Genomic DNA, 55830 nt, shown 5'->3' with positions numbered 1-55830 from the left:
AGGAATACGCGTATTTGATTTTTGCATTTGTGATGGGAGCATAATGCGTCGTGATGATTTGCTTATGTGATGTGAATGTTTTATAAGCCAAATTTGACGAATACACATTAAAGATTAAACAAAATAAATCTCGAAAATGGAATTATTTTGGGTGAACTGTGGAATCATGTAGTGTGTTGTGAGGTGATCACATTGATCAAAAAGGGTCGATTGCTTACTTTAAAAGGCTTCTTTATTTTTATTGAAATAGAACAAATTCTATGTAACATTGGATTTACTGTATTTACCAGAGTATAAGTCACACCTTTTTTTCTTAATTATCAGCTTTTTAATGTGGGAAGTTTGTGAATTGTTTAAGTCTACTTTTTATTTTTGGCATTTATTCTTTTATTTGTTTCCTGGGAAAGTACTATATCAAGAGTAATCATTATTATACGCCACAGGACCTCCAAAACTAGCAAAAAAAAAAAAAAAAAAAAAAAAAAGTGATTTATACTCTAGAAAATACAGTATGTATTATTTTTAAAAATGATATTTATTAAATCATATTTTGGGGGGTTGAACAGTGGTTCTAGTAACTGTTTTGCTCTGGTGAGTGCAACATAAATTTTGAAACACTCATTTCCTCAGTAATGTACCTGAACATGTACATTACTGAGGAAATAAGTGTTGTCATTTCCTCCTGATGTCATACTTGACCAGTCGTTCTCACTGTGTTTTGTACAGTAACACTACCTCTAACCTTAGTGACATGAAATTTGGGGATCCACAGGGGTCCGTCTTAGGCCCCCTGCTTTTCTCTCTTTATATAGCATCCCTTGGGCAGATATTGCGGCGTTTTGGGATTACCTTTCACTATTATGCTGATGATACTCAGTTATACATGGCAATAACTGCTGGTAATCTCATTCACATAAAATCCTTAGAAGATTGTCTTGCATCAGTGAGAAGTTGGATGTCTAGAAACTTCCTACTTTTAAACTCTGATAAGACTGAAATTGTGGTTCGTGGTCCAGTGAGACATCGGTATCAATTTGACCAGTTAACACTCAGCCTAGGCTCGTGTGTCATACATCACACTGACAAAGTGAGGAACCTTGGGGTAATTTTTGATCCTACATTGTCCTTTGACCTCCACATTATAAATATTACGAGGACTGCTTTTTTCCACCTGTGAAATATAGCAAAGATTCGTCCCATCCTGTCTATGGCTGATGCTGAGACCCTGATCCAGGCATTCATCTCTTCTAGATTGGACTACTGCAATGTTCTATTTTCTGGTTTACCGCAGTCTAGCATTAGTGATCTCCAATTGGTTCAAAATGCTGCAGCCAGACTTTTGACACGAAGCAGAAAGTTCGACCACATTACACCCATTTTGGCCTCTCTTCACTGGCTTCCTGTCCCAGTGAGACCAGATTTTAAAGTTCTGCTACTAACCTATAAAATTATTCATGGACTGGCACCTCCCTACCTAGCTGACCTAATTAAACCTTACGTACCGGCCCGGGCTTTACGTTCTCAGGGTGCAGGACTACTTTGTGTCCCTAGGGTGACTAAGAAGTGTGCGGGTCACAGAGCTTTCTCTTATCGTGCCCCTGTTCTGTGGAATGATCTCCCTGCATCAATAAAACAGTCAGATTCTGTGGAGACTTTCAAGTTCAGACTTAAGACGCACTTCTTTTCCCTTTCACATGGCTAGCATACTGGTAAAGTTTTGTTTTACGCTTTTTACTCTTTTAATTCATGTTAGTAATTGGAGCAGGCTGCAGCCTCAACTTTACCTAAATTCTGGGTCTTTTACCCCCAATCTCAATTCTCTTTTATACCCCTTCCCCTTGGCCCTACCCCTACCCCTACGCCTACCCCTTTAAAACAAGGGGTAAGGTGAAGGGGTATGCCTCTAGCCCTATGAATTGCACCCCTCCACCTTAGGAGAAAAAAAAACTGCCCGTGTCAAACTGCTATCTTCACTGTTTGTTAACATGGCAACCGAAATGCAACTTGCTGCAGTAGCCTGTTTGCTTTTATTTTCTTGCCTTTCTGTGTAAATGCAAAGAAATAGAAGTCGCAGATATCTTCGACGCATCGCAATCATGTCATGTTAATTAATGTAATTAATTTGTAATTTATAATAATAATAATAAATTAGTAATTAATGTAAATAATAATAATAATTCGTCAATGATAGTAATACTTAATATTGATTGATTAATCATTAATTGATTGATTAGTAATTAATTAATTAGTAATTAAAATAAACACTTGAAATATATCAGTGTGTGCAATGAATGTATACAAGTTTCACTTTTTGAATGGAATGACTGAAATAAATCAACTTTTTCATGATATTCTATGAGCAGCACCTGTATGTATGTTTATGGGCTGCATCTAGTTCTGTTAACCTTATATTTCTTTTTCAAATTCTCTCATTTTTTTGCATTCAGCCCTATTTCCTTTAGAAATTTCCTTGACAAATAATAGCAGTCTATAAGGACGTCAGGTTATGTGTTACACATATGTGTGTATATATATTTTCCAACTTATTCCCATTGATGAAACTTATCATTTTCTGCCTCATTTTCTTATTAGGAGACGAGTGTGTTCAGGGATCCTGTTTGTTTACAAAATACACACACGGGTTACAGACCTTGAAATCCAACAGCAGGCAACGCTATTATCCAAAGATTTATGAACATACAAATTAACGTGCTTATCCTTTATCATGATTTTCTCCATTGTGAGATATAAAAGTGTCTTATCGTAGCGTTCATGTGTATGTGCATAAACGCCTCGGCGCACGAGCGACGTTATGATATTCTTCAGAACGACAATATACGCAAGATGCATCCAGCAGCATACATGTTGCTGTCATAGACAGCTGCATGTAAAGTTTTTTGGCAAGTTATAACTTTCTAAACAGCGTAATTAGTAATGAAAGCCGCTTCATTTGTGCGGCTCTTTCGGAACCATGTTTGTTTCTTTGGAGACAGCGGTAAGCTCCTCCTACCTCCAAACGGAGTGTGTGCATCCAGATTCACTCCAAACGGAGGGGTTTGAAGCCCTCCGGGTAGAATTGGGAAGAAAAACAGAAGCAATACTGTAACAGTCTCACATTTAAGCCTTATTGAAGTTATTTGTCCATATCTTTCGCTCCCATGCTATCTAGTGGTAAAGTAGAGGGACCGTTTATTTTATTATTTAGTTCCGCCCAAACCCTAATTAAGTGCGCACTCAGCATTAAGGTGATTGCTGGCCATTAGCCCTAAGCTTCACTAACAGACCCAGGCTTTATATAAAGTTGGGGCCGCGGCATGCTCCATTTCCTAATAAAATGAATTTAAAAGGGTAAAAAGCATAGTAACATACTATGCCAGTATGCTAGCCATACAAAAGGGAAAATAAGTGCGTCTTAAGTCTCGACTTGAAAATCTCTACAGAATCTGACTGTTATGTTAACGCAGGGAGATCATTCCACAGAACAGGGCATGATAAGAGAAAGCTCTGTGACCCACAGACTTTTTATTCACCCTAGGGACAAAAAGTAGTCCTGCACCCTGAGAATGCAGAGTCTGGGGGCCTGTACATAGGGTTTAATTAGGTCAGCTACATAGGGAGGTGCCAGTCCGTGAATAATTTTATAGGTTAGTAGCAGAACCTTAAAATCTGATTTCACAGAGACAGGAAGCCAGTGAAAAGATGCCAAAATGGGTGTAATGTGGTCGAACTTTTTGCTTCCTGTCAAAAGTCTGGCAGCAGCATTTTGAACTTTTGATCTTACACAAGTTTTGATCCAAGTTGTTGTTTTTCCCTTGTTTCTTTGTTTTAATATCATAGATGTTGGACTCATTAGAGGTGTGTCCTCTGGGTCACGCCCTCATTGTCTGTCTCTCCATGTTTGCCATCAGGCTGTGTATATTTCTATAATCCATAAATCAACAGGACTCTTACTCTGGAATATTAATCAATAAAAAGACATATATTTATATGATTCTAAGACGTGTCCCTCCATTTCTAAATTTTCATTTAACCTGGCAACTTTTTTTCTGATGGTGTGCCACCTACTTACAGATTTTTGGACTCCAGTCTTGATTTTGTAGACAGATTCCTGAAATCATTTTATGGGGCCATTATTGTAGCAAAAGTATTTGCAAATGTGTAACCAGATCCACAAATGTGTCTTCAGCATTGCATCACAGAAAGTCAACAATATGAGACCATAACCCACAAATGGATGTGCCGGAAATTGAGGCATTTTATATCAATTTTCAGGTGGATTTTTGCATCCATATTCACAACATCCCATTATTTTGAAACTTTTTGGAGAGTAAACCAAACGTGTGATTTATAATATGATCAATGTGCCGTCACTCTGGAGTTGGAAACAATATGGTGGCTGTTAATCAAAACACGGGGACATTGAGTGTCACCCTTTTTCTGGGTCAGGCTCAAAACTTCTCAGTCTCCTCTTGTATATTTCAACCAAGCAGGCAGACAGCTGGTCCATCTACACCTCTCCAAAGTAGCCATATGTCTGCCACAACCATACAGTCAGACAGGAAGCAGCAGGAATCTAAAGACTTGGACCTTTGTTCTCCATCAAAAAACCCCTCTGACCAGCGACCTCATGACCCCATGAGCTCTTGTCAGACGTCTCTCAGGCTACAGTTGAGCAGCTTTTGTCACCATCTAGCGGGCGATATGAGAACTTCAGGACTTCTGGTACATTCCCTACTTGAAACACAAAATTCAGTAAAAAAAAAAAAAGAAAAAGAAAAGGCATTTATAAATGTCAAAAATGCATGATTATTTGGCAGGCAGAGCTTTGGCCTCCTAGTATTAATCTATAAGATTTAGAGACTTTTATGGTTCTTGAATTTTCAGAAACGGAAGGATTTTGCCATACGGACGGACAGCAATTTCTCGACAACCACTATATATATATAAATATACATACACAAACACACACACACACACGAGGTCTGTTAGAAAAGTATCAGACCTTTTATTTTTTGCAAAAACCTGATGGATTTGAATCACATGTGCTTGCATGAGCCAACCTTGAACCTTCGTGCGCATGCGTGAACTTTTTCACGCCTGTCGATTGCATCATTTCCTGGTAAGCAGCCTTTGTGTGAGGTGTGTGTCATGATATATATATATATATATATATATATATATATATATATATATATATATATATATATATATATATATATATATATATATATATATATATATACACACAACCCCTGGCAAAAATTATGGAATCACCGGCTTCGGAGGATGTTCATTCAAATCAATGTTCAATTGGATTAAGATCCGGACTATTTGCAGGCCATGACATTGACCCTATGTGTCTTTTTGCAAGGAATGTTTTCACAGTTTTTGCTCTATGGCAAGATGCATTATCATCTTGAAAAATGATTTAATCATCCCCAAACATCCTTTCAATTGATGGGATAAGAAAAGTGTCCAAAATATCAACGTAAACTTGTGCATTTATTGATGATGTAATGACAGCCATCTCCCCAGTGCCTTTACCTGACATGCAGCCCCATATCATCAATGACTGTGGAAATTTACATGTTCTCTTCAGGCAGTCATCTTTATAAATCTCATTGGAACAGCACCAAACAAAGGTTCCAGCATCATCACCTTGCCCAATGCAGATTCGAGATTCATCACTGAATATGACTTTCATCCAGTCATCCACAGTCCACGACTGCTTTTCCTTAGCCCATTGTAACCTTGTTTTTTTCTGTTTAGGTGTTAATGATGGCTTTCGTTTAGCTTTTCTGTATGTAAATCCCATTTCCTTTAGGTGGTTTCTTACAGTTCGGTCACAGACGTTGACTCCAGTTTCCTCCCATTCATTCCTCATTTGTTTTGTTGTGCATTTTTGATTTTTGAGACATATTGCTTTAGGTTTTCTGTCTTGATGCTTTGATGTCTTCCTTGGTCTACCAGTATGTTTGCCTTTAACAACCTTCCCACGTTGTTTGTATTTGTTCCAGAGTTTAGACATAGCTGACTGTGAACAACCAACATCTTTTGCAACATTGCATGATGATTTACCCTCTTTTAAGAGTTTGATAATCCTCTCCTTTGTTTCAATTGACATCTCTTGTGTTGGAGCCATGATTCATGTCAGTCCACTTGGTGCAACAGCTCTCCAAGGTGTGATCACTATATATATATATATATATATATATATATATATATATATATATATATATATATATATAATGTGTGTGTGTGTGTGTATACACACACATATAAACACCAGATGGCAGCATTGAAATGTGAAATAATCCAGATGTGAAATAATCCTGTTGTGTCCTTTTCTCCTTGATGACTCAGATCAAAGTGAAAAAAATTCCAATGAGTCATGACAGTAACATCAGTGGACAGACAAACAGTGCGTCTGCGTACGACGTAAGAACATTGCATCACGGGAAGGGTTCGAAACAGGCAGGAAAATTACAACACATTAATCAACAAAACTTCAACAATGATTAGAAACCAACAATGATTAGAAACATCATTTCACAATCATATGACTTTAAGCAATTACATCATACATGACTCAAAACAATGACTTTTTTATTAAGTCTATAAATCGTTTGTGGATAAATTGTTGATAACTGCATAATAGAAATATGGTGATTAATGTGTTACCCTTGATTAATCCATTTAATATAAATGTAAAAATCTTAAACACAAAATTTACAAATCACACAAAAGTAACTGAGAAAATAAATATATAATGTATAATCTTTTATGTACTTACACCATTAATGTTATAATTTCCTGCCTTTTTCCTTTAATTTACAAAGATTATTGCATATTCATACAACTTCAAATCCATTGGTAAGTAAATATATAAATATATACACAGCTTCAACAAACCATATTGCAACAAACAAATTTACATCCATATAAAAAAATTGAAAATGAACAACATAAAAGAGAATCTGCCAATATTATATATTATTTAAAGTTTTACTTGAAGTCTGGTATCAAAATTATGCTGTGCATTATTGCCATAAACTGACATATTTCTGTATTTCACTGAAGTACAAGTAAATTGTTTTTCAAAATTAAAATTTCATTACAGCCCACAACACACTTTTTTTTTAAGAGTTCCTGTATGGTATCCAAGAAAGTAATACTAAGATTAGTCATTATTTAAGTGATAGAACTTTACAGTGTGCCTTAAAAACTTATCAATATGATAGTTATATCCCAATTCAATTTACTTAGTTTTTGCAATATATTTAGTGTATATGCTTATCTATCTATTTATCTCGCTTATCTACTCAACAAAAATATAAACGCAACACTTTTGATTTTGCTCCCATTTTGTATGAGATTAACTCAAAGATCTAAAACTTTTTCCACATACACAATATCACCATTTCCCTCAAATATTGTTCACAAACCAGTCTAAATCTGTGATAGTGAGCACTTCTCCTTTGCTGAGATAATCCATCCCACCTCACAGGTGTGCCATACCAAGATGCTGATTAGACACCATGATTAGTGCACAGGTGTGCCTTAGACTGTCCACAATAAAAGGCCACTCTGAAAGGTGCAGTTTTGTTTTATTGGGGGGGGGGGGGGGGGATACCAGTCAGTATCTGGTGTGACCACCATTTGCCTCATGCAGTGCAACACATCTCCTTCGCATCATCCGTGAAGAGAACACCTCTCCAACGTGCCAAACGGCAGCGAATGTGAGCATTTGCCCACTCAAATCGGTTACGACGACGAACTGGAGTCAGGTCGAGACCCCGATGAGGACGACGAGCATGCAGATGAGCTTCCCTGAGACAGTTTCTGACAGTTTGTGCAGAAATTCTTTGGTTATGCAAACCGATTGTTCCAGCAGCTGTCCGAGTGGCTGGTCTCAGACGATCTTGGAGGTGAACATGCTGGATGTGGAGGTCCTGGGCTGGTGTGGTTACACGTGGTCTGCGGTTGTGAGGCTGGTTGGATGTACTGCCAAATTCTCTGAAACGCCTTTGGAGACGGCTTATGGTAGAGAAATGAACATTCAATACACGAGCAACAGCTCTGGTTGACATTCCTGCTGTCAGCATGCCAATTGCACGCTCCCTCAAATCTTGCGACATCTGTGGCATTGTGCTGTGTGATAAAACTGCACCTTTCAGAGTGGCCTTTTATTGTGGACAGTCTAAGGCACACCTGTGCACTAATCATGGTGTCTAATCAACATCTTGTTATGGCACACCTGTGAAAGGGATGGATTATCTCAGCAAAGGAGAAGTGCTCACTATCACAGATTTAGACTGGTTTGTGAACAATACTTGAGAGAAATGGTGATATTGTGTATGTGGAAAAAGTTTTAGATCTTTGAGTTCATCATATATATACTCAACAAAAATATAAACACAACACTTTTGGTTTTGCTCCCATCCATTATATATATATATATATATATATATATATATATATATATATATATATATAATGGATAATACAAAATATAAAATGATTTAAGAATGTTTTCTTATACAAGTTAAAAACTTTTTTTAACCTACCTTTATATTCTCATAAGGGATTTTTTTTTTTTTTTTTTTTTTTTTTACTTTTTAACCTGCTGAAGAAAACTGAAAGAAAGGACAGGTATCATCAAAGTAAAAAAAAGGTTTCACACATTTTCATGTGTGTGGATGACTCAAGAACTTCCACAGACCAAAAAAAAAATCAGACATTCCTCCCCCGTCTTATCTCAACAATGACTCACACTGTGATTTTGAGTATCAATGTTCTACAAGTATCACAGTAAACGTGCGAATCGCTGACTATTTTTTACATCTATCACTCTGTTGAGCAGAAATCTGCACGATTACTGTGCATGCATTTCTGTTCATGCATGTTTGTGCTTGTTACTTTTTGTTCTGTGGCATTTTTATGCTTTTGAAGAAGAAACATTTAGAGAGACAGCAGCAGGTGTCTTCTGGACCTGTTTAACTGGTGAAGTGAAACTAACTCAGCGTCATCTTAAAGCTGCACACACACCAGAGAAACAAACAGCATGGAAGAATGAGCTTTTTTTTTTTTTTTTACTATGTTGCATATTTAAATGTGTGACAAAGATCTCCATTCTGGTGAAAATATGTGAAAATCTGGTGTGTCATGACTTTATAACTCACAAAAACTTTATTTCTTTGGTGTTTAATTTGGGAAATAAAGCAAAGATGTTACAAAAAGTGAACAAATTCTTTCATTATGGGTTTACTTTACTTAATTTGTTTCAATTCATTAAATCAATGCTACAGAGTTATGGCAGACTCATTGAAAGTGTGAACAGAATAACAAAAGTGTTCTCACGTGAATGACAAAGCAAACAAACTGTGTGGAAAATACAAATTAATTTAAAGCCTATGCATTTTTCATGTAATTTTTACTTTTTCTTTTGTGCAGATGAATACGCTTCATATGGAACTCATTGTAAACCAGGTGTACCTGGAAGCTGAAGTTGACCTGTAGGTTCCTCCTTACTTTTACTCAACTTCCCATTTCAGTCAGTATCGCCCGCAGTGATCCTTGGCTAAAGTTACACCTTAATTCACAAGTTTATAAAGCATACACATGTATACCTCTGCCACCAATGTTGTAATGAGTAATTACATGAATGGGGTAAAATTTTGCTGCCGTTATAAGGCGCGATGACATTCATCATTTATCATTCATGCTGTTGTTTTTTTTTTTTTTTTTTTTTTTGTTTCAGATAACATGTAACAATTGCAGTAGCACACTAAGGAACTTTATTGTGTCAAATCACAAGACTATGGCTATAAAAAAGGCTGCACAGGACAAGTAAGCTTCTTGTTTTGAATGTGTAGTTACATATTAATGACCTACATGTTCAAACAGAACTTGAACCTACAGCCTTACTAATACAGAGGTTACAGTAGTTTCTCGCAGGTACAAATCATGACTGAATAATGTAGGTGATTTAGGCCATATTAAAACTATTATTATTTTTGTTGCATAGAAGAAATGCCATATCTCCACCTCTGTCCTCTCTGATTGGATGGGAGCAGTCATGCTTGCTAACATACAAGCCTAGTCTAGGGGAAAGACTAATGGGAATAATGGAAAATGCTCCCTCTGTGACAGGAAAAGGGGCGAGGCCAACAGCAGCTCCTTTCCACAGCAACAGGCCCAGAAAGCTTTTGTTCATTGCAAAATATTATTTGGCAGTTGTTTTTGTTGTTTTTTTTGTTTTTGTTTGTTTGTTTGTTTTTTTGCCTTATTTATGAAATGCTGTTGCTTATTTGGGCTTCTTTTGTAACGCATAGGCAGTTATTTTCGTTTTCTTTTCCAAGCATGTTTCTGGAAAACCAAAAACAAGTACAGAGTCAATAAATAAGTCCTATACAGGTTCATCAAGACTTCAAGAACAGGTTCAAGATAACAATATATCTTTAAAAAATCTGAAAGTAAAGTTTCAAGAAAGTACATAACAGTGATGACCACTGAAAGAAAAAAGTACCTTTTAATCCATATAATATAAAGATAAGACTTTATTGATCTCACAGTGGAGAAATTCACGTTACGTCAGCTCTTAAAAAATACACACAAGATGAGTGCGAGTAGAGGAAAGTGTGCATCAAACAGCATGTGCAAGGATAAGCAATAATAATAATACTTGTAACAATACGATAAAATAAGAAAATGAGGTAGAAATAGAATATATATATATATATATATATATATATATATATATATATATATATATATGTATATATATATATATGTATATGTATATGTATATATATATATATGTGTATATATATATATATATATGTATATGTATATATATATATATGTATATATATATATATGTATATGTATATATATATATATATATATGTATATATATATATATGTATATGTATATATATGTGTGTGTGTGTGTACATAAACTTACAGAGGGTGGGATTTTGAAAATTTTAGATTTGTGGCTACAAGTAAAATTAAATGATGAATTTTATGTCCCCATTTTTATTTCCATAATGTAATATTTTATATAATTCTTCAAATATTATTATATTATTCAATATTATATATCATTCAATATTTTTTCATATGAATCTGTACGGTAAATAAAGTACAGCTTTTTTAATCAGCAGCCCCTCAATATCTTTATAGTTTATATGTGTGTGTGTGTGTGTGTAGTTATATTTAAAACAACATGGCAATAACGGAATTACACTCATGTATGCAATATAAACTTCAGCAGCATTTCAATATTCTAACTCACCATAAACATGAATATGTTTAAATGTAAGGAATCAAACAATAGTGCATTAACACAAAAATAAATAAATAAATTGCAAACCACTCAGTGTAAACTCATGTATAATGCAGTCAACCTGCCACCTCATACCCATGTGTCATTCGCTTACTTTAAACAACTTAACTGGCTGCCAGTAGAAACTAGATTGAAAATGTCCAGAAAGCACAGAGATGCCACACCTACATATCAAAGTATCAGGCATATGGAGAATATGTTGGCTTTTAAACACTCAATTTCACAATAAAATACCAACTCATTTCTACAGCATTAAGCTATTTTTCCGAGCATGGCACAGGAAGTTTGACCTTGACGTCTCACCTTGATTACTGCCCCATCCCAACCAAAATCTGATCACTTCTTCCCTTTCATAAACCCAGCACAACTACCATATTTGGGCAAAATCATAATAGATGTTTCTAAGATATGATGTTAACATTCATACACAGATAGAGTCCAAGCTCACGAGCGCGCACACCTTTGGTGGCATTGCTAAAAACAAGTAATACATCTGAAGCTGTAACCTGTGTTCAGTTTTGCATGGTAGTTCATCAGACAATCTCAGCAATGCCTTAGGAAAAATGAGTGATTTCAGTACTTGCATCTCCATGAGAGCAAATAGAGACTGGCTGGTGAATCAAAAAGTCAAATAAAAGCATGACCAAAGTCCCTCGAGCATTACTGGAACAGCTTGACCTCCCATCCTCAGTCACTGCTATGGCCTATTTTACGAGAGATAAAAAAATGTATTGATTGAACTTTTTAAAGCTGAAAATAATCAATACACTGTAAATGTATGTTAACTTATAACTATAATTTTAAAATTACTTATTATTTATTCACCAATCAACACCATTCTGTGTTATATGCTTGTGATATTTTGAAGGGATTTAGATATAGATATTATATTAATTTTTATTAATGTGATAAAGCACTAGTTGTCTCATTCTCAAGTACCTAATTTTTTACTGTACATTTAACTACAATGCCTGGATTAATTAAAGAATTAGTTTTAAATCAAACCAAATAAAGATGTTAGCTACATTTTTTTTAATTATTTCAATATGAAGACAGTGTGCAAGTCAATCAATCAATCAATCAACTTTTTTTTTTATATAGCACCAAATCACAACAAACAGTTGCCCCAAGGCGCTTTATATTGTAAGGCAAGGCCATACAATAATTATGAAAAACCCCAACGGTCAAAACGACCCCCTATGAGCAAGCACTTGGCTACAGTGGGAAGGAAAAACTCCCTTTTAACAGGAAGAAACCTCCAGCAGAACCAGGCTCAGGGAGGGGCAGTCTTCTGCTGAGACTGGTTGGGGCTGAGGGAAAGAACCAGGAAAAAGACATGCTGTGGAGGGGGGCAGAGATCGATCACTAATGATTAAATGCAGAGTGATGCATACAGAGCAAAAAGAGAAAGAAACAGTGCATCATGGGAACCCCCCCACAGTCTACGTCTTAAGCAGCATAACCAAGGGATGGTCCAGGGTCACCTGATCCAGCCCTAACTATAAGCCTTAGCGAAAAGGAAAGTTTTAAGCCTAATCTTAAAAGTAGAGAGGGTATCTGTCTCCCTGATCTGAATTGGGAGCTGGTTCCACAGGAGAGGAGCCTGAAAGCTGAAGGCTCTGCCTCCCATTCTACTCTTACAAACCCTAGGAACTACAAGTAAGCCTGCAGTCTGAGAGCGAAGCGCTCTAATGGGGTAATATGGTACTACAAGGTCCCTAAGATAAGATGGGACCTGATTATTCAAAACCTTATAAGTAAGAAGAAGAATTTTAAATTCTATTCTAGAATTAACAGGAAGCCAATGAAGAGAGGCCAACACGGGTGAGATATGCTCTCTCCTGCTAGTCCCTGTCAGTACTCTAGCTGCAGCATTTTGAATTAACTGAAGGCTTTTTAGGGAACTTTTAGGACAACCTGATAATAATGAATTACAATAGTCCAGCCTAGAGGAAATAAATGCATGAATTAGTTTTTCAGCATTACTCTGAGACAAGACCTTTCTGATTTTAGAGATATTGCGTAAATGCAAAAAGGCAGTCCTACATATTTGTTTAATATGCGCTTTGAATGACATATCCTGATCAAAAATGACTCCAAGATTTCTCACAGTATTACTAGAGGTCAGGGAAATGCCATCCAGAGTAAAGATCTGGTTAGACACCATGCTTCTAAGATTTGTGGGGCCAAGTACAATAACTTCAGTTTTATCTGAGTTTAAAAGCAGAAAATTAGAGGTCATCCATGTCTTTATGTCTGTAAGACAATCCTGCAGTTTAGCTAATTGGTGTGTATCCTCTGGCTTCATGGATAGATAAAGCTGGGTATCATCTGCGTAACAATGAAAATTTAAGCAATACCGTCTAATAATACTGCCTAAGGGAAGCATGTATAAAGTGAATAAAATTGGTCCTAGCACAGAACCTTGTGGAACTCCATAATTAACTTTAGTCTGTGAAGAAGATTCCCCATTTACATGAACAAACTGTAATCTATTAGACAAATATGATTCAAACCACCGCAGCGCAGTGCCTTTAATACCTATGACATGCTCTAATCTCTGTAATAAAATTTTATGGTCAACAGTATCAAAAGCAGCACTGAGGTCCAACAGAACAAGCACAGAGATAAGTCCACTGTCCGAAGCCATAAGAAGATCATTTGTAACCTTCACTAATGCTGTTTCTGTACTATGATGAATTCTAAAACCTGACTGAAACTCTTCAAATAGACCATTCCTCTGCAGATGATCAGTTAGCTGTTTTACAACTACCCTCTCAAGAATCTTTGAGAGAAAAGGAAGGTTGGAGATTGGCCTATAATTAGCTAAGATAGCTGGGTCAAGTGATGGCTTTTTAAGTAATGGTTTAATTACTGCCACCTTAAAAGCCTGTGGTACATAGCCAACTAACAAAGATAGATTGATCATATTTAAGATTGAAGCATTAAATAATGGTAGGACTTCCTTGAGCAGCCTGGCAGGAATGGGGTCTAATAAACATGTTGATGGTTTGGATGAAGTAACTAATGAAAATAACTCAGACAGAACAATCGGAGAGAAAGAGTCTAACCAAATACCGGCATCACTGAAAGCAGCCAAAGATAACGATACGTCTTTGGGATGGTTATGAGTAATTTTTTCTCTAATAGTCAAAATTTTGTTAGCAAAGAAAGTCATGAAGTCATTACTAGTTAAAGTTAATGGAATACTATATACAATATAAACAATATAATTTTACAGATTAAATTTAGGGTAAATTACTGTTTACATCAGAATTGTTTTGTGGGTGCGAAAATAGAAAAATAAATTTAATTTTTAAAAAGGCTTGGAGGTAAATAATAGGTATTTTTTTCGGACATAATTCGTAAAAAAATAGACACACAGAAATCTTACAAACTTTACAGTAACAAGGGGAGGGGTTAACGGTAAATATAAATGATTTTAACAATCAAAATAAATAAACTAAAGAGTTAAATTAAGAAAAAGAAAATAAGAAAAAAAGTTTAATCGGTACATCTACCTGTCTGAGTGTGACGTCACGAAACTTCAGGAGTTTGCTCTCGCGCGGCTGATGAATCGAAACTGGCCGCGCGCGCCTGCCCCTCCCACCTGTTAGAGAAACCGCCTAAAAAGGCTCGCTCCCGTTATTTCCTCCTCATTCAAGGTGTGTCTGAGTGACAGGTGCAACTCGTCGAAAAAGTCGCTGCTGTCTGTGGATTTTTACTAAAAAACGAGGACCGAGATTTATTCGAAGCGTTAATCGCGGTAACAGGTGGACCTCGCGGCAGGAAAATGGCAAACTCCGGCATGCAGATTTTGGGCTTCGCCCTGGCGCTGATAGGTGTGATCGCTCTGGTGATCGGCACCATCTTACCTCAGTGGAAAATGTCCGCGTACGTGGGAGACAACATTATCACGGCGGTGGCCATGTACCAGGGTCTGTGGATGTCCTGCGCCTTCCAGAGCACCGGACAGATGCAGTGCAAAGTCTACGACTCCATCCTGGAGCTCGGCAGTAAGTACAGGGAAGGGGGGGACCAAAAAAATAACAAAAGTAAAAGCTGTAGAACTTTTTTTTTCTAATTAAATGACAAAAACTGTCATGAGCTGATCTGTCTGATAGCAGAACTTCAGGCTGAAGGCCTTGTGGCTGAAACAGGAAACTGGGTAACAAAATGACCTACACCTGTCTGACACGCCCTTTATCGTTATCTTATTGTGACACTTGAATTCAAAGTGTCTCTTTATTTTTTTTTATTACAGCCGTGTGTATGTGTGTGTTGCCTTCTATGCTTAGAATGATTGACTTCATAAAAAGTTCTATTAGTGGCTGTTGATCTGGGCCTCTATTCTGCCACTTTGATTATTGTGATCTTAAGAGGGACTTCATGGCTGTAGGAGGCAAATGACCAATCTCAAAAGCTGACAGGGTTAGGGATTTGCATAAACTGTGACATGGGGGAGGGGGGTTGAAAAACCAATGGGTGCCATAGTAATGGCAACTTATAGTTTATGGATTAGTATTGATAGCAACTGCCTATTTATTTAAACAAAAAACAACTTCTGGGGAAACAAAGACACCCCTTCCTTGTTCCGGAATACAAAGATTAATCTTTTTGCTGTCAAAAACTACTCGCGACTTGAATGTTGAGGTTGTTTGCACAAAATCGTACCCGATTGAGGCTGTCTTATTGTGCAACTCTTTGCCGTATGGCAAAGATGAAACATCCTTAACAGGACTATATCGGAATTACACTATTGTGCAATATTCCTTGACGTATAGGTACGTCAGTGTGTGAGATCACTTCCACAGGCATCAGATGCAGTACATTGGTGATATACATGCCCTTTGTCTCTGACTATCGCAGCCATTTTTTTCATATGATCATACTGTATGTAGCAAGTTGAAGTCCAGATTGAAAAGATGTTCCTGCTAGCAGGGAATTCCCCTTTAGCTGATCTGGTAGAGTAGGGGTGGCCAAGTTCGGTCCCCGAGAGCCACATTCCTGACATAGTTGTCTCCCTGCTCCAACACACCTGAATCCAATGAAAGACTCATTAAAAGTCCGCTAACGAGTCTTTCATTGGATTCAGGTGTGTTGGAGCAGGGAGACAACTAAGTGTCAGGAATGTGGCTCTCGGGGACCGAACTTGGCCACCCCTGTGGTAGAGTTTTGGTCTTCAATTCGAGCAGTCCGGTGTTCGAATCCCACCGCTGTCCCAGCCACAAAGATAGGTCCTCTAGTCCGGTCACACTATATATATATATATATATATATATATATATATATATATATATATATATATATATATATATATATATATATATATATATATATATATATATATATATATATATATATATATACTTTTTTTAAAGCCGTTTTTCACAAATAGGTTACAGTGACTATGTAGGGCCACGATACCAAGCAGAGCCCAATCTTTGAGTTATCCCTTAGAGCTCTAATGACGCTCTTGTGCATCCTGGTCAACATTTCATCATAATTCTATTAATATATTTGCTTTAGACAAATGTGTCTCATTCAGAAAGCTGAGATTATCAACATTTTGATGCAGCACAATGGGCATTACACTAAAGAGTGCATGTCTACGCTTGCAACTTTTTAAGGGATGGGCTAATCAAGACTAGCACCATATAGGTATTTTATTCCTGTGAAAGACTCTTGCAAGTGCACAAAGCCATTGCTCAGTCCCAGAAGTAAATACACATTTAATTTTGAACTGTTTAATGGAAAGTATAAAAGTTAAGATTAGCTTGGAGCCTAGGTTGGCTTCTTCAAGGGCACTGTTCCATTTTTGGAAGTGGTAGCCAGTGTTGGAAACACACTTTGACATACTAGACTAAAACAAAAGTATCTACTTGATTAGCCAGATTAAATCCAACTTTAAATCACTTTACTCTTGTGTCTAGGCCATTGAAAGAAATTTAAGTGTATATAGTTGAAATAAGTAACAGTTGAACAAATGTGTATGTCTTTCAAAGCTACAAAAATAAAACTTGGGGTTCTGGGATGTTCACATCTTAAGAGTCTAGAACAGACTAGAACTTTAAAATGTATGTAGACGGGCACAGGTGATTTGACCAAATTGGGCCATAAAGAGTTCTTTGAGTAGTTCCACTCGAAGGTGGAAACAAGGCAAATTTCACATTTGAGAAACTACAAAGTCAACATTTGTCATTGTTGGCTGTTTGTGCTGAACTAATCCTTTCAGTCTTTCCCCTTGTTTGAACTTAAACTGCCATCTTACCACTTATTAACTCCTCCTTCCTGTTGAATGGAGGCGGAGTCTCACTGCCTGAGTTTATTGCTGCAGAGTAAACGGTTTAAACTTTTACCTTGTGAACAAAAGAAATGGCCTGATTCGGCTGGTGGCATGTAAGGAAACCTAAGTGCACGCTCACTGGAGGATTTGCAGACTGGTTAAAGGAAACCTGTTCCATCGCCGTGTTTAGGCAACGCTTCAAAATACCAGCTACCAAAAAAAACTGCTGTATAGAATGTATGTAGAATATGAAGTGTCCAAGACTTTGTGCTACAGTAGACGAGAACTCCAGGGTAAAGCCTCCCCCACCCGGATACACTAATAAAATCGAGGGAAGCGAAACTCTTGTTGTCCAACTGCAACTACATAGGTCATTAAACAAAGTCCAGGTTTGGCACGTTTGAAAGCTCTCGGGCCGTAAACTACCTGACTTTGTACTACTTGTTGAAATGTATACATGATATTTTGGCTTTTGTCTGACCACCCCTAATCAAAACATTTGGTTAATATATCTAACCCAATACGTCTTATCGCCCTCTTCAAACATGAGCACAAACCTGAACTGATAAAGTTGTGTGATTAATGCAATGGTCAGATATGGAACAATTAACGGCTTTATCTCAACTCTTAACTCCACAAACATGATAGAAGGCACTGAAGACAAAAGCCAGAGTGTGGATTTTAGCTTCTTCCCCCACTGTGTGTAGGTGGAAGCATAGAGCGTCTTTGTGTCTGATGGGCCGTAGTTTGAAACTCAGAAATGTTCACCTGCTCCCTGCTGCCGTTTCTGGGAAGTTGAAATGGGGAGTGTCTTCCTCGCGGTGAAACCTGAAACCTGGTTCAACCTGTTTCTGACTTGCTCTCAAACCAACCAACCCCCGCAGCACGCCCTGAGGGCTTCCGGTTGTAGCTTGTTTCTGTGGTGTGTTGTTACAGGGAGTGGCAGTGACACAAGAGACACTGCACAGGACCAGTGTTGTGTACACTGCTTCAAAATGGTGACACTCAAGCGTAGAAAAAAAAACGCATACAGTGTTTGATATGTGACTGTTTCTGGTGTGTGTGTATAAACCTTTACGAGGTCATCCTTGATCTTGTGTTCAGGCTGAATAATTAAATGTTGATTCTGTTGTTCCATCTCCACCAGGTGCCCTCCAGGCAACCCGTGCCCTCATGATCATCTCCATCCTCTTAACGGTGGTTGGACTGGGTGTGGCCTGCATGGGAATGAAATGTACCAACTGCGGCAGTGACGACAAAACTCGCAAGTCGCGTATTGCAATGACTGGAGGCATTATCATCCTGGTAGGAGGTAAGGAGCCCGACTATCATGTTTTGGTTTTTTTTTTTCCCTTCACTTTCCATCTCTTTATTGACTCTTTCCACTTTGCTTTCCCTCAGCTCTGTGCTCCATCATCGCCTGCTCTTGGTATGCACATGACATCATCCAGGCCTTCTACAACCCGTTCACTCCTGTCAACACCAAGTAAGTATATAAAGTACAATTCTGTAGTCAGTCCACCTCCCAAATCCTACTTTTCATCCCAGTGGTAGATTTCATGAGACCGTTCACATGGACCAGTTGCAGTAATCCCACAGGGCTGAGAATTAGGACTTATGTGTCCCACATTATTGCACATTATTCTGTTTTAAAGATAGACTTAGTTTCTCAGTTATGACAAACTGTTGAGCCTTTAAAAAAAAAAATTAAGTGTGGAATTTTCAAAGTTGTCAGTCACACTCTTTTAAAGTCCAATTCCAAAGGCGTATAAAATTTCCTGGTACATTCTCTTTATATACCTGTTTGAAAATGCCTGTTCCAGACCCAACGGTTATAACTATACCATATTTTCCAGAGTAGAACTCACACTAGATTATAAGTGGCACTAAAGTACAAGTTGTACCTTTTTGTCTTATCAGCTCTAACAAAATAAAATAAATTGTTTAAATTGCTGTCATTCTTTTATTATTTTGTGTCTAGTGCTTTGATTCCTGAGAAAATGGTCAACTTTATTGTCCCATTAGGGAAATTTGTTTGGGCATTGCCCTACATTATTGCTTCACAGAGCAGAGAACAATTAAAAAGGACACAAAACACAAGAACTAAAATCAGTTAATACATTACAATAACACAGACATTCAACAATTTAACTCAACTTGTACGCCGGAAAATATGGTGTATATATCATTTTCAGTGTCTGGGCTTTACCCTGTGATGACTTTTTTATTTTGAAAATCCAGGATTTCTGCATAACTATTTGTACCAGACATTACATTAGCATGGTGCATGTTATGAATGATGAGTGGGTTAAATCCCACCTGTGGCCAACAGTAACTTTTATGAGTGGCAGTTGAGAAGTTTTGAGCCTGACCCAGAAAAAAGTAGGGTGTCGTTCTCCATCGTTTACATGCTCTTCGGAAACGAACATTTCTCGACTGTGTGACACCCCCCCCCCCCCCCCCCCCCCCCGGGGGGGGTCAGGCTCAAAACTTAATCGCCTCTCAGGGACGTGTTTGAGGCAATGCTGTAAAACTTTGATCACCGTTTACACATTGTGTAGTTCTATCAAGGACAGAATATTTCTATTGTAATCTTGGGGGGCGATGATGCTTACCTGTTTGGCAAAGGTAAACTGATGTTCTGACTTGGATTTGAATAAAATTTGCATCTGTGAGAATGGTGGTAGCACAAATACCCCCCCCCCCCCCCCCTTCGCATCTGTAGCCACACATCTGATGCTTATTGGTGTTTGATATTTTGGGTGTCATTAGTCTTCGTTTGGTTCACACTGTGCGACTTTCTTTCTCTGAAGGTATGAGTTTGGGTCGGCTATCTTCATTGCCTGGGCCGGAGCCTTCCTGGCTGCAGTTGGGGGTGGAATGCTAACGGCGTCTTGTCCAAGAGGCCAGCCTTCACAGAAGTACCCCATGAAGTCCAAAGCTCCCAGCAGTGCCAAGGACTACGTGTGAATGAGATGGTGACTGCTGTTGCATTTTAAAGAACATTCATGCTCATCCAATTTATTGAAATTAAACTTGATTCCAGGATGTAATCTGAACCCCCCCCCCCCCCCATCCTTAATTTTCTTCAGGGTTATCCTGTGTTACTGTAGAACTATGTTATTGGATACATTCACATTTTAATCAGGCTGTCCACTTTTAGGAAGGAGCTCAGTGTCCTCGCCCCCTTTAATTTCAGTCGGTGCTTAATATTTAGTAATTGTTTTTATTTTTAAAAGCATATCATCGACTTGGTCAACATCTATAAACACTATGTATAAGATGAAACCCGTGATGTCCAAATGTGTGTCAAAGATATTCTTTTCACATGCAGGAGTGTGCAATGTTTGAGAACGTTAGCATTAAATATCGCTCCAGTTTGGCAATGGGCAATTTGGCAGTTGGTACCTGTGAAACTGTGGCTTTTATTTATATGAACAGTAAATATCAGTACAACTAGAATTAATGTATGTTAATAATTACTGCAAATCAGGAAGGTTTTGCTGGCGTAAGTGCAGCATCACATAAGTTTAACCTTTTTTTGTGTGAAGTTTGTAATTGAGTTTTTTTTTTTTTCTGCGCACTTGTCAAATTTCACTTTTTTAAAGTTTTTCAATTTTATTGCAGATAGTGACTTGCCTTTTTTGTGTTGTAAATAAAGATAATGACTCTTTGAGGCCTGTATTTTAATTCGACATCAACAAATCCTATATAGGCCCAATGTTAATTTGATTTTTCTGGTGTTGAGTGAATGAGAATCCACAACTGTCGCTGGACAATACGCCAGTTTGAGACAGGCTACTTCACCGGCCAAGGCTGGTGCCCACTTACAGCTGGGTGAACTGAGACTATGTAGATTTAAGTGTCTTGCCTCCTTATCCACTCATCTACATGCTCATACATAAAGTTGTACATGGATTTATTTGGCTGGGAGGTGGATGACTGTTGCTTCCTGTCTTGAGCTACAAAATACCAGGCTTGGAAGTGATTCCTGTTCCAGTGTGAGTTTTGCTGGGGATGAACGTACCAGTAAAAACTGCTAGACTTCTTGAACTTGCTTGTAAAAATGAAGTGCATTATCAGATGCATCAAGCAGACTACAAATCTGTCAAATTTCTGTTTGTTTTGGACCTGACGTTACGATACCTTTATCTTAAATATCCAAGTTGCCGAAATAGTTCTTTCTGCTTGCATGGACTGCATGTTGAGTGGGTCTGTGGAACGCTGCATGGCCGTGATGATGCTGTGACTATGGAATCAAAATAGTCCATAGGTCCTAAACACCTGTCAGCAAGCAACCCTGTGGAAGGTTCTAGAAATATTGACTGCAAAGAAAACCAAATTCAAGAAGCACCTGACTGGCGAGTAGAGGATGACATTTTTCGGGAATTGCCGTGGGTTACGTGATTCCTGGGGGATGGGAGTCAAAATTTTATCAATCCTGTGATTGGGATGGGACGGGAATAAAAATGAACAGGAGCGGGAATGCCAAAAATACGAGGTCTGTTAGAAAACTATCCGACCTTTTTATTTTTTTGCAAAAACTATATGGATTTGAATCGTGCGCTTTCATCAGCCAAGCTTGAACCTTCGTGCGCATGCGTGAGTTTTTTTTTCATGCCCGTCGGTTGCGTCATTCGCCTGTGAGCAGTGGTCCACCCCCCTCGTCGGATTTTTATTGAGGAAAATGTCTGAACAATTTGGAGCTTTGCTGCATCAAATTTTTTCCAGAAACTGAGAGACAGCCAGGTGGAAACCATTCGGAAGATTCAGATGGCTTTCAGGGACGATTCTATGGGGATCACACAGATTAAGGAGTGTTACAACCGGTTTAAAGATGGCGCACAATGGCGGAGGGCACACCGTGCTCCGAGCGGCGATCGACAGGCTGAAATGACCAGATCATTTCCAAACTGAACGCTGTGTTGATCCGGGATGTTTACTACAGAAATGGCAGAAGAGGTGGACATACCACTTTTTCGGCACATTCCACTGTTACAGGAGTTTTTGTCATGGAAAGTGGAGCGGAGGAATTCGACACAGAGCCGCTAATGGCGCAAGACAAAAGCACCTCCGTGTTGGTCTCACAGGACATGTTGTAACATGTCCAGCTCTTGCACCATTCGGAAGATTCAGACGGCTTTCGGTGGCTTTTCAGTCGTGTGACTATCCGAGAAATAGTCTTTCAATTTTAAGCATTAAGGTGGGTTAAATATAAATATATGTATGTATGTGCAATGACAATAAAGGCACTTAAGGAAACAAAGGCGTGTTCAACAAACTACCATACCATAAACATGTGATAATGCAAAACGGCAATGAAAAATCAGGGTCACCCTACATGTGGTGCAAACATGACAAGCAACTACCCAAGTAGACATCATGGGAAAGATGAACATATGTGAAGGATAAGCTGTGTTATGAATGTATGGTCACAGGCATTTGGGGATTTTTCACTTAAACCGAGAATCGTCACTTCAGCTGTGAGATTTCAGTGGGGGATGCTACAGGTACAGGATCTCAAAGGCAGGTGTGACTGGAGATATACTTGGCATAAAGACAACTGAATCTATCAGGTTTAAAAAACTGTTGCTGCAGACAACATGCGCTGGATTTACCCCAGAAGTGCAGTTGTTTCCAGTCTAGAAGGTTCCCACTCTACCCCTGCCCATTCTCTATGGAATGTAGAGTTGCATGAGGAAAGTCATCCGGCGTCCAAATGTATCACATCAACATGCACATCTACTCTGGATCTGCTGTGATGCAACCAAAAGGACTTACTATAGGACATTTAAACAAAAATCAAATGAAATGCACTCAAACACAGTGAACAAACAAAAGCCCTATTTGCACACACTACCAGACACAAATTTTCCTAAACAACCTGAGTAAAGCTTGTAGTGCCTCTATCCACTCACTAGGGGGGCACAATTGCACAATGTCTTATAACTTTCATGGAGATTTGTGCAACAAGTGTCATCAGAGTGTCAAATATGCACCAGACATTTTAAAAAAGGCAGCAGCCGGCAGGTTTGTTCCCAAATCTTGGAGCTGATGGGACAACTGAAATCTTTTATTAAGTGAGAAGAGAACAATAAAATACAAAACTTACAGCGCATCTTTGAAGAATTATGTCGCTGATTCTGATCACATTCATGCTAAACATAATTTAAAAATGCCTTTATTTAGGACTGCCAAATTACAGTGTATGCAGAAAGTATTCACAGCTCTTTATTTTTTCCATATTTTGCTAAAACACTCCAAAATGGGGTAAATAAAATTTTTTCTTTTCAAAAATTCTACTCACAACACTCCATAATGACAACATGACAAAAGTTTTTTTTTTTTTTTGCAGATTCATTAAAAATAAAAAAACGAATAAATCACGTGTACGTAAGTATTCACACCCTTTGCTCAATACTTTGTTGATGCACCTTTGACAGCAATTACAGCCTCAGGTCTTTTTGAATATGATGCCACAAGTTTGGTGCATCTATCTTTGGGCAGTTTTTGTACATTCCTCTTAGCAGCACCTCTCAAGCTCCATCAGGTTGGATGGGGAGCGTCGGTGCACAGCCATTTTCAGATCACTCCAGAGATGTTCAGTCAGATTCAGGTCTGGGCTCTGGCTAGGTCCAAGGGCGCAATTTAGAACTAGAAATTGGGGGGGGGGGGGGGGGGACAAAGAGCGAGGCCCGCAGGGCCGAAGCCCATACGCTGGGGGTATGGGGGCCGCTTTAGGCCCCCAGAAGCCATCAGTTTCTAGATAAGCTCAGATGCATTCTGAGCATCCAGCACAGTAATTTTAATGTTTTGAGAAGACCATAAAGTGGACACCATTTGACTTGTGCAATTTGAAACTGTGGATATAAGTACTTTATTCTGAGAATAGCCAGCATTGATTTTATTAACATCCTGGTGTAAATAAGGTATCACCACATGTGTAGAACACAAAAAGAATGATAGGTTGAGTTTTCATTAAAAAAACAACTGCAATGTGGTAAAATGTATTCATAAACATGAAAGAACAGGCTCTTAATAATTATTAACTATCACATACTGTATTTTTTTCCTCAAGATTTGTTTTTGCATAACTTTGAAAAAACAACAGATCATAAGTTTAGGATAAATTACTTATCATGAATTTAATTTTCGAAGTGGCACTAATGACAACATTCATACTGAACATAATTTTGCTTGCATAGACTGATTTTGGAGATCAAGCAATAATTGCAGATGGGCTTTCTGAGGTCCCAGATAACTTTTCTGATTTCCTTTTCTAACTTTCAGAAATTAATAAATTAGCATATGGTCCATTGATACTTATGTGTAGACACTAGTCCCTACAGGCAACTATTTTTGGTTTCAAATCTGGGCAAATGCAGCCCCAGAAAATTCCGAATGTGACAAACAAGAAAGGTGTTGTAAACAAGTCAATGCTGCTAAAAATACAAACTTGCAGAAACAAAGATACTATTCTGACATGGTTTTGCACATAAGACTGGCATAGCATGTTTCAAGTACACACATATATGTCAGAAGGTTGGGGGGGGGGGGGGGAATACCATATTCTGTCCCCCCTGGTTGAAAAGGTGGCGGAACATGTCCCCCCCTATCCCCCACCAAAGGCCCTAGGCCTAACCCCCTCAGTGGTCTAAAATGGTAAACACACAGGGTACATAAAAACGACGGGGGCGACCCCAAATATACGGAAAGGGTCTCCCCGGGATCCACACAGTACTGTAAAGACTGGAAAAAGAAATATGGTTTCACAAATAAACTTGTGGTGGAAAATTGTCAAAAGGTTGTAAGTGACGTCACACTTCAAGCAGCCACAAAGACAGGAAAGAGTAAGTTAAAAAAGGAGGAAGAATTGAAAGTAGCAAAGATATGGTTAGATGAGGCACAGAAGAGACAGAAAGCAATCAATGACAGGAAGAGTCAGAAAGGAAAGGACAAGATAATGTATGTAAGACCTGAAGATAATGAGACAGTGACTGGATGACAACAGCCACCATTACAGCCGAGACCACAACCTGGACAACAAATTGTACAACAACCATCACAGCAGAATTCACAAGTACAACAACAACAATCACAACTTAGACTCTGGAAATACACCCTGGAGATTGGATCTACATTAAAGTAATCAAAAGGAAATCCTGGTCCAGCCCAAAGTGGGAAGGGCCATTCCAAGTGTTACTAACAACACCAACTGCAGTTAAAATCGCTGAGAGGTCGAGTTGGATCCACCTAAGTCACTGTAAGCTGGTAAAACTCCTGGACAACCCAGAGGAAAAGGCATCCAGCCCAGAGGAAAAGGTCATCTTGGGTGTATCTATCCCACTACAAAGACAAAGACCAAAGGTTGAAGCAAATATCAGAGTCCTGAGGCAGACGAGTAACCAGCTGTGACCAAGAAGAGGCCTGTCAACTCAGACCAGGATCAGAAGCAGACGTACTACAAGCTTGAAATAAGAGCACTGAAGCTGACGTGACCAGACCGGGAGAAAGAAGCAGACAAAACTGCATCTTTGAAAACAGGAGACAAGACAATCCTGTTCTTATCCTGTGTTTAAAGAAACGTCAAGAACAGGGCACAGGACAGAGTATATGACACATTTTCTTAAGTCCACTTGCAACATGCCTTATACATACTGCTAATAGTACAGATTTATGCACTACGACTGAAGGGAAATAACAGGAAAAAAAAAGTTCCAGATTCCCTCAGTCCCTTGCTGAATTGAACTGAGACTGTGAACTGTCACCTTCAGCCCCTAAGCCCACATAAACTGCACCTTTTGAACTGTCACTAAAGATGACACCTGTACCAGTCAACATGAAGGACGAAGAGCTCCTGCTGAGGAGAGAAAGAGTTAGACGACGTAAGGGAGAACTCAGAGAGGTTCATAGCAGAAGGAAATGCTCTTGTTTTTGTTGTTGTATGATAATGTTGATTCTGTTAGCAGGGGTAATATATTTACTTCATCATTTCCGGTTACAAGGGACAGCTAGACAAAGGGAAGCGTTCGCAAAAATCAATAAAAGATACATACCTAAACAGATGCTAGCACTACTCGATGAAATAAAAAACGATACCACAGACAATCCATTACAGCAAAACTCTTGGTACAATTATGCAACAATCGTAGCTCAATCAGTTAATGAGACAAACTGCTATGTCTGTTCATACATCCCAATATCCAGCACACAACCAACTTTATGGGCACGACCATTTAGTTATGGTGTCACTGACTGTATTGTTGAAGCTATGTACGTAACAATGACTGGTGAGGATCACGTATATATGTCCAAAGCATACAGCGGATGGAATGGATCTCATTGGGGGAAAATTTATGACCCGTGTAGTCAATTAGTAACCTTAACTAGGATTAAGGCATCTGCACTTGTGGCCAAAACTGTTAAAATACGCCACGGAATTAAATTTCCAATTTGTTATTATCAGGAAGGGAATATATCAGTGGGACGGTTGACTGCTAAGAGATGTGTAGAGACTCACCTAAATGTTGGAGAGTGTATTCAAGTTAACACAACCAAATCTGAAACCCTATATTGTGGAAAGTGGGCTCAGGACAGACCCTCCTGTCCAACAGATCACAATTGCTTCAGGATAGCAAAATTATGGTTACCAGCCCGGAACGGAACATGGCCAGTGGATGATGTGTTCTGGGTTTGTGGTACACGCTTGTACCTGAATCTCCCACTGGGATGGGATGGAATTTGCGCCCCTACCCAGGTGTCCGATCACACCTTTGTCGCCGCGGCCGAGCCCAAAAGGCCAGAAAGGGTGAGGCGGAATTTAGACGACGTGGAGATTCACCAGATAAAACACATCTGGCAGAGCGATGATGTGCCCGAGGAGTTTAAGATCTGGAAAGATTGGGAGAGGGGTGGTCTGTCCGTGTTGCCCTGGTTGGGTAGTCCAAATTTACAGTTTCGATTAGAAACAGTAAATTATCGATTGGCTGTATTCCTAAACACGTCTCTCGTAGTCAACAAAGCCCAAAACAAAATGTTGACCAAAATCCGTACAATGGTCCTCCAAAATCGATTAGTGTTAGATTTGTTAACAGCGGCACAAGGCGGAGTATGTGGAATGATAAATGCCACGTGCTGTACATATATATCTGATGAGTTAAATTCTGATTCGGCACAACAGGCGATGAGAGCCTGTGGGGGTGGTTTACCTCCGGCTCCTGGTGGCAAATATTGCTAAAATTCTTTACACCGGCTCTGATTTTGATTGGAGTTTTGATTGTTTTCTCCTGCTATGCCATACCCTGTATTAAGGCAATGGTTACCAGGCTGGCAACAAAGCTGTTTGTGCAATTACAATTGGCTCACACACCAACATACACACTTTTGAACCTCGAGGAGCCCCAGGAAGGATGTGATAATGTGGATTAAGGACAAGACACATGATAATTGAAAGTGTAAAGTAATGAAGTTATGAGTGAAAATGTGTAAACAAGTGCTCATGATGGATGAGTGAAATTATGCTGAATTAGTCATACACTGTAAATACATTTATTTTTACACTAGCTAACTACAAATAAATGCTAAAAGAGGGAAATGGAGATTTTATAAGTTACCATTTATTTATTTAATCATTGCCTGCTTACATGATATTCAATGTAATCAAAAGTAGTCTAAGTTTCTGCTTCTTGTGAAATGAACTGTATCAACTGTTATCTGTGTGATGTGGGAGTGAAACCAGCCACAAGACAAAGAATGTGTCTTAGCTGACTTGTTAAAGGATTCTATTATTATTATTGTCTGAATTATATTCTTTTATACTTCATTTACTCATTCAATCATAATAATAATTATGTACCCATTCATATATGCTGCATTTAAGCTAAATGATTGCTCAGCCTGTGATGAACTAAAGGTTGTTTCAGGACTCTGTTGACGTTGAAACTTAACTGCTTACTCCCTTCTTTCGGTGAAAGAAACGAGCATGTTTCACAGGAAACAGTAACTCACAAACAACTGTTCACCCCTCCCTTCCCCAAACACAATGTACCCTGATGCTACGTTGTAGTGTTTGATTTTTTTCTTTTCTAATAAACGAGCGAGCGCCGGAGGGGGCGGCGGAGAGGAGCAGCAGAAGCAAGGTTGGTCTTAGCTTTGTACGCTCTCTCCGCAGCTTCTCCCCTTTGCGCAAAGCTCACAAAAGAGATCTCTGTCTAATGTCTTTTTATGTGATTATGCTATGAGAAACTGTGTTTTGCAGGATACGATCTCAGGCAGTTTAAGTGCCAGGTCCAGTTCGGGCAACGGACCTGACAACCACCTCCTGGGATTCATCACTGACACAGACTTGGTCTTTTTAATATTTAAGGTACGTCTATGGAGCTGTAACCAATGACTGACAGCATCAAGATCAGCCGGAATCTGTCTGAATATCTTGAGGGCATTTACCAGAGACAAACAGTGTCATGTCCACTGCCAACTCAAAGAAAACAATGGCAATTATCACAAGTGGAGCAAGTTTATTTTCATTAATAATTCAACATCGCATCCCACAACACATCTGAAGTCACATTTTGAAGAGGGAATGATTTGCAGCAACCAACCCCGTGCGCAGACATTTACAGCGCAATACAGGCAGAACTCGACAAGCCGCAAAACTGCTGAACTGTACACGACACTTCATGAGCGGCACTTTAACACCAAGCGCCACTCGAATATGAAACATTCAAAACAGCCTCAGACAAGCCAATCTGAAGGAACAGACTCAAATGAAAGTAAAACAATCTGATGGAAAGATATATATATATTATATGCACATTAAGATCACTACGATTTGTTTTGCATTAACTGTAGACCCGAAAATTCAGGAAACAAGTCAATTACATGTTTACAAACTTACAAAATGTGACATTTGTGAACTATGAGCAGATGACTGCTCCAACTCCTCTCTTCGTACAACAGAACAGCAGATGTTTGTGTGGTATTTTACTGTATTTTCCCCCGATTATAAGTCATTAAACTAGTTTAGGAGGTCCTGCGACTTACATGGCAGAAAATACAGTAATTAACAGGTAGGAGGCGCAGGGTGAGCTTTAGAGGTGCTATGGGAATAAACAAGTCATAAAAATGATTAAAAACCCAGACATTATTTAGCATCCTTTATTGTCTGTCTCCACTTCCACAGCTCAGCAATTTCCTACAGGGGAAAAAAAAAAAAAAAAAAAAAAAATTTAAGTCATAAAAAGAATTTTCTTTGCCACCACTAATTTTATTACTCAGTATTTAGATAAGGGATTCATAATATGCCGACATGACCACAATTCACACTGTGTAGAAATAATTCAGAATTTCAACCCCGAGGGGAAGAAATTCAAGGGATCGGATGCAATGACCAATATCTGGTAGAGATTTACCAAATATTGGTCATTATATATATATATAGATATATATATATATATGAATGCAGTCCATGGTTGTTAATGCAAGATGGGGTCACAGGTGAGAAAGTGTAATGAGAAAATTGTTTCATCACTTAAAGTTAATCATTTTCATTCTGTAAACGACAACTGACTGATATGCTGTACTAAAAACAAATATAACGAATGATTTTTCTGCCCCCTAGATGTCGCATGTGTCCCACTCTTCAGGGCATAAGCAAAACTTCCCGCAACACCCAAAATTTAGGTTTGTCATAATTCAAAACCAGTTATTTATTTGAGCAGTCCGTAATAACTGCAACAATCTAACAGAATGTTACGTTTAAAGTTTTGTTCAGCAAACAAATGTTCTATCTGTACTATACCTTGGCACCAGTGATTTTATAACAATGCTTCACCAAGTTCTCAAACTTTGGCTGGACTTTGGGCAGTGCCACACCCTATAAGAGAAACAGGGGGAAAAATAAGTAATGTTTTGCTACTTAAGCCACACAGAGTTGAAGAAAGGTACTAGTATCTATTCAAATGACGGAACCAAGGACACAAACCTTCTTCACTCGCTCCATCATTGTGGTCTTGATCTCATCAACAGATAGAACTGCTTTTGGCGTCACTGGGGTTTTAGGTGACTTGTCAGTTTTACCTTTAGGAGTCTTTCCCTTTAATGAACAAATTGTACAATAATAAATACACAATTCCCTAGAAGCATGCATTTAAAATAAATTAAACTGAAGACAGCAAAAAGACTCAGGAGAGTATAGACATGGTGCATAAGACGAGTAGAAATCTGATGAACTTGAGGTTACCTCTTTAGGTCCAGGTGTGGTGGGTTTAGGACTTTTGGCATTCTGTGTTTGAGATTTAGAAGGTTTGGCCTGTAAAACAAACAGCCACCTTTTTAAGACTGTAAACTAACATTTGGGTGACTAGTTGTAACAGACTACAACTAGCTAGCATGCCCCAACTAGTTGACTAACAGGGTAATTCACAGGTAGGGCTGTAGGGTATGACCTAAAATTCATACGACGGTATAAAATTGAGTCCCTTCACAGTAACGGTATATATCGCAATATAAACTTAAAGTGTAAAAATCATGTTTCTGAACAGATCCCTTAGCAAAGGTAAATTGATTAAAATAAATAAAAACATAAAAAAACAAACAGATATAATGTAATTTTAAAAACATGTATTGTGCAGATCTCAAAACTACAGGACAATTTGCCGAAAGGTACATCTAAGATCCAAGCCTGGATTTGATGTTTTGGTGAAAGAATTAAACTTATTCATTGTTGGGTCAGAGGCTGACATTTCATCTCTTGAACACTAGATGGCACACCTGCTCTGAAGCGCTTTCAGGATGGTCACTTCCTCATTTACAAAACTACCAAAACTTTTTTATAAAAAATACTTCATTTACTCATATTTGAAGTCAGTCTGGGTATTTATGTGTTACTGGTATCAGTCACGGGCAGCACAGTGGCTTAGTGTTTAGCACTGTTGCCACACAGCAAGAAGGTCATGGGATCGATTCCCACCTGTGGCCTTTTTGTGGGTTCACCGTGGACGCCAGTCTGTCGCAGGGTCACATATAGACAAACACACAGTCACACTCGCGTACAGACAGGCTGCTCATCAATCCCTGCAATTTTTGTGTGATGGTCATGTTGAAAGGTTTTGTCAGTTTAACATGCTGTCAGGCATTTCAAGAAAGCTGTGTTAAAAGCTTGTTACACTACACAGTGCAGGCAAATACCAGTCTTGTCTATTTGTGTTTAATAATTCTTTGTACTTTGTATTTTGCGAATTTGGCCGAATCAGTTGGCCGTCCCTCTGAGTCCAGTCTGCTTGAGCTTTTTTCCTCAAGAACACTTGAGGGAATGTTTCTTGACCACTGTTGCCCCTGTGCTTGCTCAGGGGGCCAAATGCCTTGGGATGACTTGTGCTGCAATCTGGTGCAATATAAATAAACTGAATTCTACATTAGTATTAACTGGTGTGTGCAGTATCCCCTAAAAAAGCAGCATCGGTCAAGGCTTGGGTTTTGTGTTATTACACTCAACAAAAATATAAATGCAACACTTTTGGTTTTGCTCCCATTTTGTATGAGATGAACTCAAAGATCTAAAACTTTTTCCACATACACAATATCACCATTTCCCTCAAATATTGTTCACAAACCAGTCTAAATCTGTGATAGTGAACACTTCTCCTTTGCTGAGATAATCCATCCCACCTCACAGGTGTGCCATATCAAGATGCTGATTAGACACCATGATTAGTGCACAGGTGTGCCTTAGACTGTGCACAATAAAAGGCCACTCTGAAAGGTGCAGTTTTATCACACAGCACAATGCCACAAATGTCGCAAGATTTGAGGGAGCGTGCAATTGGCATGCTGACAGCAGGAATGTCAACCAGAGCTGTTGCTCGTGTATTGAATGTTCATTTCTCTACCATAAGCCATCTCCAAAGGCGTTTCAGAGAATTTGGCAGTACATCCAACCAGCCTCACAACCGCAGACCACGTGTAACCACACCAGCCCAGGACCTCCACATCCAGCATGTTCACCTCCAAGATCGTCTGAGACCAGCCACTCGGACAGCTGCTGAAACAATCGGTTTGCATAACCAAGGAATTTCTGCACAAACTGTCAGAAACCTTCTCAGGGAAGCTCATCTGTATGCTCATCGTCCTCATCAGGGTCTCGACCTGACTCCAGTTTGTCATCGTATCCGACTTGAGTGGGCAAATGCTCACATTCGCTGGCGTTTGGCACGTTGGAAAGGTGTTCTCTTCACGGATGAATCCCAGTTCACACTGTCCAGGGCAGATGGCAGACAGCGTGTGTGGCGTCGTGTGGGTGAGCGGTTTTCTGATGTCAATGTTGTTGATCGAGTGGCCCATGGTGGCGGTGGAGTTATGGTATGGACAGGCGTCTGTTATGGACGAAGAACACAGGTGCATTTTATTGATGGCATTTTGAATGCAGAGATACCGTGACGAGATCCTGAGGCCCATTGTTGTGCCATACATCCAAGAACATCACCTCATGTTGCAGCAGGATAATGCACGGCCCCATGTTGCAAGGATCTGTACACAGTTCTTGGAAGCTGAAAATGTCCCAGTTCTTGCATGGCCGGCATACTCACCGGACATGTCACCCATTGAGCATGTTTGGGATGCTCTGGACCGGCGTATACGACAGCGTGTACCAGTTCCTGCCAATATCCAGCAACTTCGCACAGCCATTGAAGAGGAGTGGACCAACATTCCACAGGCCACAATTGACAACCTGATCAACTCTATGCGAAGGAGATGTGTTACACTGCATGAGGCAAATGGTCACACCAGATACTGACTGGTATCCCCCCCAATAAAACAAAACTGCACCTTTCAGAGTGGCCTTTTATTGTGGGCAGTCTAAGGTACACCTGTGCACTAATCATGGTGTCTAATCAGCATCTTGATATGGCACACCTGTGAGGTGGGATGGATTATCTCAGCAAAGGAGAAGTGCTCACTATCACAGATTTAGACTGGTTTGTGAACAATATTTGAGGGAAATGGTGATATTGTGTATGTGGAAAAAGTTTTAGATCTTTGAGTTCATCTCATACAAAATGGGAGCAAAACCAAAAGTGTTGCGTTTATATTTTTGTTGAGTGTAGTTGTACAAACACTAGTGACGTCACAACATCGAAAGAGCTGAAGTGTTTGCCCCAATGACTTACCTTGACAGGTGATTCGTCTTCCTCACTCATGTCATCTTCGTCATCTTCCTCGTCCCTACAGATAAAAGATTAATAAAAGCAGGGTGTAACCAGAGAATAAATACTTTTAACACCATTGAGAATAAAAAAAAAAATAAAAATTTTTTTTTAACTTTGCTTCCTGTGACAAATCAATAAAAGAAATGTACATTTTTGGAAAAAAATGTTCAAGGTCAAAGTTCTGTTAGAAGTGAGTTTTCATAAACTAAATTATATGTAATCAAATGTCAGGAGTACGTGTTTAGTTCATGCACTTGGATCAAAGTTGTTGGGTTAGTGTTATTAAAACCATTTATTGTCTAGTTAAGCAAAATATGAATACTACGTCGAAAATTTGGCCCCGGTCTCCCCTACAAAACCCACGCCTGCAGCGCTCGCTGTGAGGCACGGTGCAGGAGAAGAACGCGGCTATGGGAAAAGTTCTCCTGCAGTCCACACCAGAGAACCTTCGTGCACTGTCCCACGGAAAAGGCACGTTATGAGGAACAAAAAAAACAAAAAAACAAAAAACAAAACACCCTACTGGTGTGAATTAAATGGCGGACGATTCTCTTTTCTTGCCCACAACAACAAACAGTCCATTAGTCATGACTGGCATCTTTAGTTGGCTTTGACAGCGGTTGATGAATAAATTGTGGACACGTTGCTTCTAAATCAGAACCAACGTGTCCACAATGATCATTTTCCATTGCACACCCTCTGAAGCAGCTTAACGGCCCAACTGCAGCATCATTTTTTTCCTCTTTTTTAGGCTCGCACCAGGGAGAAGTGTACATATATATACACACACATATATATATATACACACACACATATATATACACACACACATATATATACATACATATACACACATGCATACATACACGTGTATATACACTAAACGCAACACTTTTGGTTTTGCTCCCATTTTGTATGAGATGAACTCAAAGATCTAAAACTTTTTCCACATACACAATATCACCATTTCCCTCAAATATTGTTCACAAACCAGTCTAAATCTGTGATAATGAGCACTTCTCCTTTGCTGAGATAATCCATCCCACCTCACAGGTGTGCCATATCAAGATGCTGATTAGACACCATGATTAGTGCACAGGTGTGCCTTAGACTGCCCACAATAAAAGGCCACTCTGAAAGGTGCAGTTTTGTTTTATTGGGGGGGATACCAGTCAGTATCTGGTGTGACTACTTGCCTCATGCAGTGCAACACATCTCCTTCGCATAGAGTTGATCAGGTTGTCAGTTGTGGCCTGTGGAATGTTGGTCCACTCCTCTTCAATGGCTGTGCGAAGTTGCTGGATATTGGCAGGAACTGGTACACGCTGTCGTATACGCCGGTCCAGAGCATCCCAAACATGCTCAATGGGTGACATGTCCGGTGAGTATGCCAGCCATGCAAGAACTGGGACATTTTCAGCTTCCAAGAATTGTGTACAGATCCTTGCAACATGGGGCCGTGCATTATCCTGCTGCAACATGAGGTGATGTTCTTGGATGTTGGCACAACAATGGGCCTCAGGATCTCGTCACGGTATCTCTGTGCATTCAAAATGCCATCAATAAAATGCACCTGTGTTCTTTGTCCATAACAGACGCTCGCCCATACCATAACCCCACCACCACCATGGGCCACTCGATCCACAACATTGACATCAGAAAACCGCGCACCCACACGACACCACACACGCTGTCTGCCATCTGTCCTGACCAGTGTGAACCGGGATTCATCCGTGAAGAGAACACCTCTCCAACGTGCCAAACGCCAGCGAATGTGAGCATTTGCCCACTCAAGTCGGTTACGACGACAAACTGGAGTCAGGTCGAGACCCCGATGAGGACGACGAGCATGCAGATGAGCTTCCCTGAGATGGTTTCTGACAGTTTGTGCAGAAATTCTTTGGTTATGCAAACCGGTTGTTTCAGCAGCTGTCTGAGTGGCTGGTCTCAGACGATCTTGGAGGTGAACATGCAGGATGTGGAGGTCCTGGGCTGGTGTGGTTACACGTGGTCTGCGGTTGTGAGGCTGGTTGGATGTACTGCCGAATTCTCTGAAACGCCTTTGGACGGCTTATGGTAGAGAAATGAACATTCAATACACGAGCAACAGCTCTGGTTGACATTCCTGCTGTCAGCATGCCAATTGCACGCTCCCTCAAATCTTGCGACATCTGTGGCATTGTGCTGTGTGATAAAACTGCACCTTTCAGAGTGGCCTTTTATTGTGGGCAGTCTAAGGCACACCTGTGCACTAATCATGGTGTCTAATCAGCATCTTGGTATGGCACACCTGTGAGGTGGGATGGATTATCTCAGCAAAGGAGAAGTGCTCACTATCACAGATTTAGACTGGTTTGTGAACAATATTTGAGGGAAATGGTGATATTGTGTATGTGGAAAAAGTTTTAGATCTTTGAGTTCATCTCATACAAAATGGGAGCAAAACCAAGTGTTGCGTTTATATTTTTGTTGAGTGTATATACACACACACATATATATATACACACACACATACATATTTTAAAATTGATTTTTGAATGCATGAATCAAGCTGTGGGAATTAAAATGAAAATCAATTTAAAATCTGAAGATCTATCTTTTCAACCCAGTACTAAAATTCCTGATTAATTTACTACAGAATTATCAAAAGAGCTGTCCTTGTTTCACATACTCCAAATATGAAATAAACCCAGAGGTGGGAGTGGGCGTCTTCTTCTGCAGGCCTCCCGTCCTGTGCACCAGCACAGACTCATCTTGTCAACTGTGTCTCTAGCATGGCCCAAGCAGAGGGTCACCCCTTTGAGTCTGGTCTGCTTGAAGTTTCTTCCTCAAATCATCAGAGGGAGTTTTTCCTTACCACTGTCGCCTGTGTGTTTGTTCTAGGGGCTGGTAAGGTTAGACCTTACTTATGTGAAGCGCCTTGAGGCAACTTTGTTGTGATTTTGCGCTATATAAAGGAAAATAATTGAAATCACTAACTCACTCATCTTCAACCGCTTATCCGGGATTGGGTCATGGGGGGCAACTGCTCCAGCAGGTGACCCCAGACCTCCCTTTATCACCCGTTTACTTGGCATGTTTTTTGGTGTTTGGAAAGGTGTTTATTCATACTGCTGTGAATGAGCAAAACCGCCAACTGTATTTTTGTCTTTGAAGGCGACAACCTCCAAAGATACGAGGAAAAACAGAGCTGCTACACCACACTGACTGCGACGAACAAGCGTTTTAAGTGTGACTCGACTCCTGTCAGTGTTTGCGGAACATAACTGAATCCTGTTACCGTCGTCATGAAAACATCCGGAATCACGATTTTTTTTGGTCTATAAGTCGCACTGGACTACAAATCACAGGACCTCTCAAACCAGTAAGAAATATATAAATAATGTGATTTGCACTCTGGAAAATATGGTATTCTTCAGTTCAACGACTGACATGACCACGATGGAAAATATGGGATTCTTCACTTCAACGACGGACATGACCACGATGTAAGTCTGCAAAAACTGAAAGCTGAACAGACCTGACGGGTACTACAACCGCCAGGACAGACTTTCCCCAGTAAACTACTCAACTGTACATCGCGGAATCAGTCTCCCACGGCTATCTGCATATCACGTATCATCAAGAGACGGGATTGGCTGTTTAAGTGAGAGGAGGGAGCACACTTTGATTCATGCATGCATCCCAACATACGTATTTGTGATTTAATATCCTGGTACTGTTATTAACACATTTCAGTGAAACTTTTGACCATCCCACTGAAGAGGTTTCTTATAGAAACCGATTATTGTGCGAGACACACATCACAACCGTGTTCTTGCAGAGGGCTAAACACTCCGCGACAGCTGGGAATTGGACATATTAGCAAAGGATATGCCAAATAAGGACAACTGTTATAACATCAGTTTATAACATTAGTGTCTTAAGTTGAACCTGTATTCAACTCCATCACTGAACTTCTTGTTTTTGAACCCTTCACTGTGAATGCAAAATTGGTGCACTGGAGTCTTTTTTTTTTTTTTTTTACACTCACCCATCATCATCATCTTCCTCCTCCTCATCATCATCATCGTCGTCATCCTCATCATCATCGCCGTCATCCTCATCATAGTCGATTTTCTTTTTTTTCTGAAAGTAGGCAAAGTTCATTTAAATGTGAAACCATACTGGGGGGGGTGGGGGGTAAACAGACAACAACAACAAAAAAAAAAAAAAAAAAAAAAAAAAAAAATAGCAGGACCAAACCTGAGGCTTGGCAGAAGGTGAAGCAGCAGGTCGTTTCTTTGACGTTTTGGCTTCTTCAACCTCCTCTTCCTCCTCCTCCTCCTCTTCTTCATCAAATGACTCGGCTTCCAACACTAAGTATTTTCAAATGACACAAAAGGTTTAAACATTTCAATCACTTAGACCCACCATCAAATTTTAGCACTTTTCTTGTACAAGAATTATGATGACAGTCAGCCTGAAGGGCCTTTTAACTGCTGGCTGCTTCCTTCCATAAGGGGGCGCCGCAGCACATCTATCTCACATGTCCATTGTCTCCTTTGACACAAACCACCCGTCTGTGCTCCCTCACGTTCTCTTTAGTCTCCTTCTTGATATCCACAATAATACAGCCAAGATTCACCAAAATAAAAATACTAAATAACACAAGTTTCGTAAATCTATTATATTATTAAGGTATATAAAATCTCTCAAACAACAGCCAACTACTTTATGTAACTTCTTTAGTCATCGTATTTATGACTGGGGTTAACAAATAAAATATATTTAATGATCACAGCCAATAAATGTAGCTAAAATCTGCTGGGCTGTAACATGCTCTTTATGAATTATATACACATCCTTTTTTGATACCCGCTCACTCCAGTTAAAAGGTCACACAGTATAAGTCACATGAAGCCTATTATATACATTTAATCCAGCTGATAATTGGTATCTCAGCGATGCAGCAGTTTCCTTAGTTTAATAAAGTTACCGTCTCTGTGTAACATGTTGTATATTTGGCTTCAAGATCGCATCAAATGTTAGCGTGAGCCGTACGCAAGCTGAACTGATAATACGATACGATACACTGTATTGTCCCCTCAGGGAAATTTGTCTTGGACTCATGCTAGGTGCCTTACAAGAAAAGAGAAAACAAACAATACAGATAAAAACACAACCACATCCATAACAAATTAACATGACAGGAGTCAGGAGAAACACCATAAATATTGCATAATTCCAATTTTAAACTGTTTAACAATTTAATAGACATGGGGACGAATGAATTTTTAAATCTATTCAGTCTACTCCGAGGAACTCTGTACCTTCTCCCAGAAGGAAGGAGAGTGTACTCTGCGCGAAGAACATGAACTGAATCCATCAGTATCCTCTGAGCTGCTTTCAAAACAGACTCTTCATAGAGTGAACTGAGGGACTGATATTGTTTCTTTCCTATTATCTTCATTGCATCATCAATTTGTCTGTTAAGTTTCGTTTTAAATTGTACAGAAAGATTGCCGTACCAGGCAGTCATGCCATACCTAACTAGGCTCTCTAACACTGCCTGGTAAAACAACAACATAATGCGCTTAAAAAATAAATAAATAAATTACTATGCACCCACATGAGTTCAGGGCTCGAGTAGGAAAAAGTCCTACGAGGACCCTATTGTAATTGTTCTGTTTATTATTATTCTCACTTTTGAAATCCAAATTTCGGCCCTTTCCCATGTTTAAAAATGCACCAAACTTTGCGAAGTCGTCCGGCCGGATCCGAAATTCGATATTTTGGGGGTCTCACACACAGTCGCAGCGAAATGGTGAAATACTGCCCCCTAGAAATTTTCAAAAAACCCTCCGCATTGTTTTTTTTTTTTTTTTTTGTCGTAGCCTCATGAAATTCAGTACTCATATTTACCATGCTGGGACGCACAAAAAGTCTGTTACCGTCATGGTGAAATGTCGACAGGAAGTCGGCCATTTTGATTTTGAGGTAATTTTTGCCATTTCCACTACTTACATTTGAATGATTTGGTCAACATCATCATGACACCATGCTGATCAAAACAAACGGACGGACAGACAGACAGCCAGCCTTTCCCATGCTCTTCTCCAAACAATTAGAAGATTTAATTCTTGTAAGACTTACTGATGAGATGTTGACCACTGATGTGAATCGGACCAGATCCAGCCTTCAGACGGAAGACAATTGGGGGCGTGACTGCGAACCCACCAAGGCACACCTGAAAGGAGATTTAACGAAAGAAAGAAAAAAAAAAAGTACTGAAATAGAATTTGCATTTTTAAAAACATCACTGGTGCAGACATCGACATTAACGCTTGTCCGATTGTCCGGGACAAGTGTAAAATGTGATTGGACAGGCAATATGCTCTAATCATTGTCCGACCAGACAAGTGGCATTTTTTTTGGTTTAAAACATTCAAATTCTTTATTTTCATCGCTCGGAACCAAAATACCTGACCGCCGCCTTTTTGTTTTCTTATTTACATCATGTCTTGTGTCACATCTTGTGAGAAGGCGTCTTCGGTTTTTCCCGCCACTCTCCACGCAGCAGACAATCGGTGTGTGTCTGTTTGTGTGCGCGCGTGTGTGTGAGTCGGCTAGCTGCGAGGAGGGGGCAAGGGTGTGTGTGTGTATGTGTGTGTCGAGTGCAGAGTAAAACACAACACAAACTAAAGTGTGGCGCTGCCTTTATTTCTCTCTGGACTGTTCTGACGGTACGCCCTGTTCACACCGTGTGCACGTGTCGGTGACAGTTATACTGAAATAATGAGATAAAATAAATGGGTCAAAATTCCTTAAAATGAGAACATATGAATGAACAGAATAAAAATCACACACGTGTGTTAAAAACTGATGTGGAGAAACTCTGCAGTTTTACCACCCACACAGGAGAATGACAGTATTAACTTTTTCATGAAGTGAAATGTAACAGCAAAGTAGATGTGATAAATATTTAATCTGAATCTCAGTCCAAGAAAATGTTGAAATGTAATGATTTTTCTATTTCAGCTGCCATTCTTATGTTGGAATATTAAAGTTAAAGTACTTGCTAACATATATACAGTGGTCCCTCGCTATAACGCGGTTCACCTTTCACGGCCTCGCAGTTTTGCAGATTTTTTTAGTCCAATTTTGCATGCTTTTTTTTTTTTTTTTTTTTTTTTTAACAGCGCATTGTGTTCTGCGTCCTCACCAAGCAGGCCGGCCGCGGCACCGCAAAGGGAGAGTACGCGCATTGTGTTCTGCGTGTCTGTTAATAAGAATCTTCTCGCCAAGAAGAAAAAAAAGAGCGCCAACAACTACCCATAACCGTGTTCTTCACTCGGAAAAAGACACCTGCACCGAGGTGTCACTCAGTGGAAAAAGACGCGACAGCGGAGCGACGCCAGGACGAAGAAGGGCAATCAGAGGAACTGTGAAATACTGGTCAGTCACTATTAATAATTTCTTATGCGTCCAATCTCGTAGGTTGATCGTTAAAATTAAATTCATTAGTTCTAAAAGCCATCATAACTATTTATAGGAAAACATTCTATTTTTATTTCTCAAACAAATGTTTGGGCCTGAAAACAGGTTGGTCTTATTATTCTACTAAGGTTTAAACATTGAGAGTGTTTACACACGAGAGAAAAGTGAGAAAATGTTACTGCCTGATTGAGAAAAGTGTATAAAGTGTGTAGTGAGGGGTTTCACAGCCGTAAAACGTCTATAATAATTGTAAAAAATAAGGCTGACTACTTCGTGGATTTTGCCTACTGCGGGCTATTTTTAGAACGTAACTCCCGCGATAAACGAGGGACCACTGTGTGTGTGTATATATATATATATATATATATATAAAATAAATAAAATGCACTCACGCTGGGCAGGGTTGAAGGTTTAAGTGAAACCAGTGCGGTTTTGATTTTCTGGCCTTCTGGATTGTGTCCTTCCACCTCGACCACGTGCAGCTCATCTTTTGTGTTGGAGTCGACACATGCCTGTCCAAGACATAAGACACAGCAATCAGCTTCAAAATGACATTCCAGCATTGTGTGGTTGGGTGATGCAGACAGCTCCAGAGGGGACAGTCTGCTCCGGAGCTGTGTCAAACTCTCAATGTGCCACTAAGTTCTTATTCACTGGAAGACTTTGGGTGGTCAGGTCCTTACCATCCTTAGATCCAACTGATGTTCAAAATCATCTTCCTCTGGATTAAATTCCGCCTCTTTACCAGCTTCCAGCACACAACCTGATCAATCCCCCCAAAATAAAAAAAAAAGAGTTAATTACTGAGTAAAAGGAGTGGGCTGCAGGTCACATTTACAGAGGGATCACCTGCAGGTAAATCTAGGCCACATTTACCCAGGGGAGAGAGGTCAACATGTGAAGCCACTTTAACCATGGAGTCAAACTTCCAAATATATACAACTCAAGTGAAACGTGACATGTAATAAGTTAGCAGCTTATGGTTTTACTTGGTAAAGAAAAGCTTTTAAGATTAAGACACACGCCGCCATATTGACACCCAAACACGTGGATAGAAGAAAATACAGCTAAAATGACACTAACTACACTCAAACTACTGCACTTAATATTGTGCAATAGTCGGATTTGCCCCTCTAAAGCCTTCCAACAGTAAACAAAATCAACACTATATTCATCCAGAATACTGAACTTACTAACACAATTTTAGATAACTAATGCCAGAAAAAATATGTATGAAGTTTGAACAGGCTTGGTCTCACCGTAAAGAAAAGTTTGCGCCGCCATGCGTTCGTCGTTTAAACCGTTCATTACTCAGATTAAAACACTAACCGCAACAAAAGACAAAAGTACGCCTGTAACACACGTGGTACCAACAGCGAAGAAGAACGTCTTCTTCTCGGCTTTTCTGCTCGAGTCAACTTCCGATCATAGACCCGCCTCCTCCTCCTCCTCCTCCTCCTCCTCCTCCTCCTCCGCAGCAGCAGCAGCAGCAGCAGCAGCAGCAGCAGCAGCAGCAGCAGCAGCAGCAGCAGCAGCAGCAGCAGCAGCAGCAGCAGCAGCAGCAGCAGCAGCAGCAGCAGCAGCAGCAGCAGCAGCAGCAGCAGCAGCAGCAGCAGCAACTTCTTCTTCTTCTTCTTCTTCTAATAGATTCCGGCAGGCTATACGCTGGCGTAGCATAATGCTGCCCCCCACAGGTAATAGTTAAATACTTTATCTTATGTTAGACACTCAAATAGAGGTTGGTGGATTGGAGGAACTTAATCACAGCTTTGTCCACTAAATGCGAGTAACTGCCCTCAGAAAAAATTGACCTAAACGAAAACTCAGTCAATCCACAGTCTGACAAATCTTTAAACAATTTCCGCCTATCACTAGAATACATAGGACAGCACATTAAAACATGATGAACACTTTCCAACTGACCACACTGACACAACCCATCTGGATGTTTTCCAATCACTTTTAAATATGCTGCCAACCCACAATGCCCCAGTCTCAATCTAATCAATTTGACTTGATCCTTACGACAGGATGAGGAGAGGAGTCTCTTATTTTTAATCAAAGGCTGACACATAAAATAGTGCCTCCCTACCGACTCACTCTCCCACTGCTTTTGCCACTTCTGATCACTCAACTCTTTAAAAATACTATAACAATCAACCTTTCCCAAAGGGATATTAACATCAACTTTATTCTTCAGAAGGGACTCTTTGGCCAATGAATCTGCGATCTCATTACCTAAAATGCCAGAGTGCCCAGGAATCCAAGTGAAGGTTACACAACAGCCAGCTGACTCAACGCGATGGAGGCAAGACAGAATCTCTAGCACGAGGTCAGGACGAGCTCCTCCCGAGGATCCGCCCATCAAAGCTTGCAATGCAGCTGCAGAATCAGAATAAATATGACTCTCAGAAGGTCTGTTACTTTGTACCCACTCTAACGCCCATCATATAGCTGACAGTTCCGTCGAACATACAGAAGAGCAACTAGTAACACGGGTACTCTGCCTTATCTGATTATTCATAACATAAACCCCAAAGCCTGCCCTACCAGAGCTTGAATCCCTAGACCCATCTGTAAAAATGTGGCACATACTAACTGTATTCTGAGATATAAATCGATTTACTAAATTGCTGGCTACAGTCTTATTCAGCCCCAGAAGGTCCAACTCAACATCTGGTACAGGCAAAACCCAAAAAGGAATAGGAGACCACACTGGCCCTATCACCTTATTTCCCTGGACAGCCCTTTTAGCGACCTGCCGGACATCAAAAAGGAAATTAGATTTATCCTTCTTTTTAGTAAATTCATAACTCTCTTCCAATAAACACTTCGCGGATGAGTTATGCGCAAGTCCTGACAGCCTGGCCCAGTACTGAAGACCCAACTTCTCTCTCCTAATACTCAAAGGGGTCGCTCCCATTTCAACTAACAGTGCTGGGATAGGAGTAGTTCTAAAGGCACCTCTACAGATTCTTAGGGCTTTTGCTTGGATCCTATCAAGCTTGAGAAGTCTGGATTTAACAGCAGCACCAAAAACAAAACAACCATCATCCAGTGACGACTTTATCATTGCTCTATAAATCATGTGCAACGTTGACCTTTCTGCCCCCCAATCACTACCAGACAGACTACGAAGTACATTATTAATCTTTTCACATTTCACAACAGTTTTTTCTATATGTGTACACCACGTTAGTTTTTCATCCATCCACATACCTAAAAATTTAAAAATTTTCACCCTTTCTAAAGGACAGCCATACATGATAAGGGTTATGTCTGGGATTTTCTTTTTAAGTCCAAAAATCATATAACTACTTTTTGATATAGAAATCTTAAAGCCCCATTTACTTGCCCACCGCACTATTTGGTTTAAGGCAATTTGAGTTTGTTTCATTAAAAACGCAATAAGTTCCTCCACTTCATTGGCTGAGAGACCTTTGTACTGTACGTTTCTGATTGGCTCAAACAGATGCAAGCAATTTATGGGCGGTGAATGGTGTCGAATCAAAGTGAAGCATAACTTCGAAAAAAGATTCGAACTTGTCAACTTTTCCGAACATTCCCTCATACTGACATCTAGTGGCCAGTTGCACTTTTTTTTAATTTTTCAATAAAAAAAATAGTGAAAGGTCTCTTGAATCTGCCGTGTATTTCTATATAGTTGTATATATTTTTAATGGTGTATATTTTATTTCTGTATAAAGACCAGTTTCTTGTCAGGAGTCTTTAACTTGAATTGTGTGTCAATAAAATTAAATAAACAGAAAAAGAAATGCAGAAATGGGAAGAAAACTCAAAGCTTTTATTTCTTCTACTGATGCGTTCCTTAAAAAAAAGCAAAAGCCATAAAAATAAAATGTTTATATTAATAGCCAAAAATCAAAAGATTATTTTAGTGCTCACAAAAACAACAACAGCACACACACACACACGATGCACAAATCTCTTCATTTGCTTCTCAGTATTACAGTTTTTTGATGATAGATATGCTGGTAAAATTTGACATTACACATCTGCACTGAGATTAGATTAGATAGAATTTCATTGATCCCTTTGGAAGACTCCCTCAGGGAAATTGAGGTGTCAGCAGCATTGCATAGCAGCACACAGGGTAAGAAGCACACAGAGTTTCAAACGTGAAAGTCCCCCCTCCCCCCCAAAAAAAACACCAAAACAAAACAAAACAAACAAACAAACAAACAAAAAAAAAACCCTGTTGTTAGGATCAGGAGAAGCATGGTTTTGGGGTGACAGAGGAGCCTCGGCACCATCAACGTGTTTCTTCATTTCTTTTCTTCCTTTCAGTTGCTTAGATCTCGCAGATGACAGCTCGGTGCTCACTGACATTTCTGAATGATCCATCTGGTGAGTTGAGGCCCAATCAGAGAAAGGTTTGGTCATACAATTCAAAGGGGTGTCCTGAAAGCACCGCAGTGAAGTTAGTTTTATTTAGGATATTCATCAGACATTCGCTCCAGTTTACCCTCTTCTCTGCTGCGGGTAAACCTCCTCTTCGCGCAGGTTAAACCTCTTCTTTGCTCAAGCTACAGAGCAAGTCTGAGCAAGCCACGCCAATATTTCAACTGCACCCGTATTCGAGGTGGGCGGATCGATCCTAATATCAATAATATCGATACCAACGCTGGTATTGATATTGAACGATCCTCATGTAAAAAGATCGATACTCAAGCTTTTTTTTCTCTCCCGCACACACTGACTGCTGCGCATGCAGATGAATCAAAATCTACTCTCTGTCTGTAAGAGTAGCGCTGCACTGTGTCACACAACACAGAGCAGCGCACCCTCCCCCCTCTGGTTTTTTGTTGTTGCGCCGTCACGTGGCTCAGGGATGCCAGCCAACAGCCATGCAGGTAGGGTTAGCCTGGCCCACAACTGTTTACAGTATTTGTTGTGGTGTGTTAATTTTGTTATATTGTGGTTTGTCAGCACTCTACCTCAGGAGATTTTATTTTAAGTTGTGTTGAGTGATTTTTTTTTAAGCAAAAATGTTGATTGTGATAATAAAATATTTTGTTGTCACGTACAATGTTTGGTGAAATTCTATCCTATGTCTTTTGGATCCTTTGGATCTATGAAGCTTAAAAATGAAAAAGTATCAGTATCGGTATCGATATCGGCGATGCTGGGCCTGTTTTTATTTGGTATCAGATCAATACCAAAATTTCCGGTATCGCCCACCTCTAACTTGTATTGCAGATTTTACAGTAAACACACGGAGATAGAACATGGCTACAGTGAGTACCAACTTCCTGTTTTCAAAATAAAAAGGTGGGCAATTCAAACCAGAGATGATGTTGTCCATTCAGCTGCTCCTGTTTCGGGATCACCACAGCAAATACAGCCGGATCCGAGATATTGTATTTAAGGCTACTGAGAAGCTATTGAGCTAAAATGGTAACATTTACATATCAAATTAAGAGAAAATATCAATAGCTTTCAAAAGAAAACAAGAGGTGTATCTCATGCAGCCAGTGAAGCTATGATCCCACACTGATTTTGAGACAATTGATACATGACCTGGAAGCTATATTGAGCTAAAATGCTAATATTTACATATAAAAATTAATTAAAAATACGAACAGATTTAAAATGCAAAAACAAAAGGCATATCTTGGGCAGCCAGTGGAGCACTATGATTCCACATGGATGTTGCGCCAATTGATCACATGACCTGAAAGCTATTGAGCTAAAATGTTAATATTTACAAATAAAAATTAAATAAAAATATGAACCTTTTTAAATGCAAAAACAACAGGCGTATCTCATGCAGCCAGTGAAGCACTATGATTCCACACTGATTTTGAGTCAATTGATCACATGACCTGGAAGCTATTGAGCTAAAATGCTAATATTTACATTTAAAATTAACTAAAAAAATGAACAGATTTGAAATGTAAAAACAAGAGGTGTATCTCATCAAATAGGAAATTGCTAGACATCCACCTTCTCACTGATGCAAGGCAATCTTCTAAGGATGTTATGTGGATGAGATTACCAGCAGTTATCGGCATGAAAATTCAGTAAAGTATGTGTATAAAGGGAAAAAAGCAGGGGGCCTAAGACGGACCCCCGTGGAACCCCAAATTTCATGTCACTAAGGTTACAGGTAGTGTTACTGTACAAAACGTGAGAAAGACTGGTCAGGTATGACGTCAACCAAGCTGGGGCACTCCCAGTAATCCCAAAATGATTCTCTTGCCTATCGAGTAGAATATGATGATCCACGGTATCAAACACAGCACTAAGATCTAACAGCACCAGAACCGTACTGGTGTCCGAATCCATTGTAAGCAGAAGATCATTCACCACTTTAGTGAGAGCCGTCTCTGTGGAATAATATTTTCTAAAAGCAGACTGCAGTGGCTCAGAAAGATTATTCCCAGTAAGATAGTCCACGAGCTGCCGTGAAACCACCTTTTTCAGAATTTTAGAGCAAAATTATACATTTGATATCGGCCTGTACTTTTTCAATACAATAAAGTCTAGAGATTAGATTTCTTAAGCAATAGTTTAATCACTGCAGATCTGAAACATTTAGGAACAGATCCAGAAGTTAATGAGAGATAAATAATTTCCAGCATACTCGGCCCAAGAGTGGACCACAGGTCCTTAAACTGTTTTGTTGCTATACGCAGGCTCAAATAAGCAGGTTGTGCTTTTTGTAGATGTTACGAGTTTTATCAGCACATCTAGTGAGATACTATCAAATTCTGTAAATCTAGGTAATACCTCATTAATGGCACCCACCTCAATAGCAGGGTGTAGTGGCTGGGTTAAGGCATGCTGGGATATGTTTAAACTAATGTCTTCTATTTTCTTCTCAAAGTAATCCAAGAAATCTTGTGCTGTAAAAGGAGAGCGAACTACAGGTGGTTGTCCATGAATTGTTGTGTGGGCCGCTGAAGAGGAGGTACTGCTGGCCCACCACCACCAGAGGGCGCCCTGCTTGGAGTGCGGGCTCCAAGCACGAGAGGGCGCCAGACCCAGAAGAAGTGACAGCTGTCACTCATCCTCTGCACCAGCTGTCACTCGTTATCATCACTACCATAAAAGCCAGACTGCAACTCCACCTCCCCGCCGAGAAATCGACTACCAGTACCAAGGTACACTTCTCTGCTGTGATTATTGCGAATAATAATCTGATCTGTTTTGCAGCTGTTTTCCTGTTGGTATTCCTTATCTGGGATTTTTGGCATTTGGTGTGACTGCAACGGCTTCGCCTCATACCCCAAAACCGATAAGTGGTTGACCAGGAGCTGCACGAGTGTGTGTGATTTGGAGGTGGAGGTGCTCCCTCCCAACTGTGTTTGGACTGTAAATTACTGAGTGTGCGGACTCACACTCATACATCATCTTTCTGTTTTCTGCCAGCAGTACCAGGGTCGACAGCCGAAGACAGAGGCCACTGGGGACTCGGGACTTGGCGGCTCCGGTGTTCTTCAGACCGTTGGTGGTGGAGGCCGTGTGGGACGCGGCTTCTCTCTCGTCGGGCGTCTTCTATCTTCGAGCCTGCCCACACGTCACCTGGTGTTTATTGACTGTGAGAATTACGACACATTTAGTTGTGTATTATCACAACATTAAATTGTTACCTTTTGGCTTACTCATTGTCCGTTCATTTGCGCCCCCTGTTGTGGGTCCGTGCTACGACACCTTCCCAACATGAATAAGTGTTGCCATCGTGTCGAACAAGAACTTTGAGTTATGCTTGTTTTTGTTGATCAAATCAGAGTAATAAGCCGGCTTTGTAGCCAGTAATGCATGCTTATAGTCTAAGACAGCATCATGCCACGCAAGGTGGAATACTTCCAATTTTGAACTACGCCATTTCCGTTCAAGACCTCTAGCCTTATGCTTGAGTTCATGCAAGTAATCATTGAACCAAGGTGACTGTGTTTTTTTTTGGGGGGGGGGGGGGGGTGATAAAGGTGGAGCAATCATGTCAAGTGTTGTTTTGAGCATTGAGTTTAAACTATCCACAAGACTGTCTGCTGATTGGAAAGTTTCCAAACATGAAGCTAAGACATCAGGCAGTCTTGCGTCCAGTTCAGTCGTAGTTGAGGAGCTGATGCATCGCCGTAGTGATATATAAGGTTGTTGTTACACTAAACACAGCAGTGAAACTGTAAACGTAAAACCTGAGTGATCAGAGACCACTGATGCAAGAGGCATGATGTCAATATTCGTGACAGCAAAAACCACGTGCGAGAACCAAATCCAGGGTATTTCCATTAATGTGCGTCGAGTCCTGAATGCATTGCTGAAATCCTAATGCATCCACAATTTCCATAAATGATTTGCAGAGGGGACCAGAAGGCTTATTTATATGAATGTTATAGTCACCAATAATCAGAATGTTCTCTGCACTAGTTGACAAGTTAGAGATGAACGCACCAAATTCATCTAAGAATTCAGAGTATGGGCCAGGAGGCCTATATACAGTGACAAAATAATATGGCTGATTTTTATTCTTCTGACCTTGGCAATACATAGGATCATGGGCAGAGCAGAGAATCAGATGTTCAAACGAGTTATATTTGTGACCCCAACAGCTAATAAACTAAACCTAGATTTATAACTAAGAGCAGCACCCCTGCCTTGCTTAGCATCACAAGGGACGTGACTAAATGTGTACGCTGGTTGGCAGGCCTCATTTAAGGGGAGGACAGCTGTAGGTTTAAGCCAGGTTTCACATGACTAATCATATCTAAGTGTTGATCAATAATTAGACCATGAATCAACAATGATTTTGATGACAGTGATTTTATGTTAATGAGACCCAGACTATGGACCTCAGTCGGGTTGACAGTTGGACTGATTTTATGTTAATGAGACCCAGACTATGGACCTCAGTCGGGTTGACAGTTGGACTGTTTGGAATTAGGGGTGGTTCCAAAGTAGCATATATAAGATGCCTGGAAGTAGGTTTAGGTTAGGAAAGTGAACTTGAGATCCTACATTGAAATTCATAATATTGATTCCATACTTCTTCTGGGATGCACTTATTAGTTTCTCTTTCCCATTTTTATTTGATATATGTGCTATCTACTATTTTTATATCCTGTAGTGTGTAGTCCCTTATAGATTCTTAACAGTAAGCTCCGAGTCATTTTTATATGCACGAATAGACTTTCAATAGGCTATTTTTTAAAGCAACTCTACTCTCTGTCATGAATGTATTAATATGATGTGGTAGCTGTAGAAATCTATAAAAAAAAAAGAAGCAATTTTTTTAACCCATGTCGTCTCTTAAGTATTTGAAAGCCATTCAGTGTACCCTGATTCAAAAAAGTACGATATGACGAGAGGCCCTCATGGGCCCACCCTTTAAAACCTATACCCCTTGTTTGGAGTAAAATCAATATCATGAGAGCACCAGCTGGGCATCTTGATCTCCTCCCTCAGACCATTTTTATTGATCACATTTAACCATATCTTCAGAGATAAATTGATACAAGTATTACCTATTTCCACAAAATTTTGAATTAATCTTTTATCTCTCAACCTTGCCTGAATTGGAACATCCCCTGACATGTTCTCTTCAATTTCTTTCCATCTAGCTTGTTCGTCAAATTTGCACCAACAATAAAGGTTCTGGACCGTATCTGGGCTGCTCTGTAATAGACCTGAAAGCACTGGAGAGCAAGTATGCCCCTCTTCTTTGTCAACTGAAGACTTTGCAATTTTATCCTAGGTTTTTCCCATGCCAAATATATCTTGAAAATAATTTATCCCACTCATTAAATTGCTGATCAGATATTTCGATTGGAAGGGTCTGAAACAAATATAACATTCTAGGCAAAATATTCATCTTTATTGACTCAGTTCTTGACTCAAAACTTAGTGTTGGTATCAAACTCCATCTTATGTCCTCTTTTAATTTTTGACTCAATTGGCTAAAATTTAGAGCATAAAGATCTATCAAATCTTTTGCTATAATTACCCCTTATATATTTTATGTTTTCTTGGTCCCACTTTAATTTTATTCTAGATATTATGAATTGGCTTGGCTTGTACTGAAAACTTAACACTTGAGTCTTTTTAATGTTCGATTTACAGCCTGAGTCAAAATCATCTAAGAGTGACAATAGTTAAAAAAAAAGAACACTCTGGGTTTGCCAAATAAATTAATTTGGAGTAGTTGGACAACCCTGTCTTGTTCCTCTTTCTAGGTCAAATGAATTTGAGATGGCTCCATTAATTTTAATTTTTGCATTTGGGTTGCTATACAATGCTTGAATAGTTTTAAAAACTGTCTGGTGGAAACCAAATTTTTGTAATACTCTAAGTAAAAACTCCAAACTCACTCGATCAAAAGCTTTTTCTGCTTCGAGACGTAATAATACTGCCTGAATTTTATTTTTAACTATATGATTATCCATCCATCCATCCATTTTCTTCCACTTATCCAAGGTTGGGTCACGGGGGCAGCAGCTCAAGCAAAGCTGCCCAGACCTCCAGATCCACACACACCTCCCCCAGCTCCTCCGGGGGAACCCCGAGGCATTCCCAAGCCAGCCGAGAGACGTAGTCCTTCCAGTGTGTCCTGGGTCTTCTCCGGGGCCTCCTCCCAATGAGACGTGCCCGGAACACCTCTCCAGCGAGGCGTCCAGGGGGCATCCGGAAAAGATGCCCGAGCCACCTCAACTGGCTCCTTTCAACATGGAGGAGCAGCGGCTTGACTCCGAGCTCCTCCCGAGTGACCGAGCTCCTCACCCTATCTCTAAGGGAGCGCCCAGCCACCCTGCGGAGGAAACTCATCTCGGCCGCTTGTACCCGCGATCGTGTTCTTTCGTTCATGAGCCACATCTCATGACCATAGGTGAGGGTCGGAACGTAGATCGATCGGTAAATCGAGAGCTTTGCCCCCTTGCTCAGCTCTCTCTTCACCACGACGGTCCAATACAGCGACCGCATCACTGCAGATGTTGCACCGATCCGTCTATCGATCTTAAGCTCCATGCGTCCCTCATTCGTGAACAAGACCCCGAGATACTTAAACTCCTCCACCTGAGGCAAGGACACCCCACCGACCTGAAGAGGGCAAGGCACGTTTTTCCGGTCGAGAACCATGGCCTCGGATTTGGAGGTGCTGATCCTCATCCCGGATGCTTCACACTCGGCTGCAAACCGCCTCAGTGCACGCTGAAGGTCCTGGTTTGACGAAGCCAACAGGACCACATCATCCGCAAACAGTACTCAACTCGCTTGATTATGTATCAACTAGCGTGGACCTTGGAGGGAAAATTTACTTTATCGCGATTCGTCAAGAAGGAACATAATCAAGAGAGTCGAGTCTTATCTTAAGACAACAAAAGTTGTTTGTACTTACATTAGATGATGGCGACTGCTCTCCTTGTCCTTCCATGTCCGTCCAGCTCATATCAGAAGTCAAAATGAGTCAAATGGCTGAGATCTAAATAGACGGCTGTGTAATGAATGGAACTACACTGCCATCTAGTGGATATCCAGTGCGCGTGAGTGTGTATTTGCGAATCAGTAGGCATTTTTTTGTGGATCTGTGTGGCTTTCACGAAAAGAATGTCTCAAAATTACGTCACAGAGGAAAGCGATGAATTGGTGATCCACAAATGCTAAAACTCAATTCACAACTACAATTTCCAGTTTTACAAGTGTAATTTTTTTTTTTTTTTTTTTAACAAATTAAGTTTTATATTTGCAAATACAACATTATTTGCAAAGACCAATTTACAAGTTACAAATATTAAATTTCCATTTGTGGATATCTGAACACATTTGCAAATCAATGATTATTTGTGGATCACCCTGTGTGCATTTACAAATATTGAGACAATTTTAACCCCATATAAAGGGCTGGATCCAGAGTGAAAATCTGACAGATGCATTTTTGCCCAGTGATAAAATAAAAATTGTACGTGTCTTGTTATTCAATAATCTTCATTCTTTTATTCGTGTGCAACATACACTGTCACACTTCTTTTAATATTTTTATTATACTTCATGGACCATAGTGAACACTTATTTGTATAAATATGATGTCCTAAAAAACACTAACAAAAATGGACAGTAAACAGGATCAAATTTATTGCCAAAATCTTTCCATTATACCTGAATCTATATATGATTTTTTTTTCAATTGATAAAATCAATAAAAATATGACTGCATATATTCTTAATAATAATATATTGAGATACTGTTGTGAAAGTGTAGGAACACGGACCCACAACAGGGGGCGCAAATGAACGGACAATGGAGTAAGTCAAATAACAAAGCTTTACTGTTGTGAAACTCGCACAACAAACACAACAGATTACAATTTCGGGAACAAGCCGAATTCCAATGGTGTCGTGTGGGCAGGCTCGAAGGTAGGAGACGTCTGTCCAAGTCGAACCGGAACCACTCGATTTCCACCGCCACCGAACCCCGGGAATACTGGAGCCGCCAAGTCCCGAACTCCCAGGTGACCACTGCCTCCGCTTGTCGGATCTGGTACTGCTGGCGAGGAACAAAAACAGTCAGAGGTGGGTGCGCTGCACCCAGCAACACGGACGGTGGTAACACCACCTCCCCCTCTCGTCAAGTAAACACTGAAGTGCAGGAGTGTGAGTACTTATCCAACACTGTCTCCTGCTGCTCTTCTCTCTCTCTGTATAAAGGCAAAAAGTATTCAAGGTTGATATAGTCGGCTGGATACGTTACCTCCTCGGTAGAGACGATATCTCGGCAATGAGGTGGAGATGCCGTCCTGCTGATATACCCCTCTGATGATTGCTGTCAGCTGTCTCAGGTGATGGGTGACAGCTGTCACCCTGGCTGCTCCTGTGAGGCGGCAGCGCCCTCTGGTGCCTGGAGCCCGCACTCCAGGCAGGGCGCCCCCTGTGGTGGTGGGCCAGCAGTACCTCCACTTCAGCGGCCCACACAACAGGACCCCCCCCTCAACGGGCGCCTCCTGGCGCTCGACCGGGCTTGTCCGGGTGGCGGCGGTAGAAGTCGGCCAGGAGGGCCGGGTCCAGGATGAAGCTCCTCTTCACCCAGGAGCGTTCTTCGGGACCGTACCCCTCCCAGTCCACCAGATATTGAAAGCCCCGGCCCATCCGTCGGACATCCAAAAGCCGGCGCACAGTCCAAGCCGGCTCGCCATCGATGATCCGGGCAGGAGGTGGTGCCGGACCGGGTGTACATAGGGGCGAGGTGTGATGGGGCTTGATCTTCGACACGTGGAACACAGGATGGATCCGCAGTGAGGCTTCAGCTTCCAGCCTCACTGCGGCGGGATTGATGACCTTGAGGATCTTGAAAGGACCTATGTATCTATCTTGCAATTTTGGAGAGGCCACTTGTAGTGGGATGTCCTTGGTGGACAACCACACTTCCTGCCCGGGACGATACGTAGGGGCCGGGGTTCGCCGACGGTCTGCATGGGCCTTTGTCCTCATCCAGGCCTTCAGCAAAGCAGAGCGGGCGGCACGCCACACCCGACGGCACTTCCGTAGGTGGGCCTGGACCGAGGGCACACCGACCTCTCCCTCAACCACCGGAAACAACGGGGGCTGATACCCCAAACACACCTCAAAGGGGGAGAGGCCGGTGGCTGACGACACTTGGCTGTTGTGGGCGTACTCGATCCAGGCCAGATGGGTACTCCAGGCCGCCGGGTGCGCGGCTGTCACGCAGCGCAGGGTCTGCTCCATCTCTTGATTGGCCCGCTCTGCTTGCCCGTTGGTTTGGGGGTGGTATCCGGACGAGAGACTGACCGTGGCCCTCAGTTCCCGGCAGAAGCTCCTCCAGACATGCGAGGAGAACTGGGGACCGCGATCGGAGACGATGTCTGATGGAATCCCATGCAGCCGGACGACGTGGTGGACCAGGAGGTCTGCCGTCTCCTGGGCTGTTGGGAGCTTCGGGAGGGCCACGAAGTGGGCCGCCTTGGAGAATCGGTCCACTATCGTGAGGATGACGGTGTTTCCCTGGGACAGCGGGAGGCCCGTGACAAAATCCAGGCCGATGTGGGACCAGGGGCGATGAGGCACGGGCAGCGGCTGTAGCAGTCCCGGAGCCTTGCGATGGTCGGCCTTGCCCCTGGCGCAGGTGGTACAGGCCTGGATATAATCCCGGACGTCGGCCTCCAGGGACGCCCACCAGAAGCGCTGCCGGACAACTGCCACGGTTCTTCGCACCCCTGGATGACAGGAGAGCTTAGAGCCGTGACAGAAGTCCAGGACTGCAGCCCTAGCTTCTGGTGGGACGTAAAGTCTGTTCTTCGGTCCAGTCCCGGGGTCCGGGCTTCGTGCCAGGGCCTCCCGGACGGTTCTCTCTACGTCCCAGGTGAGGGTGGCCACGATAGTGGACTCCGGGATGATGGGTTCTGGTGGATCCGACAACTCCGTTTTGACTTCGTCTTCATGTACCCGGGACAAGGCATCCGATCTCTGGTTCTTGGTCCCGGGCCGGTAGGTGATGCGGAAGTCACCTTATCGGTCTTCCCGCTCTGGGACAGCACAGC

At 40.6% G+C, this 55830-nt stretch overlaps 2 protein-coding genes across 2 annotated transcripts; one reads left to right on the top strand and one right to left on the bottom strand.

The window, feature by feature from the left end:
- Nucleotides 1-14997: 14997 nt before the first annotated feature.
- LOC117516891 (claudin-7-B-like) lies at nt 14998-21310 on the top strand. Its single transcript, XM_034177774.1, has 4 exons — nt 14998-15366; nt 18784-18948; nt 19038-19122; nt 20450-21310. Exons 1-4 carry the CDS (start codon nt 15144-15146, stop codon nt 20604-20606), a joined length of 630 nt encoding a protein of 209 aa, XP_034033665.1. The 5' UTR covers nt 14998-15143; the 3' UTR covers nt 20607-21310.
- Nucleotides 21311-29129: 7819 nt separating this feature from the next.
- Nucleotides 29130-42720, bottom strand: npm1a (nucleophosmin 1a). The gene is made up of 11 exons (XM_034177773.1): nt 42580-42720; nt 42004-42083; nt 41713-41832; nt 39977-40070; nt 38087-38199; nt 37875-37969; nt 33803-33857; nt 30877-30945; nt 30619-30729; nt 30436-30510; nt 29130-29829 (listed from the first exon to the last, which is right to left on the bottom strand). The coding sequence occupies exons 1-11, from the start codon at nt 42626-42628 to the stop codon at nt 29779-29781; spliced, it is 912 nt and encodes a 303-aa protein (XP_034033664.1). The 5' UTR covers nt 42629-42720; the 3' UTR covers nt 29130-29778.
- Between the last annotated feature and the right edge of the window lie 13110 nt (nt 42721-55830).

The sequence above is a fragment of the Thalassophryne amazonica genome, chromosome 9, assembly GCF_902500255.1.
Source record: "Thalassophryne amazonica chromosome 9, fThaAma1.1, whole genome shotgun sequence".
Classification (NCBI taxonomy): Eukaryota; Metazoa; Chordata; class Actinopteri; order Batrachoidiformes; family Batrachoididae; genus Thalassophryne; species Thalassophryne amazonica.
The sequence above is the reverse complement of the archived record's forward strand: the minus strand, read 5'-3'. Positions and strand labels throughout refer to the sequence as shown.

Bases quoted from the DNA above. Each gene is read 5' to 3' on its own strand.
- LOC117516891 (XM_034177774.1), top strand. From the start codon at position 15,144: ATGGCAAACTCCGGCATGCAGATTTTGGGCTTCGCCCTGGCGCTGATA. The intron at 15,367-18,783 runs GTAAGTACAGGG...CATCTCCACCAG, and splicing joins CTCCATCCTGGAGCTCGGCA to GTGCCCTCCAGGCAACCCGT. The intron at 18,949-19,037 runs GTAAGGAGCCCG...GCTTTCCCTCAG, and splicing joins CATTATCATCCTGGTAGGAG to CTCTGTGCTCCATCATCGCC.
- npm1a (XM_034177773.1), bottom strand. From the start codon at position 42,628: ATGAACGGTTTAAACGACGAACGCATGGCGGCGCAAACTTTTCTTTAC. The intron at 41,833-42,003 runs GTAAGGACCTGA...TGTCTTGGACAG, and splicing joins ATCAGTTGGATCTAAGGATG to GCATGTGTCGACTCCAACAC. The intron at 30,511-30,618 runs GTTTGTGTCCTT...TTTCTCTTATAG, and splicing joins TGATGGAGCGAGTGAAGAAG to GGTGTGGCACTGCCCAAAGT.